Here is a 60,948-nt window from a genome sequence, read left to right as displayed (position 1 = left end):
AAATGATTATATTTTGAAAAACATGGTCATATATATTAAACGTGTTAGAAAAGACACAAGCTACGTCTTTTATAAGTTATATATATTCAATAATATAGTTTAAAACGTAACTAAATGTCCCAAAAAATATTAGAAAATCATCCATTAGATTAGAAGGGCCAATAAAGGACACTTGCTTTTTGACTGGGACAATAAATTATTGATCTATAATAATAAGCATGTGAAGTAAGTAAGTATATTAGACAGGGAAATGGACTGCTTGTCAAATTCTTTTTACAAGAAGAAGAAGACTTAAAAAAAAGAAGAGCTTTCGGATGCTTTTACTCAAAAAACAAGTCGCCGAAGGAGTTCCCAAGAAGAAATAAAGAAGATAATTAAATTCCTCAAGAATGAATGAATATTAGGAGTACTTCCAGAAGATTGCAAAGAAAATAAAGATTTCACTGGGGTCTTTTTCTCGATGATGCTTTAATACTGAACTTAGGATTGCATTTGCCTGTTCAAATCCCAATTATCGACAAATAATCAGATTTTCCCGGAAAATGTCACTTGTAGCGACGCACTTCCTAACTTGGGAAAATCCCCTTTGGCAGGCACCTACACAGCTGTGCAAAGATACAAATTTATTCAGCATCTGATTTGTCTATGGGTTTTGGTCATGTCTGCTCTGCTTCTTCCCAGTTTCTCTCGCGTTCTCCTAATCAAGTTTGATTAAATAGTAAACCTCTCCCAACCCGGAGGGAAAAAACAAGAGTGAGTGTCAAATCAAGGGAGGGAGGGAGAGACAGAGACGGCAGAGAGAGAGAAATTGGTGGGGAACCTAGGAAGGCTAGAAGAGTGGAGAACTGACCTGGAACCTAGAAGAGTGGAGAACTGACCTGGAAGCCCAATTCCGTTCTTGATTTGTTTATTTTAATGGAGATAATCCCCTTTTATTTCAACTAATTGGAGGTTCTGTTAACGGCTTGCTCCTGTCCCGGAAAATTTGTCCTTTTCCTGGATTTTCATTATGTCACCTCTCTGTGCTACTCACATTGTGCCTGGTCATTTTTTGGGTGGAGCTCTCCAGCACCTACGTGTTCTGAACTGGAGACAGGGAGCTTAGTTTAATCGAGTCGAAATAGAAACCACCCATTACCCAAACGAGGCTCATAAGCAGTCACCTCCACTTATTTCTCTTATACTCTCCCCCAATTTCTTCTTGAGCCACAGTTCTTGAGATCTCCATCTTTGAGCTCTTGCTTCTTGTGTGTTATCCCAGATTTGTTCTTCTTGTGGACTTCGATTTCTTTGTTCATTGTAAAGAAATCTTGAGAGTTTGTTTTGCTGTTGAAGAGCTCAATAACTCAGCTTCAACTGGTTTTTTGATTTACATTTTTGTTGGGTTTTTGATTTTTGTGAAAGTTTCCCTGAAAAGGGTGTTGGGTTTTCTTGAACTGGATAGAATTCTCTGAGTTGTGGTGCAATTTTTAAAAACTACTTGAGGAAAGGAAAAGGAGCACCGCGCGGATTCTTGATTTTTCCTGGAAAGTGCTAACAGCACCAGTATTTCAGGTTGAAGATGTCTGTTGCTTTATTGTCGGTTGTTTCTCCCAATTCTGAGATCTCTAATTTTGGGGTCTTTGAGTCTTCCCGGGAAGGAAACCGGGTTTCCGATTCGTCCAAATTCATTGCTCGCTATAAGAGTTTGATTTGCCATGTTGCACTCAAGAAGAGCAAGAAGCAGAGCTGGAACTATGGCTCTTTCTATGCAGACTTGAGCTATCCAAGCTTGGATGGATCAGGATTGGAGAAGAAAGGAAAATTCCCTTTACTCTCAAATGTGGTGGCTAACCCTGCCGGGGAAATGGCCGTCTCATCGGAGCAGAAAGTTTATGATGTGGTCTTGAAACAGGCTGCTTTAGTTAAAAAGCAGCTCAAAACTGGGGAAGATTATGAAGTGAAGCCCGATATTGTTCTTCCGGGAACTCTGAGCTTGATGACTGAAGCCTATGACCGTTGTGGGGAAATTTGTGCAGAGTATGCCAAGACATTTTACCTGGGTTAGCCTTCTTTTCATCTGTTATTTCATAAGGATTGGATCGTGGTTTGAAGTAAATCTTACTTAATTGTTTTTGCCCTTCTCAGGAACATTGTTAATGACATCTGAGAGGCGAAGAGCTATCTGGGCTATTTATGGTGAGCCTCCATATCTCGTGCAAATTTTGAGTTAGAAGGATGAACTAATAGATTCTAATAGAATATGGAATAGTTTTTTGGATTCGAATGGATATGGATTTGGTGGCTCTTAAAAAATTTGACGCTGCTCTTGCTTCTTTGAAAAACACTTGATATTTCCCACTCGAGTTTTCTAACCAAGTTTGAATATGTGCTGCTTTTAATTCTAGTTGAGCTAATTGTGTTGCTTCTGTTAAATTAATTGGTTCTCGCTTAAGTTAGAAACACACAGCATTCTTATTCTTGTGAAGGTAGGTTAGATGCTACTTTGATCACTTTCATACATAGAACCTATCAATTGTATTCTCTTTTTGACCTCTGGCATAAAAAACCTGATATTTGTGATATGTGCCTGCATGTATCCTTATTACAAGATCATCCGTAGATGGTAAATTATTGATTTTCATGAGATAACAAACTATTTATGCTTGGAACAATGTATGTGTGCTGCTATGCCAGGTTGCACTAGTTGACATGTAAACCCAAGATGTAAGAACTTGATTTTATCTTTGAATTTGTGCTTGAAATAAACCACTTTTCTTTCAATTTCATGATTTTTTTAGGATCCAAACAAAGAAAAAGGAAGTGTACAAGAGAAGGTTTTTTTTATTTTTTTTGGTTGTTTTGGGATAATAAGTTTCTGAATCCATTTAAAATAAACACAAAAGAGAGAGTACAGATAATTTTTTTTGAGTACATATTCTTCGTTTCGTAGTTGAATTATTAAGCTCTCAACAAAGTTGATTATATTTTGGAAGAATTATTAGATTTGATGGCCCTGCAAGCCTTGTTATCCATTAAAAAGTTAAGGGGACTGCTAAATAATGAGTTGGAACTTAAACCAATACTAGTTTCTACTTATTGCTGAATAAGATAGGTTTTAGTTGCTTGATGAAAGGTAAACCAAATGTACCACAGCTTCCAAATTCCAGTACATTGAGGATTGCTCTGATTACTCTTTACCCCATGATTGTGAAGTTGAGACAGCTAAGTAACTACTTAGAACATATGTAGATGTTAGTTTCTATATTTTAGTGATGAAAGGAGACAGACCTTAGGTCTGATGATAGGTAAACTGAATGTATTACACTTGTGTATTCAAGTGATTGTGAATTTGGTTCTGAGTAGTCTCAACCATATGGTTGTCAAATTTCATTCACAGTTTAGGAGTTGTGGAATAGTGCAGGCTATATATGGTTAAAATTTAATTAAAAGAAATAATATAACCTTTAAAGTTCAAGCACATTAAAATGTTTCGTCATGGCATGGGAAATGACCTTAAAAGACTAGAGAAGCCATCTCTTTGGTATACACATCACTGAGTATTGAACATTGTGCTCAATTATTTCTGAAATGCTGGTTCCATAACTCTGTGAAAACTTGGATGTTTCATTCTACTTAAATCTTGTCCACAATAAGTTATCAGATGTGGAATCTGTTGCTTTAGTGCAACGCAGATAGACTTTATCCTCTCTTTGGTTTCTCATGATTGTTGTGGTTCATATAGTGTGGTGTAGGAGGACAGATGAGCTTGTTGACGGGCATAATGCATCACACATAACACCTACAGCATTAGACAGATGGGAATTAAGGCTGGAAGATCTTTTCCAAGGACGTCCATTTGATATGCTTGATGCTGCTTTGTCAGATACTGTGGCAAAGTTTCCTGTTGACATTCAGGTTTTCCCTTGCTAGACATTATTCATCTTTCTGCACAGTTCTGTTCATACCATCTAATTGAATCTTACTAAATGCCTCTCAAGGTTCTGAGAGGAATGAGCTCCATGAACTATAAGATCCGTGTGCGTGCATGTGGCTAAAATTGCTCTAATTTACCTTTTCCAATTTAAACAGTGTCCTAACATTCTCTTCTGGAATTTGGAAATGAATTAAGGGTATGGATGCCCTTGTTCCGAAAATAGGAAGGAACCTTCATAAGAATTGTACCTCTTTGTGGCCTCCTGCATTCCCTCTATATATTTTAGTGCTTGATAATAGTAGATGGACGAATCTATCATGCGCTAACTACATTCAAGAACAACTTCAACTAGCTGTTGTGCCAATTTCTCATTTTATTCACGTCTTATTTTGCCGTGAACTGTAGCTATTTACTTTATAGTTTTGATGATTTAGTTGTCTGAATTAGTTTGCACAACCAGCATTGTGATTAAAAATATTCTGTTTTGCAGCCATTCAAAGATATGATTGAAGGAATGAGGATGGATCTGAAGAAGTCTAGATACATGAACTTTGATGAACTATATCTCTATTGTTATTATGTGGCTGGCACTGTTGGATTGATGAGTGTTCCAGTTATGGGCATTGCACCAGAATCACAGGCAACAACAGAGAGTGTCTACAATGCTGCCTTGGCTTTAGGTATCGCGAATCAGCTCACTAACATTCTCAGGGATGTTGGAGAAGAGTAAGTGTAGCACTAGAAGTTTGATCTCTTTTGAGTTCCATAATGATTGTTTTAGACCACCACACAACTGGACATACCTGGCAAATGTTGGTTCATACGTTTGGTGAGTTAAGTCTGTTTAAGACTGGGCATGATGGTGAATTTACAACACCATGGTGACCTAACCGGAAAATGAAATGAAACATAATATATCAGGATCTTTTATACTGGATTGTGGAATCGAATCCCTGAAAATTCTGAACTTGCAGGTTTTTTTTTGCCTTGGTTTCTCCCCAAGCGGGGAGCCTTGTGCAGTGGAAACACCCTCTTTTTTTTTTTTATTTCTTTATTGCTCTGTCCCATTTCTTATGTGTTTGTTTGAATACAGTGCAAGGAGAGGAAGGGTTTACCTACCACAAGATGAACTAGCTCAGGCGGGGCTTTCAGATGAAGACATTTTTGCAGGAAAAGTAACAGATAAATGGAGGAGCTTTATGAAGAATCAAATTAATAGGGCAAGGATGTTCTTCAACGAGGCAGAAAAAGGAGTTACAGAACTCAGTGCAGCAAGCAGATGGCCGGTAAGTAGTGGACTACTAATTAGCTTTAAGTTAGGAGAAACATGCCTTGCCCTGTTGCCATGCCATAACACACATTCCTGCACAATGTCGAATGTCTTTACAATTTCAAAACCTTCACATGGCAGAATACCAGATTGTGATACTCCCAAGATTAGGATATTTTGAGTTGAACTCTTTGTTATATTACAGGTTTATCTTTATCTATTGTATAGGTTAATTATCCTTAGGTTCCCCTCTATATATAGATAGCTCTACACGACAACCATATAATTCATTCAAAGCAATACAAAGTTTATTGTTATGGATCTCGTGTTTCTTCTGCATCTATGAATGCATTGTTTTGGTGCTGCAGGTGTGGGCATCGCTTCTATTGTATCGCCAAATACTAGACGAGATCGAAGCCAACGATTACAACAACTTCACAAGAAGAGCTTTTGTTAGCAAACCCAAGAAGATAATTGCACTGCCAATTGCATATGCAAAATGTCTTGTTTCCCCATCAAGAACTCCTCCAGTGAAGTTGTGAATAGAAGAACCATGCACTGGAAGATATTCTGAGACCAATGAACTATATATATATATATATATGTAGCAGAGAAAGGCCAAATTAATTTGTACATTAGAAATTCTTATAATGCAGCAAGAATTCATCAAGATTAGAAATTCTTATAATGCATTAGTCAATAGATTTCGTGCCCTGGTTTCTCATCTGTCCACCTTATTTCTGGCCAAGCCTTACCTCTTCAGCTTTTCAACTAGTGTATTGTCTGGGCTGGATTTTGGCTATCCAGCTGACTTGGCAGATATGCCTTGCTGCTTATTGGCTTGGCAGATATGCTTTTTATCCGTTTGTGCCCTCTAAAGGTCTTGTCTTGTTCCCCCCACTTTTTCCATGTTTGGCTCCTAATGAAAGACACTTTTTTATGATGGCAGTAGGTGGGTCCTTAGTAGTGGATAGCAAGCGTGGCTGAGCTTGTGAGATTCAGATACCTTCTTTATATCTCCTCTAATTCTCTGTCATTTTATGTTATTTATGGAGCATACAAGTTAATAATTTTGTCACAAAAGTACAATAGAGAGGATCGTTAGACTCATGAATAATATTTGAGCGTTTGCCTAAACTTTATAACTCATGTCAAGTTATCAATTGCACCATGCCCAACATTATGAATTGAGTAGCAAGTTGATAGGATTACCTTAGTCATTTGTTCAAGCTTAAATATGTCTTATTTTTCCGTGAAAAAGAAGTAGGAATCTAAAGTTTTAAGAACAAAAATTAAAAAAGTAAAATTACACTCATAAATTTTTTTTGAGAACATATTCTCGTAAATTTAGGAATCTAACATATTATGATTTTCATAATACATTAATATGAAAAATAAATTTACCTAAAATATAAGATATTTATTGTATCCAGATTGTCTCACTTTCTATAAAAAAGTAATATAATTTTCAAAAAAAAAAACATGTGACTGAGTATTAAGTCAGTCAATTTTTTTTTTTTTTGGGGGGGGGGGGGGGGGGTAGGGGAGGAGAATTAAAAAATATTTCTTTTTTTGTTTTATTTAAACGATATCATTTTATATAAGTCATATATTTCTAGAAGTCCTAGGAAAGAAATGGATAAATGTCAAGATTGCTTACGACCAAACACCATCTTCATTTCCTTTCCTTTAGCCCTCCTCCTCCCTTTTTGTTGTCAACCAGGCCCATCTCTAGGCACTATGTCTAGGGGCCCAAAATTAGGGATCTCAAAATCACTAATTAATTATTTTTTTTTATTTTTTGAGATGTAAAATTATTAATTTTATTTTATGATGATTTTTATTTAAGTTTATCTTCTACTTTATTTTGTTATTTTATTTACATAGAGAAACTCCCCAACTCTCCTAGTTCAAGAATTATTTTTCAATATTAGACATTAAATAGTGATGTGTCATTTAAACGAGAAGGCCTTCCAACTCCTAAGTTCATAAGTTATTTTTTAATATTAGACAATAAATAGTAATGTGTAAATCAGTAACACAACGAAAAAAAAAAACAGAGTTATTTTAGAAGAACAATTTGATAAGATGATTTTTTGGACAGATAAAATTTCGTCTGAGAAATTCGCACTGATCTGAGTATTAAAGAAAAAAAAATAAAAAAATCGATAACTTTTTAATTTGTAAGATCTACCTGTGAACTCTTCACATTTTTTGTTTATTTAATTTTTATATTTTCATATATTTTTTTCTTGTCTATATTGTCAATTAAAAAAGATTTATTTTCTAAACTTAGATAAAAAAATTTAATTAGTGATTTTACCTCTCAAAAAGCAAGCAAAGTAAAATTTAAATAATTGTTAATATTTACTTAAATTATTAAAGATTCACTAAAATAATTCTTACCTAAGACTACAAATATTCTTAAGGCAGCCCTGTTGTCTAACAATTTTCTTTGTCAGCTTTCATTAATTATTGTTGAAGATGAAAGGGTCTTAAGAGATGTGAGCATGATCAACTATTAGATGGACTCGTGCCATTTCAAAACCTTTAGAAGATCGATTGTCACTATGAAAGTTGATTATAGGTCGATTATGTATTCCAAAATGTTTTGGGGATCAATTGTGGATGGGGACAGTCGGGTGGGGGGGGGGGGGGTGAATTCATGGGACAGTCTTAAGGTTTATGATTGACCCCAAATCCAATAATGCCGTGTAGAAAGGATCAAAACTGAAAAGAGGTAAAATCATTTTTAATGCCTATACAATGAAAAGTGATCAAGGAACCTAGCTAGAGTTTAGTAAATAATATAACAAGTTTTACATGCGGCTCAAAGAAAAGTACTCTCTCGGGCATAACTCACCAGTTAGGGATGAACATGTCTTGAAGAAATTTGAACTCTAACCGTTATATAGTCAGTGAAAGATCTCGTGTTCGATCTTTAATTGTTGGGTTTCATGATTGATAGAATTGAGCTGATGTGATATCCACCAAGAGGGGGGGGTGAATTGGTAAGAAAAAAAATTTCTTTTGGAAAGTGAAAGTATTTATTTTTTTTTGTAAAGAGGAATAATGATGTGGTCTTATTGAAGATTACACAAAGTCAAAAGTGCAACGATGCAAGCTTAAAGGAGAAAGTATGAAGAGCAGTGAAGACACAGATTTATAGTGGTTCAGCCTTCCAAGCTTAATCCACTACCTTAGTTATCCACTAAGGATTTTTAAAACCAATATCACTATCAACCCCCTACTCAATATGAGTAGGTCCTCTAGTCCTTGATTAGGCAATGTACAACCTCCCAATTTAATGGGCCCTCTAGCTACTGCTAGGAAGAAATACAGACAATGAATTAGAGAGGCTAAGAGTACAACTCTTAGTTACAGATTTCTCTCTTTAAATAAATAAACGAGGCTTAAAAGAAATAGAACAGTATATATCAAAGCCTCTTAAATGAGAGTACAGAGAGAAAAGAAGTAAAAATCGATGTAACAGTGAAGGCACGATCGTTCAAGATATTCAATAGTTTCTCAACAGCCTTTAATGCATCTTCAACCACCTATTTATAGTTGATGGTGGGTATGTTTGAAATTTGGACCGTTGTGGGTGGTTGGCGAGCATTTAATGCACCAAAAACTAGCCGTTGTAAAATCTGAGAAACAAAATAGTCGACAGAAGAAAAGATTAGTCAACTATTTTTACAAGTAAAACTAAGAATAGTCGACAGACATATACTGATAGTCGACTATTTTTAATACAAAAATCCAATAGTCGACAGATATACTTGAATAGTCGACAGTTGCTGAAATGTGAAGAAATTTTTGAATTTCATGAACAAAAATAGTCGACAGATCAAAAGGCATAGTCGACTATTTTTACTCAATAGTCGACAGATGTTAAAATAGTCGACAGATACTTAAATAGTCGACAGAACAATAAAAACAGTCGACTATTTTGAAACATAGTCAACAGAATAAACCTGATAGTCGACTATTCTTTTAGAAAAACTTAATTTTCAAAACAACCTTATTCGATTCTTTAAAAACTCATTTTGATTATCTTTAAAACAAGTTGAGATTATCAAAAGTATGATTTTGAAACAAATCACTCTTAACAAATCAATCTTTCATCCATACTCAATATTTCATATCTTGCTTTAAGATTTATGTACTAAAAATGCATTTTCTCATTCACAAAATCCATATAGATTGATTTTCATATAGACATTCATCAAAACCATTTCATTACTCAAGAGTAAAATATCAATCTCCCCCTTTTTGATGATGACAAAACAAATATGAAAATCAAATTATTCAATTTATCTCCCCCTTTTTGTCAATATCAAATAATAAGAATACTCCCCCTTTTTGAAACGCACTGAGGCTCCCCCTTAGACCAAGGGCACATAAATAATTCAACCAGATCATTCAGCCCTATTTAAACATACATTAGCAAGAGTGAAATGTCAATACTAAAACATTCATTCATAGAGTAATAGTTGAGTTCAACAAAACATATAACAGAAGCTACTGGTAAATTTTCCAAAACAAGCATACATAAGGTAAAAATAAAGTGAAATGTATGATGAGGGCATCATCTAAACATCTGGAGAGATGGATGAAGGAGAAGACTGAGCGGAGGAAGGAGAGTCAACTGGTGGAATGGATGGAGATGCAGCAGGTGGAGGAAACTGAGAAGAGAACAACTGAATAAGGTACCCCATCTGAGAAGATAGATCTTCTTGCTGCTGATGAAGACTCTGTAGATCTAGCCTGACTTCTTCTCGAAATTCTTGTAGGCTGGCTTCAACTCTTGATATATCTAATTTAAGATCTGCCATTCCTTGAACCACTAAGTCTTCATGAGATGATGATGGTCCTTCTGATCTTCTTTTCTTGCTAGGCCTTTCAAGTTGGTCTGCTTTAACCCATTCCCCATCCCTGTGTGCATAGCCAGTTCTAATAGGTGTCTTGTCACTAATGTGTTGAGATTGGCTTAGATATACTTTTCTAGCACTGTCCATGTCTCCAACCAAACGATCCAGTAAAAGACTGACTGCCATACCATAAGGAAGGGACCTAGTTTTTGTGGAAAGAGCACCTACCATCAAGTTAATCATCAGATGACACAGATTTGGCCTTCTCCTGGCCTTAATACATTGGAGTAACCACAAGTCAAGTCTTGTAACAAGAGAGAAACTTCCATTTCTAGGGTGAATCATTTGACAACAAATCAGATGAAGAATCCTAGTGTTCAAGTCCATTTTGGATGTGTCAGAAATCTTAGATGTAAGTGAGTCATCTCCTATGACTTCTTTACTGGCTTGAAGAAAATCTTGAGTCCAGGAAGCATAGTCCTCTCCATCCAAAGGGATTTTAAACTGTTCGTGGATTAGCATCATGGTGATTTCCATATGAACATCCCCAATGTTAGTCTTGAACTTCTTATCCGATTTTCTCTTATGAAAGATATTGTTGGCATTGGAATAAAAAGCCCTAACCACATCTTCATATATGCATCGATGAATTGTTAAGAAATCCCACCAACCGAAATCCTTAAATGTCTGAATGTAGGGAAAACCAATGGATTCTAGAAAAGATAAGTCTAAATAACGACCCTCAAGGACTTCACGAGACTCAAAGTACATGGAATACCTTTCTTGTTGTTCTTCAGAAATGAAAAGTTGGATTTGAGGTCTCGGATGGGATGGAGGACGGCTTGAAGAACCCGATTCTTTTTCTTTCCCTTTTCCTTTGCCTTTGCCCTTGTCTGTGTTCTTAGTCCTTGCCATATGGAGTGATTGAAACACGAAGCAGAGCAAGAGGGATAGACAGAGCAAGAGTAATCGTGCGAAATGGCCGAGAGATCGAGCGACAGATAGAGCCGAGGGATAGCGGATGAAATGAAATGCTTTGGTACTTTGATGGAGCACGAGAAACCGAAATAACCGAATGCACTAGGTTAAGGAAAAATCGATACTTCGAGAGGAGGGAAACGACAATACGGACGGTTAGGGTTTTTAAAAATAAAAGAGGGCCGATAGTCGCCTGGTCTTTAAATAGGCGCGATGGGATAGTCGACAGATGCAATATAGCTGTCGACTAATTTGGCTTACACTATGCGAATAGTCGACTAGGTTGAAACTGCTGTCGACTAATTTGGCTAACACAAGGCGAATACTCGACTAGGCTGAAACTGCTGTCGACTATATTTGGCTAACACAAGACGAATAGTCGACTAGGCTGGAACTGCTGTCGACTATATTTGAGAAAAATATTGATAAGCTTGCAGAGATGCCCCATCACAAATGAATTTTGGCTTGATAACATTCTGTCAATTTTATAAATTGATTTGACAGAATTGAATCTTTGCCTTCTCAATAATATATATGTATAAAAAAAACATTAGAAAGGAGCACAACACACTTACTCATGTTATGATTAATCCTAGTTCACTTCTAAAATATTCAAACTTTTCTCTATCAAGAGGTTTTGTAAAGATATCTGCTACTTGATGATTTGTATCTATGAATTCAAGACTTATGTCTCCTTTTTGAACATGGTCTCTAATAAAATGATGTTTTACTTCTATATGTTTAGTTCTTGCATGAAACACTGGATTTTTTGTTAAAGCTATAGCACTAGTATTGTCACATTTTATTGGGATGTTTTGAAGCCTTATGCCATAGTCCTCTACTTGGTATTTCATCCATAATATTTGAGCACAACAATTTCCAGCTGCTACATACTCAGCCTCAGTAGATGATAGAGCCACTGTATTTTGTTTTCTACTTGACCATGATACCAAACAATTTCCTAAGAATTGACAAGAACCACTTGTACTTTTTCTATCTATTTTACATCCATCATAATCTGCATCAGTGTATGCTACTAGTTTAAAGATATTTGATTTTGCATAAAATAGTTCTAGATTTGTAGATCCTTTTAGGTATCTCAAAATTCTTTTAACTGCTTTCAAGTGAGATTCTTTGGGATTAGATTGGAACCTAGCACATAAGCACACACTAAACATAATATCAGGTCTACTAGCTGTTAAATAAAGCAGAGAGCCAATCATACTTCTATACAGCTTGTTATCTACAGCTTTCCCTAATTCATCTTTATCTAGGCTTTGAGAACTACTCATAGGTGTAGCCATAGGTTTACAATCTTGAACATCAAACCTTTTGAGAAGATCTCTTATGTATTTTTGTTGAGAAATATATATACCTTCTTCTTCTTGTTTTATTTGCAATCCTAGAAAGTACTTAAGTTCTCCCATCATACTCATCTCAAATTCTCCTTGCATAAGAATTGCAAATTGATCACAAAGAGATTTATTTGTAGATCCAAAAATGATGTCATCCACATATATTTGAACTAATAATATGTCCTTATCATGACTTCTTATAAATAATGTTGTATCTATTTGGCCTCTTTTAAATCCTTTTTCTAAGAGAAACTTACTGAGTCTCTCATACCAAGCTCTAGGGGCTTGTTTTAGACCATATAAAGCTTTAGATAATTTGAACACATGGTCTTCATATTTGTGATTTTCAAATCCCGGGGGTTGTTCTACATAAACTTCTTCATTAATATACCCATTTAAGAAAGCACTCTTAACATCCATTTGATATAATTTGAAGTTTTTGAAACAAGCAAATGCTAACAACATTCTTATGGCTTCCAACCTAGCAACAGGGGCATAAGTTTCATCATAATCTATACCTTCTTCTTGACTATAACCTTGAGCCACTAACCTTGCTTTGTTTCTAGTTACAACTCCATTTTCATCCATCTTATTTCTAAATACCCATTTTGTGCCTATAATAGGATAATCCTTTGGTCTTGGCACTAGTTTCCAAACTTCACTTCTTTCAAATTGATTTAGTTCTTCTTGCATGGCAATAATCCAATTTTCATCTTCTAAAGCTTCTTTGATATTTTTGGGTTCAACTTGAGATAGGAAGGCAGCATATTGGCATTCATTCCTAATGGAAGATCTAGTTCTAATGCCTTTGGATGGATCTCCTAAGATTTCATTCATTTTGACATATTTCCTTTCTCTTGGAAATGTTGGTTCTTTTTCAAATTGATATTCTTGATCTTCTTCAAATGAATCGTTTTCTTGAGCATTAGACTCACTTTGTCTTATAGAAAGTTTTTCAAAATTTTGAGTTACATTATTTTCACCATCTTCTCTAGGTTTTGGAACCTCAAGGCTAATATCATCAACTATAACTTGGATTGTTTCCTCTACCACTAGGGTTCTTTTGTTGAATACCCTATAACCTTTACTTTGAGATGAATAACCTAAGAATATACCTTCATCACTTTTAGCATCAAATTTACCTAGAGATTCTTTTCCATTGTTGAGAATATAGCAAGTACTACCAAACACATGAAAATGACTTATGTTGGGTTTTCTTCCTTTAAATAATTCATATGGAGTCTTTTTCAATAAAGGCCTCATTGAAACTCTATTTAAAATATGGCAGGCAGTATGCACAGCTTCTGCCCAAAAGTACTTAGGAAGGTTTTTATCACAAAGCATTGTTCTAGCCATTTCTTGTAAAGATCTATTCTTTCTTTCTACTACACCATTTTGTTGAGGAGTCCTAGCACAAGAAAAGTTATGATCTATTCCATTTTCTTCACAAAACAGTTTGAATGATTCATTTTCAAATTCTCCTCCATGATCACTTCTAATTCTTGAAATACAAAAGCCTTTTTCTCTTTGAATTCTTTTACTAAAAATTTCAAATGACTTAAATGTTTCATTTTTAGATGCAAGAAAAATTACCCATGTGAATCTAGAATAATCATCTACTATAACTAAAACATATTGTTTACCTCCTAAGCTTAGAGTCCTCATTGGACCAAATAGGTCTAAGTGAAGTAGTGTTAGAGGTCTAGATGTTGATATTTCATTTATTGGTTTGAATGATATACTGATTTGTTTGCCTTTCATGCAAGTGCCACAAATGTGATCTCTTTCAAATTTAAGCTTAGGCAATCCAATAACAAGATCATGTTTTACTAACTTGTTTATTAGGTTCATACTAGCATGCCCTAACCTATTATGCCACAGCCAAGAATATTGAGATGACTTTGTAACTAAACAGTTTTCCATTTTAGGAGATTCTAGGAATGTGAGATAGATGTTCCCTACTCTATTTCCTTTTAATTTTATTTCTTTTGACTTAGAGCACACAACTTTACAAGAGTTAGCATCAAAACAAACTTCATAGTTTAAATCACACAGTTGACTAATGCTAATCAAATTATGTTTAAGACCATCAACAAGAAACACATTCTCTAAAGTAATATTTTCAAAAGAAATAGAACCCATACCTATAATCTTACCTTGAGAATTATCACCATAGAAAACCTTACCTCCTTCCTTGAGAACAATATTGCTGAGAAGATCTTGATCTCCTGTCATGTGCCTTGAGCAGCCACTATCAAGGAACCACTTGCTCCTTGGATCATTTGAAACCAATGCAGCCTACACAAGAAATCATTCACGTTGTTCCCTTTGGTACCCACATCTTCTTGGGTCCATTCTTGTTAGAAGATACTACATCTTTAGGAACCCAAACTTGTTTGAATTTTTGAGGAAAATTTCGTATGAAACATTTGTTAATTGAGTGACCATCTTTTCCACAGTAATGACAGGTAATACCTCTTTTTGAAAACTTTGGTTTGAAAAATGGTTTTCTTTGAATAAATTTTTGGTTTACTGCTTTAACAAACACTGTTTTACTAGAGCTTGCTTGGAATGGATCAAATCCAATTCCTTGTTTATTTCCAAAATTTCTTTGAGCTCCAAGTATCATTTCTAGTTTATTTTTACCTTCAACCAACTTTTCTAACGATTCCTTCATGTCTTTGTTTTCTTTCAAAAGATTTTCCTTTTCAGCACTTAAACTGTTTCTTTCATTTTCTAACAATTCTATTTTAACATTCAGATTTTTTACCTCATTTTCTAAGGAATTTAATTCTCTTCTTAAATCAATATTTTTCTCATTCATATGCTCACATTCACATAGCAAGTCATTAAATGCATCATGAAGTTCTTCAAAAGTAAAGTCAGAGGATAGATTAGGATGCTGAGAGTTTACCTCATCCTCAATATTGGCCATAAAGCAAATGTTGGCAACTTCATCATCTTGAGACTCATCACTTGATGAGAGATCTTCTTCACCCCATGCAGCTAGAGCCTTTTTCTTCATTTTCCTTTCCTTGCGATCCATCTTTTTCAGTTGGGGGCAGTCACTTCTAATGTGACCTAGCTTCTTACATTCAAAACATCGAAGCTCATTAGATGGATTAGACTCTTTTTGATCTTTTTCTTTCCGAAATGTCTTCCTTTGATTAAACCTACCTTTCTTCATAAATTTCTTAAATTTTCTAGCTAACAGAGCAAAATCATCATCTTCACTGTCCTGAGAGTCTTTTTCTTCCTTTTCAACTTTAAAGGCTACATTCTTATCTTTCTTTGGTTCAGCATTATCACTTCGTTTCATCATGATTTCATGAGTCATTAGTGATCCTAGTAGATTATCAAATTCAAGTTTGTCTAAATCTTTTGCCTCAGTAATAGCAGTGACTTTAGGATCCCATGATCTAGGTAAGCTTCTTAGAATCTTCCTAACTTTTTCACCATTTGTAAAAGTTTTTCCTAGAGACTCTAAAGTTGAAACAATATCATTAAATCTGGTGTACATGTCTTTAATGGATTCATCTTCTTTCATAGTAAATAATTCATAGTCATGAACCAGAATATTTATTTTTGTTTCTTTTACCTGGTTTGTACCCTCATGAGTTACCTCTAGTTTATCCCAAATTTCCTTTGCTGTTTTGCATGTTGATATTCGGTTGAATTCCTCTGGGCATAGTGCACAAATCAATGTGTTCATTGCTTTTGCATTTGTCTCCATGTTCATTCTCTCTTCAGCTGTCCATTTGTCCATCTTTTCCATGTCAGCCAAGGTGACTCCTTTCTTAATAGCTTGCATAAGACTTGAGTCCTGCATAAGATAGATATTCATTCTAGCTTTCCAGTAATTGTAGTTAGTACCATCAAAATAAGGTGGACGAGAAGTACTCTGTCCTTCATGATGAGAGGAGCTAGGAAAGTATGCCATTATGTGGATCTTGACCCTAGGTTGTTAGACCTAATTGAAAACAATGGGAACCACGCTCTGATACCAATTGATAGAATTGAGCTGATGTGATATCCACCAAGAGGGGGGGTGAATTGGTAAGAAAAAAAATTTCTTTTGGAAAGTGAAAGTATTTATTTTTTTTTGTAAAGAGGAATAATGATGTGGTCTTATTGAAGATTACACAAAGTCAAAAGTGCAACGATGCAAGCTTAAAGGAGAAAGTATGAAGAGCAGTGAAGACACAGATTTATAGTGGTTCAGCCTTCCAAGCTTAATCCACTACCTTAGTTATCCACTAAGGATTTTTAAAACCAATATCACTATCAACCCCCTACTCAATATGAGTAGGTCCTCTAGTCCTTGACTAGGCAATGTACAACCTCCCAATTTAATGGGCCCTCTAGCTACTGCTAGGAAGAAATACAGACAATGAATTAGAGAGGCTAAGAGTACAACTCTTAGTTACAGATTTCTCTCTTTAAATAAATAAACGAGGCTTAAAAGAAATAGAACAGTATATATCAAAGCCTCTTAAATGAGAGTACAGAGAGAAAAGAAGTAAAAATCGATGTAACAGTGAAGGCACGATCGTTCAAGATATTTAATAGTTTCTCAACAGCCTTTAATGCATCTTCAACCACCTATTTATAGTTGATGGTGGGTATGTTTGAAATTTGGACCGTTGTGGGTGGTTGGCGAGCATTTAATGCACCAAAAACTAGCCGTTGTAAAATCTGAGAAACAAAATAGTCGACAGAAGAAAAGATTAGTCAACTATTTTTACAAGTAAAACTAAGAATAGTCGACAGACATATACTGATAGTCGACTATTTTTAATACAAAAATCCAATAGTCGACAGACATACTTGAATAGTCGACAGTTGCTGAAATGTGAAGAAATTTTTGAATTTCATGAACAAAAATAGTCGACAGATCAAAAGGCATAGTCGACTATTTTTACTCAACAGTCGACAGATGTTAAAATAGTCGACAGATACTTAAATAGTCGACAGAACAATAAAAACAGTCGACTATTTTGAAACATAGTCAACAGAATAAACCTGATAGTCGACTATTCTTTTAGAAAAACTTAATTTTCAAAACAACCTTATTCGATTCTTTAAAAACTCATTTTGATTATCTTTAAAACAAGTTGAGATTATCAAAAGTATGATTTTGAAACAAATCACTCTTAACAAATCAATCTTTCATCCATACTCAATATTTCATATCTTGCTTTAAGATTTATGTACTAAAAATGCATTTTCTCATTCACAAAATCCATATAGATTGATTTTCATATAGACATTCATCAAAACCATTTCATTACTCAAGAGTAAAATATCAATGATTAATCTCTTCTTCTCATCTATGAGGCTGGTGGGAAAAGTCCCTTAAGGTGAGAAATTTATCTTTTGAATAAAAGTATCAACTTTTGATCGAGATAAAGTGATTAGAGTGAAATGAAAATTGAAAAAAAATAAGTGAAAAAACCACTCAATTAAAAATTTGAACATCTTTAGATAGTGTTGGTTAACAAATAAGTAAATAAAGTGTTGTGAATAATAAATTTCTTATTGTACTCATGTGTAGGTTATGACCATGTTAGTGCACTTTAAATAATCGTCATGATGAATAATAAAATTGATGAAAGAGCAATAGTTACTTCAGCTAATATAATATATAGGGATAAATGATGCCAAAGGTGAGAAAAGTTAAGCTAATAATATTTATTAATCAAGATATAAATTAAAAAATATAAGGTATGAAAATTATTTTAAATTTTTATTCTTTTTAATATGTTTGTTAAATTTATTGGGCAACCTTTGAAAAAGAAGTCACGTGACTTCTTATCTAACATTTTTTAAATATACTTATCTCTTCCACCTCTAGATAAGCATATTTTTAATTTTACAGATAAAAAAAATGATAAATATGTTTTTCAGTGCATTTCAAAAAATTTAATAAACAGTTTGATAAAAAATTTATAATATTTCACAACTTTATCTTAATAATTTCATATATTAATTTAAAAATATTTTAACCTTATTTTGATACGATATTATTTTACACAATTTAACCAAAAAACGTTGTCTAAGAGAATTGACCATTCCAAAGTAATACCCAAAGCACCAAAGTATACTCACTGAGGAACTGAATCCACCCACTGTATCTAGAATCTGAACTTCTTCGGTAACTAAGTACCTGAAGCCTAATCATTACAATACCTAGCAAGACTCTTAGGGTAATGAATTAAACAATTAATACTTTCAACGATGAAGAGATTAGGACGTTGTGCAACTCTTCAACATAGGTAGAGTACCTTTATTTGGGGTATTATTCATTTTTCAATAAAGAGAATGCTATTGAGCCAACCCATTTGATTGGCTTACGACACTTCTAGCACCAATACCAAATGTATCATTAGTAATCTCAAATACTTCACTAAAATTAGCATGTCGTGAGAAGTGTTTGAGGCCATCTTTTCTTAGTTTGATCTTGGTTAAAGGCCAAACCTATTGAGTTAGGTACCATCAGAAACTATCGTTTCTTTAAATAACTTATGACATAACTGATAATATATGATACTAAATCTTTTATAAATCTGCTAATCTTAAAAATTACTCATAATGGTACTCTTGAATTGTATTTTATCTATGAACACAAACAATAAAATTTAATAAAACCAAGTGATATAGTAAAAAGCAGTTTCGATCTATTGCTCGCATTGCCCAACGCGAGCTAGCGGGAGAGCGGGGTGGTGGCCATTGAGTCCCACCTCCCATGGGTCCCACACCCCTCCCCCCGAATTGATGTGTTGTTTGAAGCAAATAACAGATTAATTTTTTAGTAAAAAGAATTTTATTTAAAATTGGCATATAATTATGATATCTTAATAATAAGATAAACTTATTTAAAGTGGCTAAAGTGCTCGTCTAAGACTATTTATATTAAAAATCAAAATATCAGTAAAAGTAGACAAACCAAAACTTACTAATTGAAATGCTTAAGAGGGGATGGTGGTGGTTGAATTTATTAAAGTTGGAAGATTTCGGATCATGTAACTGTGACAGAAGTGATAATATGCTAGTTGAAATTGATGAAGTTGCGAATCGAGTGGGCTCTAGCACTAATAAATTGATGCAAATCCAAACATAATAAGAACAAATTGAAAAAAAAAAAAATCACCTAAAAGAGAAATACCAATTCAATATCATATGAAATGTCAAAACCGCCCAAAAAACACATCCCAGATCAGATTAAATATATAGACTATTGATCTCTAATGGAACCATAATAAATAAATAACTAGGAAAGAAACAAACAAAAACATGCTAATTTTCGTTGTCTCATTGATATTTTGAACTAGGTTTCTTTTCTTGGACTCCACCCCATTTGTTCCATCTTTCTTTTTTTTCTCCCCTTTCAACAAACTTGAAATATATAAAATGGCATTAGATGCAGCAAGTTTCTATCTCTCTCTGTCTTTTCCTTTTTTGGAACTCGACTCAATAAGTTAATTTGGATAGGGCTAACACAATTGAAATATAAAATAATTGAAAGGAATGCTAAGAAAGAATGGGAGCTTTTCAATTTTACCTCCAATCAAAAGCACACAGTGGAGTGTCTGGAGCTAGCCTTTATAGCAACCCAAAGACCAGGCTCCTACTGGTTGAGAACCTGTTGTGATGTTGGTATCTTTTGTGCACTACCGCACCTTGGACTTTTGTATAGCCACATCTGCTGACGGATGAACTCAATGATGAATGGGCCAGGTTCGAGCTTCTTCATCCTCTCCTCGTCCTAATTAAAATGGTGTGTCATATTGGTATTCCATTTTATGTTAATGACAAATTGTCCTGCAGGTAGCATGAAAATTGAAAAAATGCTCCCCATATGTGCATGTCTGATATGGTTCAGTCATCAAGACTGAAATGTCACTGTATAATTCGGTATAATAATATTATTAATTTAGCAATGTGTGAGATATTGCCAATCCTAGAACTAGAACACTGATATCTCTGATCAATGAAATAGACACTTGCGTGCATGATGAAAGGAATGAAATATGTGATTTTATTCTAATCCCCGTGTGACAATGATAAGGATGGTTATGTGTGATATGCTGAAGATGATGCTAGTAAACAGGCTGCGACAACCTACAAGGAGCTCTCCTGCTTTTTCTCCCATTCTTATTGGCGTATTCACAAAAATGGCTTGTGTAATTAATAAGCATGATGAGATTCATAGACTGTATTGCTTGCTATTCCCAGTGTCATTGACGATTCATGCAAAATTGTAGTAAATAAATCATCATCTGATTCGTTTCCTCCGGGCTAGCCTCCAAGTTATGGAGCTTCTGTGTTGGCCATTTGCAACAGTTAATTCCAAATCTAGTACAATTGGCGATGCATCTAGAAAGAACAAAACGAAATATTTACTTAACGAAATAAGTGATTTCCAAAGTTTAGTGTAAATCAAATTTTCTTTCCTTTGAAGCATGGGATCTTGAGCCCAAAAAAAAAAAAAAAAAAAAATGCATGGGAATTGAAGCATATATGAAACATGATCTGAACTTTGAAAACCTTGAATTTGAGTTCCCAATGGAAACCTTGCCCCGGAAGCCAATACAGCTTCTTGTTCTACATAGAAATGTCATGCCCAGTTCTAATTTAGCAGACCATGATCCTACGAACGAGCTGCAATCAACCCCTTCTTCCCATAGATCCTGTCAGCCACCCGCTCAGCAACCTCCACCTTGCCGTGAACCTTACAAACTCCCAACAATGCACGCCACAAAGCCTCATCTGGTTCCACCTCCATTCTCATTATCAACGCCTCGGCTTCTTCCACCTGCCCCGCCCTCCCCAACATATCCACCATGCAAGTGTAATGCTCCAATCCCGGCCTCACCCCAAACCTCCCCTCCATCATCTCCAAATATTCCCTTCCCTTGTCTGTCAATCCGCCATGGCTACACGCCGCCAACACAGCTGTAAAACTCAATCCATCAGGCACTATCCCCTGGTTCAACATCTTCTCAAACAGTACAAACACCTCCCCGAAGTCCCCGTGCATCCCGTACCCCGCCATCATTGCCGACCATGTAACCGAGTTCCTCTCCGGCACTTGGTCGAACACCTTCCTGGCACTACCCAAATCCCCACTCTTCGAGTACATGGTGATCAGAGCATTTGAATTGGCGGTGTCTAAGGCAAACCCATTTGCTAGAACCGCCGCATGGACTTGACTGCCGAGGCGGAGGGCAGATAACCCCGCGCAGGACTTGAGCACGGCGGGCAAAGTGTGGCGGTCAATGGGCTTAGAAGCAAGGAGCATTTGGCGGAAAACAGAGAGGGACTCAGAGAAGAGGTCGAGGGACGAGAAGCCCCTGATGAGGCAGTTGTAGAGGAAGGTGGGCTGGCGGTTGGTGAGCGAGAATATGAAGGAAGCTTCGAGCATTTGGGAGCAGGCGGCGTAAGAGGCGACGAGCTTCGAGCGTATGAAGTCTTTGTGGGAAATTCCGAGCTTTATGGTGTTAGCGTGTGCTTGTTTGAGCTTTCTCAAATTCTTGGTGGATGAACAGCAGTCAAGGATGGTCGCGTATAACGGCAACAGCTCCTGAAAGCTACGCATCACCGTCGCAACATACAGACGATAGACGCACAGAGAACAGTGTATTGAGGAAGACGAACAAGAAGCGGTCAAAGGGGAGAGCTTTCTTTATTTGCAGTTATCATTATTTTCTTTAACAAATTAAGTACACATGTTTGGTAAAAAAAATAATTTAATTAAAGATATACATAATGAAATATTCACATGAGATATTGTCTATACTAATTTTAAAGAGCAACCCAATAGACTATTTTGATTTAATGAAACTCAATTTTAGAGTAATTTCAAACTTGTTTTAGTCCAAAAGTTAATCTTCTTCCTATGAGATTATTATTATTTTTTGGTGTGTAATTAAGCATAATGTGTTGTCTAATATGTTTGGAAGTAGCATGTAAGAAACACAAAACACATAGACTAACAATAGTGAATATATGGATAATTCTGCTATTTGATTAAAGTTGTGGCATAGTTCATTTCGATTTCTCAAAGGGCCAAACTTCGTTGGCATTATCAATTTCAACTTGAACAATAATATGATAATTGAAAACTTAATTATTAAAAAAAGATATAAACATGGTTGCTCTCACATGTTCTTTCTGACGAGGAATGTCAATATTTGGTATATCAATATAAAGATTTTATAATTTTTTTTTTTTAAAAACTCATACAAGTATAACAAAAATAAATCAATAATCATCTTGCAAAACTCAGTATCAAATGATCATATGTAAAAGAATGAAACGGGTCTAGAGATATACTTCACTGATGGTTCCAAATTTGATGGAGAGGCTAGGAAAACTTCCCAAGGCAACAATGATTGCACGTTAACAACTTTCAAACGATTTTTAGGATGACTAGTCCGACCCTTAAAAGCACAAGGGCCCTAGTCAGTCTATGCTCCAAGTAGGGGTTGAGTTTTGCAAGCTAGTCTATGTGCTAGCCAAGTTGCTTGCAGAATGAATAGGCAAAAAATGGGTTCAAAATATCAATGGAGTAAGAATGGGAGCAAAGAGAAAAGGGTTTAGAAGGCTTTAAAGAGGAAGAAAATCTTTGGCTGAGAGAAATTGAATAAAGCATCAAATGCAGCAAAACCTTAAGCATTTCTCTTCTTCTTCTTCTTCCCTTTTATATCAAGCTCCTTGAAAATCCTAAATGCCTTCAAATTAGCCCAAATCGAACAAACGACATGGAGAGAGAGAGAGAGGGGAGGGAGGAGGGAGGAGGGGGGGAGACAAAGAGGAGACAACTAGGACGTAAGTTGTCATTGTCTGCCACGTGTCCCGAATCCATTGTAGAAACGACAAAACAAATGCGCAAATCGCGACCTTTTGCAATAGAAAATATCTACCATTCTAAAAGAATTGTCGATTGTTCGGCACGGACTGATCAACCATTCTAAAGGAATTGTCGATTGATTTGGCCTTTATTTGGTGGATAGCCTTTAAGGTTGGTCAATTGGTTCTGGCCCTTTTGTCCAAGTTTTCAGAAATTGTATCTAAGCTCATCATTAACTCTTAGTGACCCTTTCATCATCTCATGATGAAACCAAGACTCCCATTTATTTTTAATGCCATGCCTGTCAACTCTTGACAATTACTCCTATTAATTTAATCATTGAACTTAATCCGTTAACTCTTAACGATGACATCAATAACTCTTAATGATGATTACAACTTTCATCACTTAGTCAACCACTATACTTGAATATGCGTGTGACCTTCTAGGTTCACTACTAAGTAGCAATCGGGTCACATTAAACTTTTTAACTCAGACTAAGCACTTTGATCTACAACAAGAATCTCTCTATCTCCTTGATGTACCTCGAAAAATCCTGAATGACAACTAGTATTATGTCAGGGCAATCCTACTAGTAATGAAATCATACTTCAAAGACAATCTATTTGGACTTCTGATTCTCATGTACTATAATCCCTTCATTGACTAACATCCCGATAGAGTGAAAGTCATGAACTAATCAAATTCACTAACTCGATAGTTATGTCAAGATCGAGCATGGTATGATTGAGATGATATATCAGAACTTCTCTCGACATTGGAAACACATTTTCAATCATGTGCACTTTGGCCAGGGGTTCGAGCAATCATAATCATCACTGATTGCATATGATGTTCACCTTAAGTCGGAGGTTAATGGATCTCATTAGCAATCATCTGGCTCCAAACGCTACTATTGTGATGCTCTGCTCCCACTTACGGGTGTCACTCGTGAACAATCATCCGAACTACTCACATGCTCGGCAATTTGTGAAGGACGAACTATGTTTCAACATGAAACGCCCTAGGTGGGAACTAGGTTTTATCATTCTCTTCCCTTAATCCCAGGATCAATTAACAGATTTGGACTTTAACCATACCACACTTCGGTAATTAATTTTCATTAAGTTTGCCCAATCGCCATTTTTATTATTTTAATTCTTTTTCTTTCCAAGAATTCCACCGGACTCTATAAAACCTACAATTTAAATCAACCCATTGATTTTTACTAATTTTAGAAAAAAAAACTCATATAATTTAAATTTCCAAACAATTTGGCATTTTCTCCAAAATACCCAAAATTCATTTATTTTTGAAAATTTCTCCGGGGCCTATAATCAACCAAGAAATGCCCCCAAAACCCCATAATTTTTGACATTTTTTTTTTAAAAATTGATCGGCGGGGCCAATTGGCTCGCTTAGAACCCGTGCGAGCTTGCTGCGCGCACCCGCCTGCACTCCCCACCGTCCGCTGTTGCGCACTCGGCTGCGCGCCGGCTCACCCACGCGCGCTGGGCCTCGCTTGCTGCCAGCTGTGGCCCCTTGCAGGTCCAGGCTGCTGCCACCTGCCAACCTCACTCTTTCCTTATTTTTTTTTCTTCTTCTTAGGCTTCCTAGCCCAAATTTTTCAGAAATTAAATACTAATAAAATAGATAAAAAATCTACATTTTCACTCCATTTGACTCTTTAGCCTTCAACCTTGAAAACCTAATTTTATTCAAATATTCTATTGAGCTCTACAACGAACTATGAGAGTCTTACCCAAAACACTTGGAAATAACCATCTACTTATACAACTTACATCCAAAATAAAACACACCCATGGCTTTAAGCTTTAACAAGCCATTACCAACCAAATAAATTACAACATGAATCAAATAGAACTAAATAGGCTTCCATAAGCCATACAATGATCTTGAGTCTTCATTCTCATGCCTCCGCATGTTATCCCATCTTTGCATTGACTTTTTCATGTCTTGACAACCTATATGTGAAGGTAAAACCTTATGAGTTATTAAGCTTAGTAAGAGTGCAATGACAATAAGCATGAACATGAATATAAAATGTGATGGCAATGCATGCAATGTAATAAGTTAGGACTTCCACATCCTCACAATCACCTTGGTTTGAGACTTAACCTACCCTACCCACACAACCTCATGGCCATAGGTCCTTGAACACAAACAACATGCCAATGTACACATAAAAATTCATGAACCATACTTACAACCTTGCTAGCCACCATCCCATGGGACTATCCCTTACCTTAAATCCTTTATATCATCCACCATCTTCAACTTCAAGACTTTCTTTTCTTTTAATTCTTAAGAGAAAACAAAACTTTGGTGACTAAAGGCTTTCTTGAATATTGGAATAAATGAAAGAATAAGAAGACTTTCCTCAAAACAAACCAAGAGCTTACCTTTGCTCTTTCTTTCTTTCTTCTTCTCTTCTTCTTTTTCTTTTTTCTTTAAATGGCCAAAAGGAGATTTGTCTTCCCAACTTGCCATTTTATATTAATTTTCCCCACTTTCAAGAATGGATCATAACCCTTGGATTTTTATGAATTTAAGAGAATAAATCATAGTCCTTCACCAAAAGTACAATCCATGTGCTTTATAAAGAATAAATCTTGGCCATTCACTTTTCTTTTAAAAAATAAATTTTAGCCATTGAAAGAAACACACTATATGGCCTTTAGGTCTTGATAAATATCCACCATTGGATCTCATTCATTTTCTAAGACAAGATCTTAGCCACACAAGAAAGTGTAATCCATGTGCTCTTCTCATCTTAAATCCAGGCCTTTGAATTTTTCAAGAATCATCCACTACTCTTGGATCAAGCCTTCTAATCCCATAAATAGAATTTTTTTTTCTATTTATTTAATTTAGACTATTTTCAAACCCATCATATGAGAGACCACTTGAGAGACATATACCATTTCTTTCCCATTTAATTTAATGGGACCATTTTTCATTATTATTGTTTGACCTTTTTTCATTTCTTTTAAATTTTCTTTTAATCCAACACAATCATGGCTCTCATTAAATGCATAATGACCATATATCATTTCTTTTTACATTTATTAAATTCTCTTTTATCTTGGACCACACATTGCCATGTGTCACTCTAAAACACAAGTCTTTGCCTCCAAGCTTCCATTACAACCATCCATGTGGCATCACCATATTAATTCACCAATTTAGGAAAAAAAATCAATTATTTATCACATAATTGAATATTCACTATTTTCTTTATTTTTCATAATTAAATATTTTTATAGAATTTCACTCCAAATTAATAGAATGCCCCTTGTGAATTATTAATCCCATTTATCTTCACATAAATACAAAAATAGAAATTTAATTCACTTACATACTTAATTCCACTTAGGAATTATTTTTAATTTGCTAAATTACCCTTTATTAGACTTTATTATTCAAATTATCAAAATGTCTCTCTCATAGGGCACCATTATTCTCAAAAATCCATCACCTTCTCAATGGCATTTTTGAAAGTTTCTTACTTCATTTTCCATTCTCCTAACACTAGAAACACTGGGTGTTACAACTACATAGAGACCATATAGTTCATCGCCCATTTGAAAATTAGGTGATTCTTAGCAACGACAAATCTTAGATACCAACATACAAGACAATTGTATTGCCTCCGGTCTAAAAACCAATAACAGAACCGAAGCCAGCAACAGATCATAGATCCTCTCAGCTATATAATCTATCACTTGCGTCACATTCAGTAAATGTTTCACTACAATCTACCCACATATCTACTATATCCATCTCATAGATTATAGTATACCACTCATTATCTTTTATCATTAGTATCTCATACTAATCAAAAGTTACCCATGTGTCAGTCCATAATTGACCAATCATAGTCCCCTTCTAAGAAGTCTAAGGATCGAGAATAACCTTAAGAAATTCTTAATTCAAAGATATTTGTCACATATTCTTAATACTTAAAAATAAGACTTTCATTAAGAAATTTAGGGACTCATTCATATATATAAAGATTGAAGATATATGAATAAAGATATATTCTTAAAATATGAAAATATATTTTATTATATTTGCAAGAATTACATCATTAATTCTATAATTACAATTGCTAGATGCCACATAAATCTAGTATTAAGGCACTAACACTAACATTTTCTCTTTTCTCTCACATGGTTGCTCCATTTACCATTGGCCACCATTGCCCACCTTTCACGATTACTGCTTGTCACTATCTCAAGTAGGGTTGCAATCGAGCCAAGTTTCGCTGAGCTCAAGTTCAACTCGGTGAGTGAGCATATGGGCTCGAGGTCGAGGTTAAGCTCAACTCAAGCTTTAAAGCCTGTCTAGAGCTCAACTTGTCCAAAAGCTCTGCAAGGGCTCAAAGTTGTAGGTGCAGGCGGTGAATGGGTTGGTGTTGCAGGTATCTGATCAAAGAACGCAAATTGATTGGAGAGAAGACGAATGGTTGGCGATTGCCTTCACTGGTTGGTCAGAGAAGGTGGACAATAGGTATCAATTGCAGGTTGCAACTAGTGAAGAAGAGGAGAAAATGAACAAAACAAGCACAGAAAGGTTACCTCTACTGGAGATGGAAAGAGAGGACAGCCCCCTAAATCAATCATTCAAATCTAAAAAATATATGATATAGATATAATGATGATATGTATAGTATGTCCTTTTGTTTAAATAATATATTTATAAAATTATGAATAAATTTTTTAATATATTTATAAATGAGTTAATTGCAAACTTTTAATTGGATCTGTTCTCAAATCTTTAATCGAGTCAGCTCGCGAGCTAACAAGTCGAGTTTTACTGATATCAAACTTAGTTCGTTTATAAATTAAGTTTCAAAATTAGACTCAATTTTGGTTCATTTATCTTAACAAACAAACTTGAAAGATATTTTATCGAATCCAACATTGAGTTACTCATGAATGACTTGATTCATATGCAACCATAATCTTAAGAAATTTCTATTATGGATACATCAAAACCCCAATAAAGTGTTCATAGATCCAGAACCACATTTGGGGAAGATAGAGGAGCAGGTGAAGATGACGTTTGGAGTAACGGTTCTTTTTGTGGTAGTTATTCGTGGTGTTGGATGGCAGAGGGCATTATAGAGGATGGCAGTGGTGAGGCGAGACAGATGGTAGGGAGGATGGCGGTCCGACATCGACGCTGGTGTGGTGTTGGTGTCCAAAGAGACAAGTGGAAGGAAAGAGTTAAAAAGGGTTTGTCTAGTGGCTCCGTGCATTTTGACAAAGGCTCCCTCTCTATACACCTAACCCGTTACTTGTGCGCAAGTTGGGTTGGTTACTTATTATGCCAGCCCAAGTTGCTTGAATGGTCACAACTGGGCTGCTCTTTTATTTTGTCCTTTTTGCATTTTCTTTTTTCATTTTAACAAATTCTAAAAGTAAATACATTTTAGTCATACTTAAAAAAATTAGGAGAAAAATAGAAATATAAAATGTTACAAAAATATCTTTGACTTAGTATTACTTAAAATCGTCTAAAAAACCTGAAGTCTCTTGGAATACCTTAAAAAATCTGGGGAAACTCTTAAAGGAAGTAGATATTTTCAGAATCTTCTAAGATTGGGAGTGGCCATTCCTTTCATTTGATCTCGTTAACAATCCAAATTAGTGAACTGAGAGGATGTTTGGCTTACCCTTTTTAAAAGGAGCTTTTAAAATAGTATAAAACTTAAAATTTGAATAGTATTTTAGGTGATAATATATTTGAATAAATGTGGTTTAAATTATTAATTATATAGTTTGTGTTTAGTTTGAAAAGATGATAAATTATCAAGAGTTACAAAAAGAAAAAAATAGACATGTTGTTAAATAATTTAAATAAAATATTAAATATATTAATTTAATATACATTAATATATATGTATATATGTTAAATAAATATATATATATATATATAGTGAATAGAGGAGGCGACAATAGAGGCAATGAAGGTGCCAGCAATGGAGGCTAACAGACAATGGAGATGGGTCTAATGACGGACAACAAATGATGAACAAACAAAGATGGAGGTTGATGAGCGACGGAGATGGGTCTAGCTAGAGGCAACCATCGGAGATGAGTTTGGCGGTGGCGGCGAAGAGAAGGCAAAGGGATGAAGAAGAATAGAAGTTGGAAATATGTATCTTGTTTGAGGGTAAATCAGTAATTTACTTAGTCAACGCAAAAAGTTCATAGGAGCTTATTTAGAAAAGTTAGGGGATGAGCTTTTGAAAAACACTACTAAATTAACTTAAAAGTTAGGTAGTGTTTAAATTCTTAAATGTTATCAAACACTTTAAAAAATAAGATACTTAAGTTATAAATGAAATAAATAACTTATAATTGGTCAAATCGATAAGCAAAACACTCCCTAAATATCATAAGAACTCTCATTTCTCTAAACAATCTATTAGCCATAATCATACCAAATCCTTTATAAATCTAGCTCCTATAAAAAAAGGTAGCCAAAGACATCATTTTAGGTTCAAGCCATTCTCGAAAGAATCAACAATTATAGCATGAGCTAAAGCAGACAACCAAAACTTGCTAATTAACTTGTTTAAAGTGGATGGTTGTGGGTTGTTCTTATTAAAGTTGGAGGATTTCTGATAGTGTAAACCATGATAGATAAAAGTGATGATATATACTAGTTGAAATTGATGAGAAGTTAATTGTGTGTTGAGTAGCTAGCTAGCTAGGCTCTAACAAAAGTTACAGTAAACGACTTTGAAGCATATAAAAAATAATAATAATAATAATAATTTTTAGATATGTTTGTCAATTCTCTATCTAATAAAAATTAGATTAAATTTAATTAGATAAAAATAATTTTACTATTAATTACGTATTACAGATGCTTTTAATAAGATTAATATCACTCCAAGTACTCCAAGTGATGATATTTTGTGTAATGTTAATTTAAAGGCAGCTAGCTAGCATAAGGCAGGCGCTGGTTCGTCGGTCTAGTCGTAAGACTCTGAGAGTGGAGGCCCAACTACCGGTTGGCATTGAGCATGTGCTAACCCCCAGAAGCCAACGCCAAGCACTGAAAAAACGCAACGTAAGAATTAGAACTTATTTGAAGTGACGAGAAGAAAAAATAAAAGAAATAAAGAAGATTTATTTATGTATTTTAAAATCATTTAACACTTCTATTTTTATAATTCTACTAGGTCTGTGTATGAGTAGTTTTAACGTATAACTATTAGAATTTGGGAAATTAAAATAATAATATTATTACTAACGATTTCGAAACCTCAAATTCGAATGCTGTATGTAAATCTCGATTATATATAGTGTTTTTGAGTTAAAAATTGTACTACTTGAGGGGAAGATGAGTCTCCCATGCAATGCAAAGCCCACGTGGCAACCCCCACACTTTCCAAAGCAGTGCTTTCAGAAGAACTGTTCATTTAATTAATTAATCAATCAATTAATTATTAGTTAATTGGGTCCTGCGCCCCCTCTCTCCCTCTCTCTCTCTCTCTCTATATATATATATGTATAAGAGGATGGTGGCTCTCTCAATATCAACTGGCCTGGAAAGTCAGCATATATATACAGTATATGCAAATATCAAAGCTGTAGAAGCTGAGAGTGAAGAGAGAAGATGGTGGTGAAGGTGTATGGTGCAGAGAATGCTGCTTGTGCACAGAGAGTGATGGCTTGTCTTGTGGAGCTGGGTGTGGATTTTGAGCTTGTCCATGTCGATCTTGACAAAGGAGAGCATAAGAAACCAGACTTTCTTCTTCTTCAGGTGAGACCTAGGCTAGCTATCTCGCTAAGAGGTTTCTTCTTCTTCTTCTTAATTCTTCTTCATCACAGTGATGTCTCTCTCTATATATAAATGATCCAAGGGCTACAAAACAATAATTAAAAGCTATGATATATATGTGAAGATCAGTGCTGGATTGTTATTTAATAAATCATGAAATGATTAGCTCCCTGTTTCCTTGGTCATAATATATAATAGACCAAGGTGAGTTTTTCTTTAATTTCCATTAGTTTAATTAATTTACCAATTAATATGAAAATATGGATGATTAATTATGTATATGGTCATTCGCAGCCCTTTGGACAAGTTCCTGCTATAGAGGATGGCGATTTCAAGCTCTTCGGTAAGCGAACTCATCCACGCAACTCTATTAATTAGTAATCAAAATTTCCCAACTTTTTTAATTATTACAAAATCATCCCAACAATTTGTAAAAATAACTTATTACACTTACTATAAAATAACAAAATTAATTTATTAATAATGAGACATTCATAATGATCTTCTAATCTTTTTTGTCTTTACCGAAAGTTGCCTAGTTTACATTTTCAACATCCCCCCCCCCCCCTCCCCAAAAAAAAAAAAAAACTTATGTGGTTTTCTTGTCACAAAATTTGTGGAAAATTTTAATTAGCCATGAATTTTCTATTATTTTTTGCTCCAAAACTCATGATTAATTCATTTTTTTTATTGTATGAGTTAGAAAATTCAACCAAGGGAAACTATTTTAAAAGAAAATGAAAAATGAAAATAGAGAGTGATGAAAATGTTATTTAGATATAGAGTTTTAATATATTTTGTGTCACATTTTAAAAAATTATGGGTAATAAATTTTTACCATTAATGTTGAGTGTGACATAAAATATCAAAACTTTATGCCAAAATAGCATTATTATATATACAGAGAAGCAAACTCTTATGAAAGGCGTTCATCAACTTTTAATTAATTTGGTTCTATATATTAATTGGGTTTTGAATGTATATATATTGTGCAGAGTCAAGGGCAATCATAAAGTACTACGCAGCAAAGCATGCGAGCCGAGGCCCCAACCTGATCGGAAGCGGGCTGGAGGAGAGAGCGTTGGTTGATCAGTGGTTGGAGGTGGAGGCTCACAACTTCAACGAGCTTGTCCACGCGATGGTGCTCCAACTTCTGATCCTGCCCCGAATGGGCGAGCCCGGCAACTTACCCTTGGTCCGCAGCTGTGAGAACAAGCTGGAGAAGGTGCTTGATGTGTACGAAGAGAGGCTGTCCAAGAGTAAATATCTCGCCGGAAACAACTTCACCCTGGCGGACTTAAGCCACCTTCCGGCGATGAGGTATCTGGTGAATGAAATTGGGCTGGGGCACTTGGTGATGAGTCGGAAGAACGTACGTTCTTGGTGGCTGGACATTTCGAGCCGACCAGCCTGGAAGAAGATAGTGAAGCTCATGGGCTAACCTAATGGATGGCTACCCAACGTGCATGGACGAATAAGTTATAATATAATCTTTTTACGTTTTGTGTACGACCTGTTAAACGTTATGGAAAGCTTTACTTAATTTAGGGCAATCTTCGTGCGTGTAGAAAATGCTATTAATTACATATAAACATTTAAATTATGCATGGTGATATTTTAATTAAAAGTATTGAGCTATATTAATCAATTAATTACTATAGAAAATTCATGACTGTAGTATTAATAAAATAGATTCTTATCGAGATATAATATAAATTTATTTGACAGAAAATATCGTCGTTAAGACACTCGACTCTTTAAAAAGGAAAATAATAAGAGGGTGTTAAAAAGATCTAAAACACCACCTACTAGTGTTAGATCTCAATATCAAATGTTACCAATCTGACCCTAATAAGTTTCTATAACCTAGATGGTAGAACTGAGATCCATTGGGCAATTCAGTACTAATTTATATATTGAATGAATTTTTTTTCTTTTTTTACTGGATCAACCTAATCTCTTTAATCAAAAATTTAATTTAATTCATAATAAAAAGGTTCTCAATTTTACCTAATCATTATTAGGATTAACTTAACCTTAAGCTAATTCTTCATGATCCATATTAACCCTCCTAACTTGAGTTAATTACACAAGGTAATGTCTTATTTAACACGGGCCATTACGTATTTATATAACTGATCTTGGACCAACTACGTGTAGTCAACTTGGGCCAACTATACACATGAAGCTACCTTGGGCCTAACTTTAGTTTTTGGGCTCTTAAATAAAGAACTTGGGCCTTATCCGTTAAAATATTCTACAAACCCATTAGGAAACCCACGTGGCGTAACTTAAATAAATTCTTGGATCTCCACTTAAAATCTACTCTGGCCTAAATTCGGGCCCAGTTTTTTATTATATTCAGGATCCGGTAGCCTAACACTCTTAGGCCCAATACAAGCCCAATATTTGAACAATTTACTGACACCACAATACAACAACCAATATAACCTAAATTGCTCCCAGCCCAGCCGAGACACCCCTTAAAGTCCATTTATTCTCTTAATAACTAAATGCAATCAAAACACACACGTGTACATAATCATTCTTGACTGTTCCACAATACAGCATATCCTCCAAGAAAGAAATGAGGCACTAATGATCGTAGTTACATTTTAAAATGCCATCCCAAGTTCTCTTTGACATTATTTTTTAATCAACAACTATATTATATGTCCAAAAAAAAAAAAAATGACCATAGTGTCTCAATAAATCTAAAATAATTACACACAACTCAATTATTACAAATTAATTAAAAATAAAAATTTATCCTTAAATGGGGGAAAGTGAAGTTAATTGAAGATTTAAGAGAAACAAATAAGAAAAAAAATTAAAATATGTAACCATTAAACTGGGGCTTAGCTCGGCTCAAGCCTTAAAGCCCAACTCAAGCTTGAGCTTGGCTCATCAAGAAGCTCAGCAAGGGCTCGTATTTGTAAGCGATCGCAGATGGCTAATGGGTTGGTGTTGCAGGTGTCCGACGGTTGGAGAAGGCAAACCAGTTGGAGAAAAGGGGCAAACGACAATTGCCTTCATCGGAGAAGGTGGATGGTCATAGGCACGGAGGTTGCACACTAGTCAGTCGTCAAAGAAGATGGACAGTAGCAACAGGCAATGTGGATCATCCTGTCAGAAGGAGAAATAAGAGGAAGATGCGAATGTCCGTTGAAGAAGAAGAGGAGGAATAGACGACCGAAGTAAAGAGGGACATGAGAAAAAAAATAGGAGAAATAATGAGGCTTCTTAGAAAGACGACCTTACTAAAATCCCAATAATAAATACATATGATATAAATATAATAATGACATTATGTATGTAGAAGTATGTATGTTAAATCATATATTTATGAAATATACATCTAAATATATATATATATTATTTAATTATAAAATAATATATTTATAAAATTATAAATAAATTTATTAATGTATTTATAAACAAACTTGTTTTCACGAGTTAATCACGAATTTTTAATCGAATCAGCTCGCGATTCAATAATCGAGCTAACTCGCGAGCTAACGAGTCGAGTTTTACTAAACTCAATCTCAGTTTGTTTATAAATCAAATTTCAAAGTTAAGTTCAAGTTCTAGTCGTTTATTTTAACAAACGAATTTTGTAATACATGAGATTTTTAAACTCAAAATATTTGAGGAAACAAGACGTTTCAAAAGATTATGAAAGTCCTGAGATAAAAGTTTAGTTTTTGAATTAGGGGCAAAATTGTAATTTTAAAGCTTGGGTAGAAGTGCAATTTTTGAAAAGATCAAGGAATGGGTGAGATTCAAAGATAGCTCGGGGACCTAGATGAAATGGATTTCAAACTTCATTTCAATATGACTTTAAAACATTTGGATTTCAAAACTTATTAAATATGACTTTGGATTTCAAATAACATTCCCATTTGCTTTGGATTTCAAATAGAATTCCAATATAGTTTGGGACACGTGGCGGGATAGGATTGACACAAGTGGTAGAGTAATGATTACTGCGTTAGGTGGCGGCACGTGATAGGCTTGGGATTTCTATAAATAGGACCAAGGTTTACCTAAAGCTTATCCCTGAATTGAGCCGAGATTGTGAGGTTGTGAGGTGAAGATTGTATTCTTGAAAGAAATAGGGAGATTTTGCAAAAAGAATGAGTGAAATCGATGGAGAAATGAGGAAGAAGCGAGCATCGCTAGAGTTTTTGAAGCTTTACCAATGTTCTGGCCAAACCTGATGAAAAATAGTGAAGTAAATATGATTTTTTGTTATATTCCTGTAGAGAGGGAAGAGATGGAGTCATAGGCTCAAATGGGGGTTGAAACGGAGCTAAAACAAAGAAGTTATGACTGAAAAACTGTGTAGTGTCGTCGTCACATGAGAATGAGGCAGCGCATGATCTGCATGGGCCGGCAGAGGTTGCGCGTAGCAACGTGTGGGCCACCTTCTGCTGGTGTGTGAGGGCATGTGAAGGGCCCTTTTTGCCTGGAAGTTTTGATATCAACTCCTATTTTAATTCCCTGCAACCTCATATAAAAATATTTGATATTTAGTATATAGGAACTGATGTTTTCTATAGAAACTTAAGCCCGCTAACTGTGAACAATACACCCGAAAGGTAAACAATCAAGATGAGTGATTCGTGCATGCTTTTTGCTTCCTCTTGATCACTCTTGGTTTCATTTGTTGGTGGGTTGTTGCCTACATCTCACGTTTCCTTTGCTTTGGGCATATCCATTCTACTTTGCTTGCATCAGGATTGATAATGATGACTTTCGTGTATAGCTTTTGGCTTGCATATCATATTCCTTTTTCTGTGTCATACATCATGTCATTTTGGTGGTTGTGGCTAGTTAGTGGCTTGTCATGTGTGAACTATCACGGGGGCTGACCGCGTGAGCCTATGTAAGGGGACTACATCACGCCTGTGTAAAGGGGTCGAGGGGTTTGAACATGGAAAGTAATGACCCGAGCATATCTCTTTCTATTTTGCTCGCATCACGGTGTTTGTGGCTAATTGGTGGGTTATCATGGTGATCAGGGAACAATTCGAGGCTTAGAGGTGGGGCTAAGGAGTTGGGACCTCGATTACGTGCCTAGAGGTGGGGCTGACATGATGATTGATGTAGGAAATGGTGATAAAGGAAGATCCTTGTTGTTCTTAATGCTTGTTTGCTTATGCATGAATTGTTTCCTTTCTTGAATTACTCTCTGAGATGATTTTTTTCTTATGTACACATGCATGTATCTTCATTTTAGAACCATCTCACTTAGATGTAATAATCTAAGTTGGGTATTTTATACCCCTTGAATTTTTAACATCCCAGGTATGTCCAATGTGCTATGTCACCCAAAGACAAGCAAGGGAAAAGACAAAACGGTGGCTAAATTTTAGTTTAATTTTTTGTTAAACGTGTACTACAGATCTTCATATAAAAAGGAGTTATTGTAACTTTTTTTATTTTTCAGTATATTTTTAAGATAGATGTCGTATAAAAAGGCTACTACTATGAGTTTATTTTGAAGCTTATGTATCACAATTGTATAAACATGGGATACAATAAGAGTTGGGTTTATTTTTATGCTGTTGAGGGTGTATGTCGTGGTTTCTATATATTGTGAATATTGTAAGAGTTTATTTGTTGGGTTTTGGAGATTACACAAATTATATTTGTATTAAACATTTTATAGCAAAAATTCTTATTATATAGCTTTAACTAGCCTTCAAGTTTGATCATTCGCTTCCGTTAATAAGGATTTTCATAACGTCGTGTGGAATATTAATTTGTATTTAGCATCATCGTATAGATAAAAAGTGGGGCATTACAAATTTAAATAATTTTTTTTATCAAATCAAACACCAAACCACACACCAACGACTTTGGTTCTCATTTGCGACCCTGGCCACTAAAGTTATAGAAATTGAAGAGAAATTGTCCTCACAAAACATGAGTACAAAATTTTATTGATAATCGACCAAACTTTATGCGCAAGTTACCACAGTACTAGTAGTGATCTATAATTTAATTAATGTTGACACATAATATTTTTATCTTTTAATTTTAAAAAAATATACATAATTAATTCGTCACTCTAGCTAATTGGTAAAAATAGCCAGAAAAATTAGATACAAAATACCCAATGGGAGGGCGCAATTGTAAATTCAAATTGATATTCCCTTTTTTTAAATAAATTATCTTACAAAATTAACATTTGGACATGTGAAATGTGACTGAATTTAATGGTCTCTTTACCCAACCTAGCGTAGCCTAGGTGGTTGGTAACTTAAAAAAATAAAAAAAACAATAGTCCGTGTGCTTGAGTTTAATGATTTTTTAAACAAATCATTAAATTCAAGCACAAATTGGTTCCATATACTTAATCTAATAAATCTATTTTTATTAAGATAGAATTATCTTTTTTTATCATTTTAATTATTGATATTTGTTGACGTTCGGAATTGGTCGACGATGATTCGTTGGCCCACATTAGTTTAGTAGATCCGAGAAGGAGATAATGAGGTATCTTGGTTCAATGTCTTGACTCGCCGGCCCTTCCCTGCAAAGTATTCCGATGCCCAAGTCAGTGAGCGAGCAAGTAAAATGTGCAAGGTATTTGTTCGTGGATCCAAGAAAAAACATACCCTGGCTCTCAGAAGAGCTGGCTGATATATACCCCAAGACATGCTTTTCTGTCTCCCCTGTACGTATACAGATGATGGGATGGAATAGCTGACGTCGGTGGGGACGGCCATGCCGTAGCAAGGTGTCGACAAGACCCTCATTAATGTGAATGGGATCCGCCATTAATGAGGATGATATTTGAGGTGAACGTGCGGAAACTCAGACGCGACTGTAATGATGTTGTAAAAGAGGGGCTAAGATGGGACCAGCGTGGCCCAGCCAAATGGACCGAGAAAATGAGGCTGAATAGTCCAGTTTGGGTGACCCTTGGCCAAATGATATCCGTGGCATACGTCTTTCCCTTTACGCGAGCTAATCGATTGCGCCAACGAACTGTAAGGGTCGCTGGAAGCTCGCTCAAAATGTAGCTGGGAGCTCGCCCGAGTACATTAATAAGTTAATGGCGTTACCGGGAGCTTGCTTAGTTCCGCCCTATAAGCACGGGCGCCAGCAATGTGTGAGCTCGCTTTGATGGGAGGTTTCCCGAATCTTAAGCGGTTGGGTCGGTCCATTGACGTAAGTCCGACCCGCATAGTATAGAGCGAAAAATACCCTGTAACATTAAAATAATTATGTCATTTATTATTTTATTTACTAACAATATCCTTTTCAATCACAATTTTTTTAATTTTTTTATAAAATAAAATTTATTTTTTTATTTTATTAAATATTATAAAACAAATATTAAATAATTTTTTCTCTAAATAGAATATATCCGAATAGATTTTATCCGGATAGAATCTATTAAAATTTATGTGGATAGGGGTGTATGAATCTATTGAGTGCATAGCATCAGCTTTAAAGAAGAAACCATTAAATTCGTCCCACAGACGTAATATAGATGGTAGTTAAGTAACAGATTGTAAATAAGAATGCAGATTCGAGTCATGACAGTTATAATGAGAGAATTTTATCTTTTTATAGGCGTGACTTCTTATAGACAGTATATATTAGGTCTCTTACTTGACGTATCACCATATATCATAATTAATCTCTTCCACATGTACGGAGTACTGTGAGGGCCTTTTAAGGCGAGGACCGCACCTTTGCAGAGCAGACAAAGAAACCATTAAATTCGACCACTTATCCTACTGACATTGGGCTACTGCCGAGGTGGTTTGGGCCAATAGTGAGCCAAGAAATCTTGAATGGTAGGCGGCATTTTCGAGGAATACAAGTAGCTTCTGATGTTTTTCAGATTTAAGAAACATCTCAAATAATTAGTGAATTACAACTCTATTTGTACGTTCAACCACAATGAATGCGTAGCTTCATGGTGAGGATGATGGGTACAATATATTAACAATTTTTTTTGAGATTCAGACAGCTTTACAGATAAATTTACAGATTAAAGATTAGCCGTGGAGGTGGAGCCCTCATAGTTGCTATTTTAAATGTTTCAAAAAGAAGTGTGAGTGGTTGACTAGGGAGGGGCTGCTGTGGATGAGAGTTGGCCAATCGTCCCTCTTTAGACTCACCCCCTCTCCAGCCTATCTTTTACTCTTTAGACATTTATATTTGTTGTTTGGATATATATGTTCTGATACCAAAAAAAAAAAATCCCATAATAATTATTGTTACATGGAATGTTTTTGGCTTGCCCTATCAGGAATTTGGAATTTATTTAAACTCATAAACATTATGTTAAAATCTAAGTTCACAATTTCAAATTTGACTAACTTCCTACTTGGTTAAAACTTAGATAAAATTTATGGTACAAGACCACTTGAACAATAACGAATTTAGAAATTAAATTCTTATTCTCAAATTCATGTATAAACTAATGTGCTCAAATTTCTTCTTCTTTTTTTTTTTTTTGTTAATACATCATCACGAGCTTCGCCACTGTTCGGTCCTACAATTTTAGTAAGAAAAATAAATTAGGGAATCCAGTAGACATGTTTCGACCCTTAATACAATCATAAACGTGAGGGCGATAAGTATTTTTCATTTTTCAGGATCGTTTCTTATTTGTTGAACTATCTCTTACTTAAAACTCGAACACGAAATTTGAGGGTCCAAAAAATAACACTCCATCACATTTTTTTCTTTGCCAATTAATCTAAATCCGAGGCGTTCAAACTCCTTTTTTTGACCAACATACACTGCCATTAACAGACAGTGGTGCAACAAAAGACTAGACTTTTTATTGGGAGACCGTAAGCAAGATGATGTTAGGGGAACAGCATAAGCAGTACAGTGAATTGGAAATCACTTTTATTAATTAATTTAATCAAAGCCGCCGTGAGGTCCAAAAAAGGGCGAGACATATTGATTACTTCCCATGGACATAGCCTGTTTTGTTTTCCACATCTCCTCTTGGTCAAGCCAAGCTAGCCCCACTAGTTTTCCCCCCCACGTGTCTACGCCATGCATGGATTTTGCCTTTGAATTGCTTCCTAATTAGTGGAGTTTTGCATGGTAAAAAATAACAGTGATGGGTAACTAACAACATTACTTTATTTTAAAGTTATAAAGTCCAATTTGTAATTATGTATGTACCCTGGAGGGACTCAATTACAGAAGTAGATAATGCTTATTCTCCCACTATATATTAAAATAATAATATATTTTATTTAATCATATCTTCTTCACAACCCCCATAAGGCATGTATAAGGCATGTAGAGGAGGAGAAGCCCTACTAGCATAGCTTAGTAGTTGAGGCTATATATGTGTTAGTCTTAAAAAATTTTAGATTCTAGTTGTTATATAGTCGGTTACAGATCTTATATTCAAATCTCGTTACTGAGTTTCGTGATTTACCTTTCTTGTAAAAATTTTAGGACTGAGTTGCAAGGAGGTCCTTAAAATGAAAAATTTCACCCTTTAATCCCAAAGATGGAGGAAGAGAAGACTAGAAATAATTATATAGATATATGCACCCCAAAAATGCTGTTAATTAGGCAAGGTGGTGTCCGGTCCACGTAGGGAAGGGAACCGTGGAAATCGAAGTAGATCCAACATTTGTTGGGTTTAGTTTGATTTCGGTTCGTAAATTTAAAAAGTTGAGGATTTTGGTTCTATTTCGCTTTAAAGTACTGAGCAAATTAAAATTATGAAAATCTATATATATTTTTCTTTCTCCCCCTGCCTATACAGAGACAGACCACCATTAATTATAATTATTAATTAGTTATCTGGTTTATTGGGTTGGATTAAATTTTAAATGTATATTTTAAAGTAGTGTTTGTTAATCAAGATATAAATAAGAAAAAGTGAGATATAAAAAATATTTCGAACAAAAAGATTTTTTATTGTATTTGTTAAATCTATCTAAAAAAAAATCACATGACTTCTCATTTTAGACTTTCTAGATAAATTTATATCTCTCCCATTTGAATGAGTTATCTTGAATCTTACAGATAAATTATCTTGATACAATTTTATCTTACTCGTTTTAACAAACGCTACTTAAGAAAATAACTAAATAAATTAAGACTATGATAGGGATCAAAATTAGCTATAAATAATAATAAATAAATAAATAAAATGACAGTGCTACTGCTTCGTCTTGCCTCTTGTGCGTCGATCGCCATTGTAGCGAGAGTTAGGGAAACGATAAGAGAAGAGATGACGACGACGAGAGAAAGGCGGTGAGAAGTGATTGCTGGAGAAGAAGCGAAAATGAGAGTGAGAAAAGGAGAAAGAAGTTTTGGGTTAGTTTTATCCCAAAACTAATGACACCCCATTACATGGTGAATAAAATTGCACTCACGAGAACATATTCCTCAAAAAATTGGTAAGAGACCACCATTAGGGGGTGTTTGGTTTATTATTTTTTTTTATAACTTTTAAATTATTTAATTTTTAAATTGTATAAAGTATAAAAGTTGGATAACATTTAAAATGATAATGTGTTTTTAGTTAATAGTTATCTATTTAGTTTGAAAGAGCTAATAAACTATCAAAATTTGATCCAAAAAATCAAAATAGACATGTGTTGAATGATGTAAATTTAATTTATAAAAATATTAATTTTTTATAAAAATATATTAATTTAATATATATATATATATATATACGGAGGAGGCAACAGTAAATGAAGGAGGCGATAGGGTGACAGCAAGAGACGAACGGCTGGGACGACAGTGAGAGGTGAACAGTTGGAACAACGGTAAGAGGCAAACGATTGGTGCGACAACAATGACAATGACAATGACAATGACGACAGATGACGATGACAGTAACGATTGGAGAGAGGTCTAGTAGCGGCGATGACAACAAAGACACAGAATGAAGATGAGGGTATGGTTGGAATTATATATTTTATTTGATGGCAAAACAAACATTTTGTTTGTCAACACATTGAGCTCTCCATAACGTTTTTGAAAAAAATAGGAGAGGAGCTTTTCCAAAATACTGATGGGGGAGCTTTTAAGCTTTTGAATACGTGCCAAACACTTAACAAAATAAACGGTCAAACGGGGTAATGCAAACACCCCCTTAAAATTGCCGGGGAACCAGCTGTTGTCGTCCCATCCCACTGTACAAGTTTCAATTGAACTGTTCTCTGCTCCCGTGAAAGTCAAGACAGAATCCGTTCATTCACGAATTTAATTTCATGGCAGAACGAAGGAAGGCATCTCGTGTCATCCTCCCGTCCCATCGGTACCCACAAACAGTTAGCTTTCTCTTTCTTTAGATTTCATGAGATATTGTTTGCATTTGGATCATAGCTTTCTCTTTGTTAGCTTCGCATCAATGTGAATTTGTCTCTCACTAATACGACTTTTATGGTTAAAATATAATTATTATACGCCATACGTACGTTATGTAATTATATTTTCACTACATTCACGAGAGTCTTTACATTTATTAATTAATATGATCGATATTTAATTAAAAAAATTGGGCACACGTTAAAATTGGCTAATGACATTACATAAATAAAAAACAGAAATTTAATTTTGTGATGATGGGCGGGCGGGCGGGCATGGTAGGTAGGAAGGTACGTAAGTGGGAATGCAATTAGGATGGACGGCACGAAATCTGGTGGTTGAAGACACGATTAAGTAGAGGAGCTGCTGTGTCTGTGTCAAGAAGCAGAAGGAGAAGAAGAAGAAATAATAATGGTAACAAATTAAAGGACGGAAGAAACAGCCTGCGGTGGAGACTGGAGGGCGGGGGGGGGTCACTTACTCATGAATCACGCTTCCTCCATCTCAACACTTGATCAACGTGTGTTACCACTTTTTATTTTTTAATATTTATATATTTTTATTTATTAATTAATAAAATATTTTAAATTATAAAATATTTACATATCCCAATTGCTGCTAATTGGATATATATCATTCATACTTTATCAAATGAGAATAAATTCATACAAGTTGTCCTCCAACATAACTTAGCGGAGAGGAAAGATTTAATGATGGGTATTTTGTTGTTTATGTCAGTAAGTGTGTTTGAGATCGAATCCTCCTGTTGGATTCTTGATTTAACTCCCCCATTCAGAACGGGATATCAAGAGCGTTAGTGATGGTGCGAATTTAAAAAAAAAAACAAAAACTTATACAAGTCATGTAAAAAATTATTATAGATGAACTATTATTGTTAATCCAACCACGTAGTAATTCCCACTTCTTTTATGATTAGTGGAGATGGTTTTCCGTTAGCCAAATAATGAAGCTAAATCTAAAAAATAATTAGGCACTTTAATTAGAAATTTACAATAAAGCGATGATGATACATACATATATATATATATCGATATTGACTGAAAGGTGGGAAGGGAGGACTTTGAGATTTCCATCCGAAAGCAGGCAAAGGTTCCCCCCCCCCCCCCACCCTGCTGCCAGGTGGCAGCGATGAGGATGGCCGTTTAACAACCCCACCTTCCGTTTAGGGTTTTATGGGTATATTATCATATTTTTTTTCTTCGCAAAATGGTTATTCAATAAATATATAATTAATGTATTGAAGTTAAGTATACATATTCTGTGTATACTTACAAAAAGCATTTTGTTTTCGATGTATAATTAATAATAAATAATTCAAATATCGTTTTAAAAAAAGACTTTCCAAAATTAGAACCTCTCACATTCCAATTATATATATATATATAAAAGAATAAATTACCTATTTCAATTAGGATGCTTGCTCGCTTTTAGTAAAATAATATTATTTATTTATATAATTTATTTATTATATATTAACATTATGCCATCTAAATTATTTTATTTTATTTTCTTTACTTTTTTTCTTAATAAAAAGACACGTATAGAAGATAATAAGAAACAGGCATATAGCCATCAGATTCTTTTTAAGGATCAATCATTTATTTACAGACTCCGTAAGAATGGCCCTTCCATATCAATATATATTAAAACTTAATCTTAATATGTTCATGTGTTATTTAATTTTTTATGTATAAATGTTAAGATTTAGTATTTTAATTATTAAAAATTATTATTTTAAATCTTTAACGTGACGAAATATTAGTGCGTGTATGAATATGTCATTTTTCAGCGAGTAAACGTCATGTTAGTAAAATACATCAGATTAAGTTTAATACATAAATAAGTATAATATTTAGTCTCTTAAATATTAAAAAAATTGATAATTAATCTCTCAATAATAAAAAAAAAAATAACATTTGGTCCCTGATATAGAAAAAAGACTAAATTTGATAATAAAAAAAAATTAAATTTCATAAAATGACTTAAAAAATTTATAAAAAAAATGACTTGGAAATATTTAAAAAATATATAAATTTCATAAAAGACCTAAAAGTTTCATGAAAAAAATCTAAAAATATTTCTAAAAAATGAATGGGGTTTATTTGTTTACTTCTAGTTTAAGACCTCATTTGACAGTTTGTGAACAAGATTATTGGATTCAATGAAGTTTTTATTATTTTTCGTTTGAATTCTTGTTATTGTAGTTTTCATTAGGTCTTTTTTTTTTTTTATGAAATTTGGTATTTTTTTGAATATTTTTTACGAAATTTTTAAGTCTTATATAAAATTTTATATCTATATTTTTAAGTCATTTTAATGAATTTTTTAGGTCTTTTTATTAAATTTAGATTTTTTTTAATCAAATTTGATCTTTTTTTGGTATCATTGACCAAATGTCAATTTTTTAGTTTTGGAGAGATAAAATGCTATATTTATGTATTAACCTTAGGATACATTTGATTGGACGGTCAAAAAAGTGGGGTGGAATTCCAATTTCGTGGAATTCCAATTCTCATCCCACCCCCTAAAAATTTCAATTTTTTGATTTCAAGAAAAATTTTCACTTTTTTTATCTAAGGTGGAATTCAAATTCCATAGAAAATAAAAATTATTTGATAAAATTTCTTAAAATTTAAATAAAAAATTAATTTTATCCTATTTTTTAACCTTATCAAACGCGCTCTTAAATGTCTTAGTTATTTAGATTTATACCATTTATGCTCAACTTATATAATTCATGTTCCATCTTAACGTGGAAGATCAAGAGGCTAGCTAGCTAGAAAAATAGAAAACGAAAGCCTGCAGGCAGCTAGCTAGCTGTCAGCGTCCGGTCGGTGTTGAACTGGAAGCACATTCTGACCATGCAATTCTATATATGTTGTGGTGGCCACATGTTTTTGAGTTTAATGTTAATTTGACGACGACGGCGACTAAGAAGAAGAAGAAGAATAAGAAGAAGAAGAGGAAGAAGAAGAGGATATTTGTTTGTTCTTTTGCAGCTGATTAGTGAGAAAATATGAAAAAGAGAGGGGGGGGACCTAGCTAGCTTGGCTTGGCTTGGAAATTAATAAAGAGAAAAATACGTGGGAACTGGTACAAAAATGACTAACTAATTAAAATTCACCACATAAAATTGTTTGTTTTTCCTCAAGCAAGCATATATTCAGATATATGCAGTGCCTCCTCATCAATTTCCTCGTAATGATAACGAAAAACACATGAGTGTTATATAAGACTGACTGACTGACTCCCTTGTTTTTCATGAGATGACTTCTCTTAATTTGGAGAGAAAATTAATTAATTAATTAATTAATTAAAGAATTATAATGAAACCTTGATTATTTGATTGGACATACAGTACTAATTTAAAAAAAATAAAAAATTATATTTATATATATATGTATTGTCAGCAAATTAAAATTAGTATATATGTAAAAATTCAGCTACAATTAATTAATTAAATATTTGTTTGATTTTGTCAAGTTTTGATCTCCTAATTAATTGGAAAGACTGACTCATGACTTATAAGATAAGAGAGAGATATTTAATTAAAGTAAACGGCCGGGTATATACGTACGTACGTGGTGGAATTCTTATTCTTAATTTCTTTGATTCGCGGGTGGAGAAGGAACCTTGGAAAAGAAGCAAATTAAGTGTATTCGTCATGGAAATTACACCACACACACCCGCCCGCCCACCACTACTGAATCTATTCTTCAATTCAGCCAAAGTTTCTGCGAAAAAAAGACTATTAAATCTTCTTCTTCTATATAATTTCCTCTACTCTTCCTTAATTTCTAGTCTAATTCCTCTCCTAGCTAGCTAGCTACTTCTTTTTCTCTTTTCCATGCACTTTCCACTCGTTTAATCTTCAACCCCCCCCCGCCCCAAGTTTACTCAATTATCAATTGGATCATAAACAACAATTTAATTATCCAATGCTGTACGTACGTGACAAAATAATAATAATAATAATAAATAACTAATAGATTTAAGATAAAGAGTATATATTATCAATTAATGTCCCGATGAATATATAATAGATTACTTAAGATTGATGGAGAGGGACAAATTAAGTATACACACACACGTATATATGTGCACAAACATCATATATATATATATATATATGTTAATTAGAGGGAATAAATAAATGTGGGTTCACAACAAGTAATTAGACCAACAAGGGCGCATTAATTAAAGTGATGCATGCATGGTTCCTAGCTAGCTAGCTAGTATCTGCAAGCAGGTACCTTACATTTACATTTTTACACCATTGAAAGTCTAATTATTATCTCTTCTGGGATAGTACGTAAAATCACACACATATATATATATATATATATATATAGGAGCCTTAATTATCAACATCGATCTTAAAACTTAATTTTGATTGGGAAGTACTGATCAAGATATTAGATGGTTGTCTCAAGAAGTGTCCTTAATAACAGTTTTAGTGTAACATGTGCATTGGAAGGTGCAGACATAATTCTCCTTCTTCTACTAACTGGACAAATTAACATGCACGATGACATTTTACTTGTCATCTCAAGTACGTACGTGTACTACTACTTCATACTGATCATAATGCATGTTAATAATAACAAATAATTTTTTGCTATATCACCCGGCCCCATCCATCTGGATATATATATCAAATAAACAAGAAAAGTTATTTAGCAAAATATAATTAATTTCCACTATATATATATATATGGTACGTACGTAATTCACAAGCAAGGTTTTAATTATATAATAATAAAATTAATTAATCTGTATATATAAAGAATATATAGAGCAAATTAATTAGGCAGCTAGCTAGCTAGCTAGCACTCGGACCACGTACGTACGGGAATAATTAAACAAATTAATGCAACCTAACCAATCCCACGATCCAATATGTATTATTATTATTATTATTATATAGATATAATTGTTAAAAACTATATACAAATTAAGACTTGGACTAATTAATTGGGCATGTGAAATAAAAATATCATATTAACTTAATTAAAATGACAATTCTTTGGATTCTGAAACCCTCCTCGTACGTGCAGTGCAGTTGTTGGTCCATCGCTCCTCCTCCTCTGAGGGTCAACGGTCAAAAGAGCAGCTTCAAACGACGTGTCATTATTCAATAACTACCTACTTTTAATTTGTTTAAGGTGGGGGGTTGGGTTGTTACGTCGTGGTATTCTAATAAATAATAATAAAGGAAAATGCCTGCCATTTTGTTATACGGGATTTGTATATTATTTTTAAAAAAAATTAATACTTACTATATATACTTAAAAAACAATTTACAGGTTAATAACAATTCCTTTCTTAGTGAAACTCCATCATGACTTGAAACGAACCAACAGATGGCATATTAGATATCGTGGGTATATTAGGTGTAGAAGTAGAAGAATAGCTCTCTCTCTCTCTCTCTCTTTAATATTAATATCCCCCCCCCCCCCCTCCCCTCGGACGACTCTGACTGACCCAGTTGCAATTGCGTTTGGGGAATTAAGGTTTGAGATTTTATATATGTATGTATTTATATTTATATATATATGTTTGGTGTATTTATTATTAGTTAATGAAGAAGAAACATAAATTATAAGGCATAACTACCAAATGTTTGTTTGGAACATCGGGCAGAGGAAAGAGCCCCCAGCCCCGGAGGACAGCGCATAACCAACCACCTAGCTTTTGTTTTGTTTGATTGAGGCGGAATTGGGGCTGGGGGTACTAAAATTATGAAGAAATGAAAATAATAACAAATATGCAAAGTGGACAAAGTCGTCAGTCAGTCAGTCAGCCAGTCAGCCGGGCGGAAGCAGCTGCCCCACCCCCCAATGTGAAACAAACAAAACCCATTCATTCATTCAATATTTCATTTCCTCTCTCTCTCTCTCTCTCTCTCTCTCTCTGTTCTGTTCTGTTCAAATTCATTCATTAATTATTCCCCTCACCGCAATTTCCCTACAAACTTCCAATCAATTTCCAGCTTCATTTCAGTATCATACTTTCTATCCTCTCTCTTTCTCTCTCTCTCCAAGTCCAATTTATATTTATATATATATATATATATTAAAATTTCCACCCAATGGCCCCCCATTCCGAACTCATTCCTCCCCTATAAAATATCGGCCTCCCCACCCCCTCCATTCGCCAGCCATTATTAATCCTCTCTCTTGTTTAATTTGCCGCCTCCTCTCCTAGCTCTCTTCTAAATTTTCCACCAATTAATCATCTTACAGTTACAATGGATAAGCTGCCCAAATGTCGAGCCAACTACTCGGCCCTCACCCCCCTCACTTTCCTGAAGAGGGCCGCCGCCGTTTACGCCAACCGCACCTCCGTCATCTACCGCGGCGCTAGGTTCACTTGGGCCCAGACCTACGAGCGCTGCCGGCGCCTCGCCTGGTCGCTCCGCCGCCTCAACATTTTAAAGAACGACGTTGTAAGTCTTTATTTACTATAACCATGATTTCCTTAATTACTTCATGCAGGATAGGATTGAGAATTCTGTGTCCTTTTAAAGTTAATTTGAAAATGATGGAATTTTCCTTGATGTTGATGTTAGAGTAACTTAAAAGGTTTCGTTTGGCTGGGCTTTGCGTAGGTTTCTGTGCTGGCTCCGAATGTTCCGGCTATGTACGAGGTCCACTTTGCCGTGCCGATGGCCGGCGCCGTCCTCAACACCATCAACACCCGGCTCGACGCCAAAACCATCGCCACCATCCTCCGCCACTCGGAGGCCAAAATCTTCTTCGTTGACTGCCAATTCGTGGCCTTGGCGAGCGAGGCCCTCAGCCTCCTCATGCAGGCCTCGGCTTCATCTTCAGCCGAATCTGCCATGCCGCTCGTAATTGTCATCGACGACGTGGACTCCCCGACCGGGGTCCGGCTTGGCGAGCTCGAGTACGAGAAGATGGTCCAGAATGGCAACCCGAACTTCGTCCCCGACCAGATTTCCGACGAGTGGGACCCCATCGCTCTGAACTACACTTCCGGCACGACTTCGGCTCCCAAGGGCGTGGTCTACAGCCACAGAGGAGCTTATCTGAGCACTCTCAGCTTGATTCTCGGCTGGGAAATGGGCTCCGAGCCGGTGTACCTCTGGTCTCTCCCGATGTTCCACTGCAATGGCTGGACGTTCACCTGGGGGGTGGCGGCGCGCGGCGGCACCAACGTCTTCATCCGCAACACCACCGCCGAAGAGATGTATTGCAACATTGCCCTCCACAAAGTTACCCACATGTGCTGCGCGCCGATCGTCTTCAACATCCTGCTCGAAGCCGTACCGCACGAGCGCCGCGAACTCCCGACCACCGTCCAGATCCTCACCGGCGGAGCCCCTCCCCCGGCTCCGCTGTTAGAAAAAATTGAGCAGCTCGGGTTCCACGTTGTCCACGCCTATGGACTCACCGAGGCCACCGGGCCGGCGCTTGTTTGCGAATGGCAGGAGAGGTGGAACAGGCTGCCGTGCGAAGACCAGGCGCGGCTCAAGGCGCGACAGGGCGTCAGAGTTCTGACGCTGGACGACGCCGACGTTAAGGATTTGAAGACGATGCAAAGCGTGCCGAGAGACGGCAAAACTATGGGCGAGATCGTTCTCCGAGGCAGCAGCATCATGAAAGGCTACTTCAAAGATGAAGCCGCCACCGCCACGGCCTTCCGTAACGGCTGGTTCATCACCGGCGACGTCGGTGTCGTCCACCCGGACGGGTATATGGAAATCAAGGACAGGTCGAAGGACGTGATCATCTCCGGCGGCGAGAACATCAGCAGCGTGGAGGTGGAGACGGTGCTCTACCGCCACCCCAGCGTGCTGGAGGCTGCGGCGGTGGCAATGCCGCACCCGCGGTGGGGAGAGAGCCCCTGCGCCTTCGTCGTCCTGAACAAGAGCGCTTCTGGCGAGGTTACGGAGGCCGATATCCTGAAGCATTGCCGGAAAAACCTGCCCGGATTCATGATGCCGAAAAAGGTGCAGTTCATGGACGTGTTGCCCAAAACATCGACCGGGAAGATTCAGAAAAACCAACTGAGAGATATGGCGAAGACATTGAAGCCGACAGTGACAGAGCCAGATCAATCCAGTAACAAGAAGCCGGGTCAGATCAAGAGAGAACAGCCGGCTCGATACGAAGATCGGCCTCAAGAACAGATACTGGCCGTGTCTCGTCTTTAAAGCAACGATTAATAGTAATTACTACACAGTATAAATAATTAAAAGGTAATTTTGAGAATAAATCATGTACAGAGAGGGAGAGAGCTTATCGTGTCCAAGCAAGTGCTTGGTTAATATATATTGTCAAGAGTTCCATATATATATTGAATAATAATTTAAATCAGCAGGAATCTATTGCAATTTTCCCTTTTTCTAGATTATTATTATTATTATTATTATTATTATTATTATTATTATTATTATGTGAATGATTTCAATATTTGGTTCACCTCTCATTCTCATGGTTACCGTGCTTCACACACACACAATCCATATATATATATATATATATATATATATATATATATGGCAACAGCAATTTCCCATGCAAATTAACATTTTTGTGGAAACAAGGGTTTGTTTGGTTGGACCTTTTTTAGTGTTGGAATTTAGTAGGAAATTAAAATTTATATAGTTATCATCATCGATCATTCTATAACCTGCAGCTTTCTTTTTAATTAAATGAAAAGCTTTAACTCATTTTTTTGGGTTTTAATTTTAGCAGCACTTGAAAATGTAACCTTTGCCTTCTAAAAATGTTAAAATCTTTTTCATGTTATTGTATAATTAAATGCCTTTGCAAACTTAATTTTCATCAATGAATTCCTTAAACTAAGCCAAACAAATCCTAAGCAGTTATTTTTAGACATACACGTCACTGTGAGGGTACTGTATATATATAATAGAACATAATTAATTCTTATACTGAACATATATAGAAAATTACTAAAAAAATATAATTATTTACTTATTTCATTGATCCACACCGTACATATATATATATATATTGTCTTGGTAATATTTTTTATTAATGAAAATTGATCAAAATCCATCTAATCTTCTATCTTCAATCTGATCCTCAAAAAAGCTGACACAGCATCAAGTAAGTTGATAATATAATAATAATGAAGATGACAGTAGCCATGGCCGGCAAATGTACGTATCATGTACAATGCGCAATGTAAATGTAAATGTAAATGATGTTACACATAAAATAAAATATGCATTATATAATATAATATATATAAAGAATATTATTTATATGAATGGTATTAATTTGTATACTAATTCTATAATACATTATTTTTGTATTATACATCTTAGTCTTTATATAATTGTGTAAAATACCAAAAGTCTAAACTATAACCACTTACCTACATTATTATTATTATTATATATTTTTTTATGATCTAGTTCTAATCTTCCGCCTGGGGATAGTAACCCTAGCCTCTCAATGTTGCTACTTGGCCTCTCAGGGATGCTACCAGGTAAATCACGAGACATGTCTAGTTGATTAAGGTTTGAGATTAGATTCACTGATATCACCACCAAAGTATTCCCTCGTAAAAAAAACAAATATCCTTCCCTAAAATTGAACCCAAACTCATGGTCTCCAGCATAACATACAACCCCCTCTTTTGCCACCCAGCTATGATCAGAGGGCCACTTAGCTACATTATTATGTTACCTGAAAATTGTTCTAACCAACCCAACTCTCAATCTCATTAACTAAATATATGTATATATATAGCACAAGCCCTTTTCTTGTTTCCTTTTTTTAACTAAGAAAAATTCATTAAAAAAGAGGGCTGCATGGGTCAATGGTTCTTTTCGCTATCGCTATCTAACGCTTTATTTGGGAAAGCAAAATACGCATCAGAATTTATCATTTTTGAATTTTTTTGTATTAAAATTGATTTTTTTAAACTTAATTAAATAGATATAGGGATAATTTTAAATTAATTTGATTTAATTAACATTGTTTCATATATAAAGGATGTGTTGTCAATTTCGAGAAATTAAGTTCAATGATCAATTTGATTAGAAATAATAAAATTTTAGAGGGTGTAGAGCAAAGACCCAAAATTAATTTACAATTAATTTAATTAACACCATTAATAACAGAAAGGTTGTTGTGACTAATTTTAGAAAACTTATAGATTGATTGGGCAAAATATTATAGTTCAAGGAGTGGTCAAGCAAATAACCGAAATTTAAGGTTATGCAATCAATTTACCCTAAATTCTTGCTAATTAAGTTTTCTTAACATTAGTTATTTTAAATAGGGTAAACCCGCTTTGATTAATTTGGGTTATTTTGAATGAAACTCTTTGATTTAAAAGTAATTTTAGAGATTTTTTTTTTTTTTTTTTTGGTATAGCTAGGATAGGAGTTGTCATTCTGCCACTGTACTCCTCCCCCAGCCTTCTTCTCTCTCTCTCTCTCTCTCGTCCATCTCCTTTATTATCAGGCTTCTTATCAGCCATTAGACGATTTGTCAACGTCCATCTCTGTGCGTCTGTCTTTCATTTCGTTTCCTTCTCTTTTGGCGACACCACTAGTGAATAGAGGCCAAACGTTGCCAGTTAAAACACATCACCAATGATGATAGGTATTTTTATTTATTTATTTATTAATATATATGCATGTCTCTCTCTCTCTCTCTCTCTCTCTTTCTGGTCTCTCACTATATATATATATATATGTTGATATAGATATACACAAACATTACCTATATATACACACACACAAACACGAGTGAGTAATCCAATGGAAAGGGCTCTCTTCAAAGCTTTCTTCTAAATTAACCTTCAAACAGGTAATTAATTATATATTCTGCGTATGATGATATTGTTAAGTAATTTTGATTATTTAGGGGGGTGGTTTGATTTCGATTTTGTTCTTCTTTAATGAAAAACCTTCTTGTTCTTGAGCTCATATTTTTCTAATTATCGATCGTTGTGTTTGGAAGTGGGGAAATGGAATGGATACTATATTAATATTCAGTTGGGGCTTTGCCTGGATTTTTACACACATATATATAATATATATATATTACTGCTGTTTAGCTGGGGCTGGCACGGGCTGAAGTGCCAGCGCCCCCCCCCCCCCCCCCCCGCCCCTACATCCGCCCATGCCTGTGATTGCATGTGAGTGCGCATGCATATATGTACGTGCTATATATATGGGCGTGTATGTGCCGTCTTCGTCATGCCCAACCTTTATCTATCTCCACCATCGCATGCTTTCATTAACCTCCTCCTTCTATCTTTGTCTCAATATGTCTTTTCTGTTGTTCCCCTCTCTTTCACTAGAGACCAGCTCATTGCTACCTCCTTCCTCCTTGTCGGCTGGAACCCATCGGAAGCTGGCTAGCTAGCAGAACCGATGGCCTTCTTTTTTGTTTATTTCTTGATTTTGTATACTTCTTTAAAATTTAACTTAATAATATAATTAAATTAGAGTTTAATTAACAAATTTTAACTTAATTAATGGCGTTAGTAATGGAGAGGATCGAGAGGGCATCCATGGAAAATAAATAATTAAAACCAGATAGATTTTCATAACCATTTTTAAACCACAGGAGGTGGGGTGAGGTGAGGGGGGTTTAAATGCGATTTACTCTTTTAAATAAAATTTACCATGCATGTCAAAGCAATTGGATTGCATTTTCTAAAATTATATTTGCTTCAAAGTTGTAAGTGATCATTATTATATTATTAAATCCAAATTCGCTATATTATCCATGCTGACTACCTGTTATATTTGTATAATAATAATAATGTAATGCAGGTAAGTAATTGATCAATAAACACAAGTTGAGACTGAAAAGTTACTATTAAATAATTAAACAAAACGGGTGATGATTTTGACCCCGACCACCATATGTGGCCTCAACGGATGAATCAAGGGAGTAAAACTTTGGACTTGGCTAAGTCTGGCCTAAAAGATGTACCCCGCAAGATAATGAAGCAATGAGACTAGAATTCTCTAGAATAGACTCCGACGCTCATGTTAGTAGAGTAAATGAGGATAGCAGAAGATGCAAGAGCTGGAGTCTTTTTTTATACCTTGTGAGGCCCCCTGCTTTTTATAGGTTAGACTTAGGGGTGTTCAAAAAAACCGGTGCACCGCGGAAACCGGCCAAACCGAACCGAACCAAACCGATCCGATCGATTTTTTTTTGGGCAGTCGAAAATGGTTTGGATTCTGTCCAAACCGCACGATTTGGACAGTTTGCCGTTCGGTTTTAAACTGAACCGCCCAAGAAAATAATAATAAAAAATATAAAAAAATTATTATTATAAAAATCTAATAATTGGCAGCCCATCCTATTTATTTTTTACACTATTTTATCTTTATTTTTTACTCTTATTTATTTACATTTAATTGTCTTTATTTACCAATATTTGTGTTTTTATTTACCATTTTTAAATATCTTTTTTAGTTATTTCAAATAGTATTTCAAACCGCGGTAAATCGCACCAAACCAGACCGCAAATGCGGTCTGGTTTGGTGCGGTTTGGCCTAACCCAAACCAGCAGACTGCGGTCTGATTTGGTTAAAAAACTGCACTAGCGGTTTGGCTTGCTGAAAATGATTCATACAGGCCAAATCGTACCGCGAACACCCCTAGTTAGACCGTTATAGAGTACTCAAGATAAAGCCCGAGGTGGTTGGGCACTGCTCCCAAGGACCTTGGTCAAGTTGGAACGATTTGCATGGTCCGGTTCGAATTTTTCGAACTTTACTCTGGATTGTTCTGCAAGTGTTGCCCGTGTCCTTTAACTAATCATAAAAGACTGATCCCCATTTCGCATTGTGGACTTGTCATGTGCCAATCTCTTGCGCGATCCACATGGCAAGTAGGGGTGCAAATGAGCCGAGTCGAGCCAAAGCTTCGCTTAGCTCAACTCAACTCAACAAATTTTATCGCAGGCTCAAGCTCGAGCTCAAGTTTGAGTCGAGTGTTGAGCCTGGAAGTTTGGCTCGAACTTGAGCTCGAGCTCGAGCTTAGCTCAGACTGAAATATATCAAAGTTTTATTTAAAAAAACTTAATAAATTTATCTACAATAAAAATAAATATCAATATGATAATCAACAAATATAATATCAACATAATAATTATGTAATAATAATTTCACAAATTATAATAAGAATAATATCATTTACCGTACAAAAAGATAATCAAATTACTTATTTAGTTATTTTCAAAATACAAACATAATCAAAATTACAACACAACAAATATATTTTCAATTCAACTTCAAATTAGCTACTCCAAATATCAACATGCAATTTGAAATTATAATATTAATCAGTAATCATAATTATATATCAAATCACATATATCAACCTACAAAATACCAACATATCAAAAGTTTTCAAGAATCACATACCTTGTTTTGTTTCATGTGGTAGAAGAATTTCAATGATGTTATACTATATATAAAAATATAAAAATTAATAATTTTTATTAATATCAATTAACAATGTGCTTACGAACCTATAAGCGAGTTAGCTCGCGAATCTCTATTCGAGACAGCTCACGAGCCTATAATCGATCCAGGTCATGACCCTATATTCGAGCCAACTCGTGAGCTAACGAGGCGAACTTTACTAACCTCAAAGTCAACTCATTTATAAATCGAGTTTCAAACTTAGGCTTGAGGTTGTCTCGTTTACCTTAACGAACAAACTCGAATAGCTTTTTATCGAGTCAAACACCGAGCCAAGCCCAAACGGCTCAGCTCATTTACACCCTTAATGGCAAGCGAGAATGGCTAGCATGTAGGGGGTAATTTAGTAATTTAAATAATATCACATCACTTACCCCCCACTCATTGAGCTGAGCTAAGAATCATGTTGGGTCGAGTAGTAGCATAATTTTTAAGATCATTTGAGTATGGACTTCCCTGAGATGTATAGGAGCATGTTCAATGTGAATCTCATACTTAAGAGTACCATTTATTACATTGAAATTATAAAGGGTGTTTGGTTGGAGGGCTTGAGTCCCTTTATATAAGCCTAAGGCCCCACCCCTCAATTATCACTTCATTTGACAACTGAGCTTCTAACTTTTAAGATTAGTTTTTCTCTCTCTTTTCTCTTTTACTTCTTCATTTCCTTCCCTTATCTTTTTTTTTTTTATTTTTTATTTTGAGGGCCATCTCTTCTTGGCTAATCTTGGCCTTGGCCGAGCTCGGCATGGCCGGGGCCGAGGTCAGTCTTGGTCGAGGCTAAGCTCGGCACGGCCAAGCTCCGAGCTCAGTCTGGCTGACCTCGGCCGGGCTGATCCCCTATGAAGCTTTTTGCCCTTTTTTTTTGTATGGCTGAAACTTTGGTTTGACTAACCTGTTTCCTATTGCTTTCGTAGCAGGCATGGTTGAGATTTCCAAGCTAGGTCGCTTTTGTTGAGCTCCTTTTAGCTCGTGCCTAGTCTTGGTTTTCCTTTCTTGACTTCTGTCATCTTTCTCTCAGTCAGTTTTTCATTCTTGGTTAATTTTATTCATTTTAACATGTTTTCTTCTTCTTCTTCCTCCTCGGGCTCAAAAATCTCGAGTACTAGCCTCCGCAGTGAGGAATTGAATCTAGAATTATCCAGTCCCTCCCACAGCCCCCTTCACAAGCCCAAAAAGCTTAGGAGGAGTAAAGAAACCTCTCTTCATCTTTCATCAGTCTCATCTGAGTAGTGATCCCAACTTGAAGAACTTGCATGAGGATCTTACTATCAACCATTCCACTATAATAGAGAAAGAGTTGATTCTTCTCTTTAAGAAATACCACCTCATTCTCGATGATTATTGATATAAAGAACCCAGTGACTTGAAAGCCCACCAGGCCGCCCATGGTTGTATCACTGTGTATGAGCAAGCCCTTGCTGCTAGTTTTAGGTTTCCCCTTGTGGCTCTTGTAATCGAGATGTTCTCTGTTGTGAGGTTATGTCCTTTTTAGTTGACTCCCAATGGCTGGAGGTGTCTTGTTACCTTCATTCTCTGTTGTCGAGCTCGAAATATCTAGCCTAATGCTCAACTCTTTTTTAGAATGTTTAAGGTAGTCCCTGCCAGCAAGATCGAACCTCGATTTGCTTTCTCTGCCCTCAACCAGTGTTAGTTCATCATTGATAATCCTACCTCAGTAAAATGATGGAAGAGTAGGTTTTTCTTTGTTGGCTTAAAAGACAAGGATGTCAGTTTCGAGGTGCTAGTTGAGTGGGTTTTCCAACCCTCAAAGATCTGCAGTCCCGAGGTCTCGCATGATGAGTTTCGTAACATTTGGATTTTGAGGGAATTGAACCCTATCAGCGCTTAGGCATTGATATGTGACCGTACCTTGTACTTGGGGGGTCTATCAACTCACGCATGTTTCGAGCATGATAACCTCTAGGTAGTCTTTTCTTTCACTATTTTTGCACCTTCTATTTGTTGTTTTCCTTACTACTAACATCTTGCTTGTATTCTTGCAGCTGAAATAGTGAGTACGACCTTCATCTGGGGAAAAAAATAAGCAAAGGCCCATGGAGGGTGAGGGTGCCATCGCCCCCAAGAAGGGAAAAGTTGCCCAGGGCCCTTCCCCCGTTAAGGAAAGAGTCTAACCGTCTTTTCAAGAGGAAGAAGACTTCTCAACTCCCGAGACAACTAACTCAAGCATTCAATTCTCTCCCAAACTACCCAAACCATGTTCCTAACTGGGGAGTGAAGGAAAGCGATCTCAGTCGAAACACCTAGGTAGTAAGACGAATGATTCACCATTTCACAACTCCTACAGACCGTCAAGTATTGGATGAACATTCCTCGGAGGCAGTGAAGGCTACCTTGTGTAAGCATCTAGCCCAGGTAACCCTTTTTACCTTACTAGATTTATCTTCTAAGCTCAACTATGTTGCCCTTACTCACCTCGCTTGTTGCAGGTGGTCACGCTTGTCTCAGACTTCTCTAAACGTTTTTCCCATACTTCTAAGAAGACCCTTGAATTAGACACCCAATTACACGAGAGGGGCGAGTTAATAGAGAGTCAAAGGAAAGACCTGGAAGAGTTGACCTCCAAGCGACAGTCTTTGGCCAACAAATCTAGGAGCTCGAGGAGGAGTTATCCTGGGCGAACTCCCTCAATCATAAGTACGAACACAAGTATGCCGAGCTCACCAAACTTCCTGAGGTGGAGGAGTTCATCCAGCAGAATCTGTAGGAGGATTGGAAAAAGGGATTCCAAACCCATGCTACAGAGGTTTTACGAACTCATCCGGACTTGGACATAACCAATATTCGATTTGTTGAAAAAATTGTGGTCGAGTTGGAGGAGGACTCGGAGATGGCAGACGACGAAGACGCTCCTCTTGACGTTTGAGTTTTCTTCCTCATTTTCTAGTTAAAACTTTTTGCGCTTCTTCCGACATCATGTATTGAACTACTCGCTTTTATATAATGCTATTCTACTTTGGCTCTTCAATTCTTGATTGAAAATATACAAGCTAGGACTAGTTAAACCCTGAACCTTTGCACATTAGAAAAGGAATTAATTTGGCCCTCAGTCCTCATTTAGTTGACAGATTAAAGGGGATGACCTAGGGCTCTTGACCCTTGAATTTTAGCCACTCCCTCATGGTCGTGTTAGGGTCTGAGTTTTTTTCAACCATTAGTCCACCTTCGACTTGGGGACGGCTTAGGGCTCTTGACCCTTGGATTTTAGCCACTCCCTCACAAGAGGGTGTTGGGCTCTGAGTTTTTTCCAACCATTAGTCCACCTTCGACTTGGGAACAGTCTAAGGCTCTTAACCTTTGGATTTTAGCCACTCTCTCATGAAAGAAGGTGTTGGGCTCTAATTTTTTTTTCGGTCATTAGTCTCCCTTCGATTTAGAGACAGCTTAGGGCTCTTGACCCTGGATTTCGTTTTGACTAATTGTTGACCTTTGTGAGATTATTATTGAACAAAGAGAATCTTTTGTGATACGAAATCTTGCCATTAGTCATAAAAAAAAGTACAAAAAGGCTTGGGGCATTCCCCTTCTTATTAATAAAATTTCCTTAAGTTTTGCACATTCCAGGTATGTTTCAAGGGCTTGCCCTCCAGATCTTTTAGTCGATATGCCCCCAAACTTAGGGATTCCACCACTCGATACAGTCCTTTCCAATTTCGGGTTAACTTATTCGCATCCCGAGAATGACTCAAGTCGAGTCGTCACAGCACAAGATCTCCTGGCATGAAACTTCTTATGTGAACTCGTCGATTATAGTACCTAGCAATGCACTGGTTATACACAGCTTGTCGAATCCTCGCCAGATCTTGGAGTTCATCCATTAGGTCCAAGTTGCACCTTGGCCCTTGCTCATTCTCCTCAGGATCGGAATGCTCCACTCGGTAGCTAGTCATCCCTATCTTGATAGGAATAAGAGCCTTTGAGCCATAGCATAGTGTAAAAAGGGATTCTCCTGTAGCTTTTTATAGTGTGGTTCGATAGGACCATAGTATGCTTGGGAGCTCATATACCCATCAACCATCCGCTTTTTCAACCCGAGCTCAGAGTCCTTGAAGAATGGTCCTGTTTGTCAGCTCTACCTGCTCATTAGCTTGAGGATGGGCCACTGAGGTAAAATGTTACCTAATCCCCAACTCACAACACCATTCCTACACTGACCGGTCCTCGAATTGGGTGTCATTATCCATTATTAGCACATTAGGAATATTGAACATTGAACCGACAGACAATGGATTTCCAGAGGAATTGTTTTACCCCCCGGCCAGTGATAGTCCTTACAGGCTCACCCTCCACCCACTTAGTAAAGTATTCAATGGCTGCTATCAAGTATCTGTTATGTCTGGCTATTGGCGGGAAGGGTCTGAGGATATCGACTCCTCACTAGGTGAATGGACAAGGCGACGCCAAGTGGGTAAGTTCAGCCACCGGGGTGTGAACCAAGTTTGAAGTCCTTTAGCATCTTTCACAAGTTTGGACCAGCTGCACAACATCTCTCATCATTGTGGGCCATTAGTATCCTTGCTGAAGTGCTTTTTGAGAAAGAGACCAAGCTCTAATATGACTGCCACAAATTCCCTTGTGGATCTCCCTTAGGATGTAATCAGTCTCAGCGGGTCCAACACGCTTCAGTAACGGCTGGGTGAAGGACTTCTTGTAGAGGTTCGAGCCAACCAATAGGAACTTGGTAACCTGGCGCTTGAGTTTCCGGCTCTCTTGTTTCTCCTTTAGTAGCCATCCCTTAGTCAGTTGTGCTATGATAGGATCTATCGAACTTTCTCTTTTATCCAAGCAAAGTTGTTATGCCTCTGTCTCTATGCTTATCTAGGGCAATGACTCCATGTAGACAGCCCGCGAATTCTTAAGGGAAGAAGCAATTATCCTTGAGAGAGCATCTGCCACGGCATTCTGTACTTGAGGGACATGGTTGATTTTTGCCACCTAAAAACGAGCCATAAGATCCTTGGCAATCTCCAAGTACTGGACCATAGCTTTCTCTTGGGCCTCGAACTCTCCTGTTACCTTTTGTACAATCAAATTAGAGTCAGAATATACCTCCAGA

At 35.8% G+C, this 60,948-nt stretch overlaps 4 protein-coding genes across 4 annotated transcripts; 3 read left to right on the top strand and 1 right to left on the bottom strand.

Moving 5' to 3' along the window:
* The first annotated feature begins 846 nt into the window (after positions 1 to 846).
* LOC127804176 (phytoene synthase 2, chloroplastic-like) lies at positions 847 to 6,134 on the top strand. Its single transcript, XM_052340970.1, has 6 exons — positions 847 to 2,042; positions 2,128 to 2,178; positions 3,725 to 3,897; positions 4,407 to 4,642; positions 5,010 to 5,202; positions 5,555 to 6,134. Exons 1-6 carry the CDS (start codon positions 1,562 to 1,564, stop codon positions 5,726 to 5,728), a joined length of 1,308 nt encoding a protein of 435 aa, XP_052196930.1. The 5' UTR covers positions 847 to 1,561; the 3' UTR covers positions 5,729 to 6,134.
* Positions 6,135 to 20,568: 14,434 nt separating this feature from the next.
* LOC127804158 (putative pentatricopeptide repeat-containing protein At3g11460, mitochondrial) lies at positions 20,569 to 22,087 on the bottom strand. The gene has a single exon (XM_052340949.1). It carries the CDS (start codon positions 21,989 to 21,991, stop codon positions 21,044 to 21,046), a length of 948 nt encoding a protein of 315 aa, XP_052196909.1. The 5' UTR covers positions 21,992 to 22,087; the 3' UTR covers positions 20,569 to 21,043.
* An 8,750-nt stretch (positions 22,088 to 30,837) lies between these two features.
* Positions 30,838 to 32,642, top strand: LOC127804674 (glutathione S-transferase F12-like). The gene is made up of 3 exons (XM_052341598.1): positions 30,838 to 31,048; positions 31,361 to 31,409; positions 32,062 to 32,642. Exons 1-3 carry the CDS (start codon positions 30,902 to 30,904, stop codon positions 32,505 to 32,507), a joined length of 642 nt encoding a protein of 213 aa, XP_052197558.1. The 5' UTR covers positions 30,838 to 30,901; the 3' UTR covers positions 32,508 to 32,642.
* A 15,873-nt stretch (positions 32,643 to 48,515) lies between these two features.
* LOC127803404 (trans-cinnamate:CoA ligase, peroxisomal-like) lies at positions 48,516 to 50,771 on the top strand. Its single transcript, XM_052339603.1, has 2 exons — positions 48,516 to 48,860; positions 49,023 to 50,771. The coding sequence occupies exons 1-2, from the start codon at positions 48,663 to 48,665 to the stop codon at positions 50,589 to 50,591; spliced, it is 1,767 nt and encodes a 588-aa protein (XP_052195563.1). The 5' UTR covers positions 48,516 to 48,662; the 3' UTR covers positions 50,592 to 50,771.
* Positions 50,772 to 60,948: the final 10,177 nt, after the last annotated feature.

This window comes from Diospyros lotus, chromosome 6, assembly GCF_014633365.1.
Source record: "Diospyros lotus cultivar Yz01 chromosome 6, ASM1463336v1, whole genome shotgun sequence".
In the NCBI taxonomy this organism is placed as follows: Eukaryota; Viridiplantae; Streptophyta; class Magnoliopsida; order Ericales; family Ebenaceae; genus Diospyros; species Diospyros lotus.
Note: the sequence above shows the minus strand (reverse complement) of the source record. Positions and strands in the feature narration are given on the sequence as shown.

Excerpts from the sequence above, each read along its gene's own strand:
- LOC127804176 (XM_052340970.1), top strand. The coding sequence starts at position 1,562 with ATGTCTGTTGCTTTATTGTCGGTTGTTTCTCCCAATTCTGAGATCTCT. Across the intron at positions 3,898-4,406 it reads AGTTTCCTGTTGACATTCAG|CCATTCAAAGATATGATTGA; the intron begins GTTTTCCCTTGC and ends TCTGTTTTGCAG. Across the intron at positions 4,643-5,009 it reads CTCAGGGATGTTGGAGAAGA|TGCAAGGAGAGGAAGGGTTT; the intron begins GTAAGTGTAGCA and ends GTTTGAATACAG.
- LOC127804158 (XM_052340949.1), bottom strand. The coding sequence starts at position 21,991 with ATGCGTAGCTTTCAGGAGCTGTTGCCGTTATACGCGACCATCCTTGAC.
- LOC127804674 (XM_052341598.1), top strand. The coding sequence starts at position 30,902 with ATGGTGGTGAAGGTGTATGGTGCAGAGAATGCTGCTTGTGCACAGAGA. Across the intron at positions 31,049-31,360 it reads CAGACTTTCTTCTTCTTCAG|CCCTTTGGACAAGTTCCTGC; the intron begins GTGAGACCTAGG and ends GGTCATTCGCAG. Across the intron at positions 31,410-32,061 it reads TGGCGATTTCAAGCTCTTCG|AGTCAAGGGCAATCATAAAG; the intron begins GTAAGCGAACTC and ends TATATTGTGCAG.
- LOC127803404 (XM_052339603.1), top strand. The coding sequence starts at position 48,663 with ATGGATAAGCTGCCCAAATGTCGAGCCAACTACTCGGCCCTCACCCCC. Across the intron at positions 48,861-49,022 it reads ACATTTTAAAGAACGACGTT|GTTTCTGTGCTGGCTCCGAA; the intron begins GTAAGTCTTTAT and ends GGCTTTGCGTAG.